Below are 70,583 nucleotides of genomic sequence, written 5' to 3' on the forward strand. Positions count from 1 at the left end.
TAAGGGGACGCAACCTGGGTACAGGCTCTCCCTCGTTTGCCCGCTACACCCGGCCGTGGAGGAGGGAGCGGCCGACGCTCCCGTCTCCCTGCCGATGACGGTCAGCAGGTCCGACTGCCACACACCGCGGTGTCACTGTTTTACTTGTTTCGTGGACAAAAACGGTGGGAGCTCAGAGAGGGAGCGCTTGCCTAAAATTAGGCAATTCGCGAACAGAGAGTTAGGCCTGGATGGCACGTGTGTCTTCTGGTTTCCAATGCCACGGAACGCCCAGAGGCAGGGGTGCAGGGGCGGCCGCCCTGTCACCTCCGCTGGGTCAGGAGGAGGCGTCTGGGCTCCGGGCAGCTCCCTGCCATGAGAACAGTTGGTCCCTCTCCGGCGAGGGCTCTCGGGCCCCGGAGGCGGCGACGCTGACAGACACGGTGCGGTGCGACAGGTGCGTCTCAGCCACATGCCTCTCCTCGGAGGAACGTCTCCTTCTGTAACCGAGCCCCGGCGTGCCAGACAGGCAACAGATGTCGGGGAAGTGTGGGGAGGGGTGGGGAGGGACGAGAACAGTTCCCCCCGCGACCCTCCACGTGCTGCTCTGCAGTGAGCTGTGCCCCGCGTCCGGGGCGGGCAGGTCAGGAGGCAAGACAAGAGGAGGACGCGAGGCAGGACCCGCGGGAGCCATGGGTTCGAGCCCTGGTCAGGGCGCAGACAAGCAGCCACCCAGGAATGCATCCACACGGGGAACAATAAACCCGCGTCTCTGTCTCCCTTCCTCTTTCGCTCTAAATATCAATTAAAGTTTTTTTAATTGTGGTAAAAACGCACGAATAAACCATCTTGACATGTCCTGGCGCCCAGCTCAGTGGCATGAGGTGCATTCACACTGCCACGCTCCGTCACCCCCTTCCCCGCACCGCCGCCCCCCCACCTCCCGCCTCCCTCCGGAACTTTCCTCTTGTAAAACCGGAGCCCTGCTCCTACTGGATACCGGCCCCCCTCCCTCCAGCCCCGCAGCCTGCCAGCACGGGGCAGGGCTTATGGTTTCTATTCTGTGATGAATGTGGCCCAGGCATTTCGACGGAGACGGAGCTTGGGGACCAGGCAGCGTGGCGGCCCCTGGAAACAGCCCGTGCGTTTGGCGGGAGCGCCCTGCCCGTGGCACTCAGTGGCCCGGTGGGGGGATGGCAGATGCGTTCAGGAGGATGGAAACCACGGAAGGAGTTTGGGCCTCACTGAATGGATCCGTAGCGACGAGCCTGCAACAACCACAGCTCCCTGGGCCCCGTTTTGATTCGGGGCGTGGCCGATGGCACGTCCGTGTGATGCAGGCGCCGTCTAGGAAGCGCCCTCCTTGATCACCTGGAGGCAGCCGAGGTCTGCCTCCGGGAGGGGGAGGAGGCTGCACTTGGGGCACACTGTCCCCGATGAGACGCCCCTCCCCACAGGTGAATGGGGCCGTCCCAGACGTGCCAGCCCCACAGAGCCCGCCCCGCCCCGCATACAGGCCACGGACTCGCCAGAAATCACCAATGCGTGTTGTTTTAGCCACCGGTTAGGAACGGCTTACAGGAAAGCTGACGGCTGCAAGGGGAAAGTCACTGGCGGTTTGGGGGAGGAAGGGAGGGGGCTGAGGCGGGCAGAAGACTCTGGAAAGAGAGCGGGATCCGGAAAGCGGCCGCTCTGGCTGCTCCCAGCGGATCCGGCAAATGGGTCCTTCGCTCCCCGCCCCCCCCCCCCCCCCGGAGCTGCTCCAGTGCCGAGACCCAGGCGGCCCGCCAGAGCCCTGGGAGCCCGGGATCAAATCGCGGGTTCACCAGCCAGAGCGAGTGTCCGGCCGGCCGCTCTGACGTCTGCCCTTTGGGTCTCAATTCTCAAGCAAAGGGCGGACGCTGGAGGTGGGGCTCCAAGGTGACGGGACAGATTGTCAGCGAATGCCACACGCTAAGGACAGAGCAACAGACTCTGCGACACGGGCAGCTGGATTGCGAGAAATGGCTCCGAGCGGCAGCCCAGGCCTGGGGCAAGGCGGCGGGCAGCTCCGGGAGGCAGAGCCAGGCTGCGTGGGTGGCGCTGGCTGCTAGACCCTGCCTGGCCCTGACTCTCCCACCTTGGACACAGTCGGAGTCATGTGGCACAACTGGGATGTAATGGAGATTTGGGGGATTATTATTATTTTTTAAATATATTTTTATTGATTTCAGAGAGGGGAAGGGAGAGAGAGAGAAACATCAATGATGAGAGAGAATCATTGATCAGCTGCCTCCTGCACATCCCACACTGGGGATCGAGCCCGCAACCCCGGCATGTGCCCTGACCCTTCAGCCTGCAGGCCGAGGCTCTATCCACGGAGCCAAGCCAGCCAGGGCCGTGGAATTATTCTGACTCCAAAGCTATGACAGGAGGCAAGTGGGAAAGGAAATATACACCGTTGGCGGACACCAGCCACGATTCTCTCCGCCTACCCATTCTAGGAACTGCATGCATGGCGTCATGCAGACACACTCAGCAAGGAGAAGGGCTCCGTGGGGCGCCCTGGCTCTGAAGACCACCACGCGGACAAACACAGGAGCCTCGGGCTGCAGCTCGGAGCTGTGCGTCTCCTTTTTCACACGTCACCCAGCCAAGGTCACGGGACCACGGGACTCCCCAGAGAGTCCACGCCAGCCAGCCAACCTAATTTAGCAGATCCTAAATTAGAAAGCGCATCTCCGCCTGCCCTGCCCGCCCCGCCCTCACGGCCCATTCAGCATTCCCCCAAAGACGTGGGTGGGGCTCCTTTGTGAACCTAGAAGAGCAGGTCGCTTTGCTTCCCACTCAATCCCAGGGTGCTCTTCCGCGGCGAAGACTCCAGCGTGGGAGTCCAGCGGAGGGACTAGCAGGGAGAGGATGACCCTGGGCTGGTTCTGCTGAACTTGCTTCCCCTTTAAAAATATCCTAACCCACTGTGATGGTGACGAAGAACCCAGAATTGACTCCCCGCCCACCCCCAGCCCTCCACGCACACACTTGACTGACTTGGAAGGGAGAGTCCCGAGCGTCCGGTCACCGCCAAGCGCGCTTCTGACGCACGTGTGGGGAGCGCCGTCTGTGTGTCTCCGTGGAACCAATTAGCTCCAGGGCCGGGAAGGGGAGGAGCTGGGTGGTGTTTCCGTGGATGCGCGTTCGGATGCTAACCATGAGGGAAGAGCTCAGGGCTCTAATGATTCTCTGCAGGTAAACTCCGTCCACACGCGGGACTGAGTGGTGCGCGGTCTCCCCTCGCTCACTCGGGGCGCACGGCTGTGGGTCCAGGACCACGCTCTGGGCGAGGCCTGGATGAGTGATCCCTCCGCCCAAGGTCTGCCCCAGCCTCGGGCGTCCCGGGCACACCGCTCAGGACACACCGCCCTTAAGCGGGGACTGTCAGGCGCGTGAACCAGGCCAGCGGCTCAAGCACAGACAGCGGACCTCACATTCAGTTCCGGCGAGAGGAATGGGTCTTTGCATCTGTGACAAGTAACCCCCCCTTTGTAGTCCCGGTGATGGTGGAGGGCAAAGGGACCAGCAATAGCACCACAGTTTGTCACGATGGCTGCTCAGGGTCACGAGGAATAGTGGCGGATAACTTTGGACTGAGCTCTCGGTTAGAGCCTGTGTCCAAACTCCAGCCCCATCCCCTGCCGTCCTTTGACCTGGGGAAGTGACTGTCCGTGTCCCAGGGCTGCGGCAACAATGTTTCCAAAACCAGGTGGCTCAGCCATCAGGAGTAACGCGGCGCCTGGCAGCTCCGGCGGCCGGAAGCCGGAAGCCACACTCTGCGGCTCCAGGGAAACGTTTCCTACCCTCTTCCCCATTCTGTGATTTGCTGCCAATTCTTGGTTTTCTGTGGCTTCTAGAAGCATCCCTCCCCACGTGGCCTCCTGTTTTCTGGGTCTCAATCTGCGTCCAAGTTGCCTGTTGATAAAGACACCAGTCCTACTGGATTAGGGCCCCCCCTTCTCCGCCCCCCACCTGTTTAACTCAACGCTGCAAAGACCCTGTTATTCAAAGGTCACATTTTAAAAAATATACATCTTTACTGACTTCAGAGAGGAAGAGAGAGAAACATCCATGATGAGAGAGAATCATTGACCCACTGCCTCCTGCTCACCCCCTACTGGGGATGGAGCCTGCAACCTGCGCATGCGCCCTGATGGGGAATCAAACCCTGACCTCTTGATTCACAGGTTGACACTCAACCACTGAGCCACCCTCGCCGGGCAAGGTCACATTTTAAACACTAATAGGATCTCAACATAGCCTCACAGGGCAGGGGGCACATTTCACACACACACACACACACACACACACACACACACCGCCCCATTACCCAGGCTCTCTCCTCACCTCCCTTCCCTTTCCTAGGGGGACAGGAGAAGAGTGACCTCACAGGGCTGCGGGGAGATGAAATGAGGTCGTGGATATCCGCATTCAGCGTGATGCCGGGCCTGGAGCTGGGACTGGGGACAGAGATTTTTAATGCTCTGTTGGTTCTGCTCTGTTTCACTGCAGAGTCACGCAGGCTGGTGATATTTCCCTCCGCCGCTAAAAGGGCATAATGACTTTTAACAGCGGGAGCTGATTTTTCACGTCCTGTATTTTGCTAAGGAACTGTGTGCTGGGGACAGAATTCCACCTTTTATTTGAATGTTGCCGTCTATTCATACTATGAGAAATCGCTTGGAGTAAATACCTTACTCCCAGCGAGTAAATAACCCTTAAAGGTTAAAAACCTGGTCAATTTTTAAAGGTTACTCAATGCTCCTCGATTATCTCCACTCGCGGATAAGGCTCTGAGGGGTGACAGGCAGAACGCCCAGCCCCACGCGCCCATGCCCCATGCAGGCCGAGATGCCCCGGGTCTGGGAGGCAGCCTCCGGGGGGCGGGCGGGCGCGGGGGAGCCTGACTCCCACCGAGGTGAGGCAGCCCGACCCCTCGCAGGTGAACGGTAAGCCAAATGCGGTGCATACACAAACCGGAGTATTGTTTCACCTCGAAAGGCATGGAGCCGCTGACCCAGCTACCACGTGGATGAAGCTGGAGGGCTTCGTGCTACGTGAAAAGCCGGTCCCAGAAAGACAAACGCTGAGCCATTCCCCTTTCCAGGAGGTTGGGTCCCTTAGGGGTCAAGGCCATAAATCAGAGGAGGAAGGGTGGTTGCAGGGGCTGAGGGAGGGGAGGATGGGCAGAGGTGTCTAAGGGGCGCAGCGCTTCAGTTTTGCAGGAGGTAGAGCTCCCGAGACGGAGAGGGGGGTGGTTGGTTACAGGAAAACGTGAGCCTCCCAACGCCTCCGCGCTGTCCGCCAACACGACGGTTAACACGGTGACGGCTATGCTAGGTGTAATTGACAGCGTTTAAAATAAAGTTCCAAGGTAAGTTTTTAAAGCTGAAACAAAGTGAGGCCGCCTAAGTAAAGCCCCTCGTGAGCGCCAGACACAGAGGGAGCGAGAGGACACAGCCCGTTATTAATATTTGCCTCCCTCCCCGCCCCCTCCCGGCCCCGCAGGACGCGCTAAACGGCGCGGAGGGTTCCACGTGCAAGACCGCGGATAATCCGCTGACACCTGGACGGGAAGGGGAGCTCACTGAGGAGCTGAAGGAGGTTGCATCAGGAGACAAGGAGGCGGGTCCACCTGCTGCTGTTACCTAGTTCGGTGATTCCCAGCCGTTCTTGAACCTATTTCCTCATCCGTCACGTAAGGGGTTGAACTAAATGGTCCAAATTAAACCCCAGGCCTCCGCTGTGTAAATAAAGCCGGGACGTGGTATTTAAGGACAAAGGGGGGGGGGGGGCGGGGCGGGCAGCTCAGCGTGCCAAGGCGCCTCCGCGTGTAAAGACGGCAGAGGGGAAGTGCGTATCTTCCAGCCTGCTGGCGTGGAAAATCGGCCAAAAGGGAGGGAGGCAGATTTAAAAAACAGGCTGAAATGAGCAGTTAATAGCAGAATGCCATGCTGTTCAAATATTGCCGTATGGAACGGGATCGTTTTTGCAACATTGAAACGTTGTAGCGATGTGTTGCGCAGCGACGCCTGCTTGGCTACCACCGCTCTACTGAGACGTAGAAACGGTTAAAACGGTAGTTTTTCATTATGTGTGTTTTTTTTTTTTTACCACAATAATAATAAAGAATATAGCACACTATTTTCTTTCTTTAACCTCACTTCTCACAAACAATACCAATGCGTTGCAAAGTTCTCTTTCTCTGTTTTTAGAGAGCAAATCCATTCTTCAAAGGGAGATTCACAGGAAAATGGCTATAACAGTGGAGTTGAAATGGATGCTAGAGTCTGAGGCTCTCCCTCCTTCCGGGGTCCGCCCCGAGTCCCCGAACACTCCGCCTGCTCCGTGGGCGATCCCACAGTGGGCGCGGGGTCCGCTATAAACACCGGTAAATGCCCTCGGAGCGCATTCGGTTGGGACTCCGTGGGTAATGGTAGAGCTTCCCTGTCTAAGCAGCATCCGCCTCACCCTTCCCTGTGAGCGACCTTCAGGCGGGCCCAAGGAGGCGCTCCCTCCTGTTTCCGGAAGAGAGTGCGTGGATCTGACAGAGGACGAGGTGGCCCCCGAGCCTGCCGCCTTCACTAACCCCAGGTTGCACACGCTCAACGGAAATCTGTACAAACGACGCGTGCAGAGGGACCCGAGCTCTGGGAGAGGCGTGGCCAGGAAGGAGTGTTTCTTTCCTTCACCGATTCAAAACCTCCCTTGACTGTCCTCTCTATTCCAGGCGATGGGTCAGCACTGGGGATAAGCACTCGGGTCAGACACGGTCTTCGCCAAAGTCGCTCACTGTCGGGTGAGCAGGCCCATCCGTGGAGGGAGATGCAAGGAGAGCTCGCACGGAAGGTCAGGCAGCCCCAAGCCCGCTGAGAGGAGCCAGGAACCCGAGGTGTGGAGAGCTTGTGTCTGAGGAGGGCCTGCCCACACTTCCTTCCATCCTGGGCCCAGAGCTTATAGTCAGCAGTTTGCTGTGACCCATACAGTAAGCAGACAGGAGGAGGAAGGAAGCGGGGATGGGGGGGACTGAGGGACACTCACCCGCGGGGGAGGTCACCATGGGGAAGCCGCACGCTTTACCCACAGAAGGAAGCAAGAAGGTTGTTAAAAATGTGAATCGTAGATGGACTCCTGAGCACGGGAGCAGGGACTGGCTGGAGGCACTGTGCTGAGGGGCGTGGTCGGAGCACCTGCTCCAGTGACTCCCCAGGACCCGCCTGCACATGGACGCTGGGCGTCCTGGGCCGACTGACTCAGCAGCAGCACCCGGCACCGGCACCAGCGACCAGCAGCAGCACCCAGCAGCAGCACCCAGCATCCTGCACCAGCACCCAGCACCAGCACCCAGCAGCAGCATCCAGCAGCAGCACCCAGCAGCAGCATCCAGCAGCAGCACCCAGCACCCGGCATCCAGCACCAGCACCCAGCAGCAGCACACAGCACCCGGCACACAGCACCAGCACCCAGCATCCTGCACCAGCACCCAGCATCCTGCACCAGCACCTGGCACCCAGCAGCAGCAACCTGGCACCCAGCAGCAGCACCCAGCACCAGCACCCAGCACCCAGCAGCAGCACCCGGCACCAGCGCCCAGCAGCAGCACCCAGCACCCAGCATCCTGCACCAGCACCTAGCAGCAGCACCCAGCACCCAGCATCCTGCACCAGCACCCAGCAGCAGCACCCAGCACTCAGCATCCTGCACCAGCACCCAGCAGCAGCAGCCAGCAGCAGCACCCAGCACCCAGCAGCAGCACCCAGCACTCAGCATCCTGCACCAGCACCCAGCAGCAGCACCCAGCAGCAGCACCAAGCACCCGGCACCCAGCACCAGCACCCAGCATCCTGCACCAGCACCTGGCACCCAGCAGCAGCACCCAGCATCCTGCACCAGCACCTGGCACCCAGCAGCAGCACCCAGCACCAGCACCCAGCAGCAGCACCCAGCACCAGCACCCGGCACCCGGCAGGCCGATCCCCAGCCTCAGCCCAGGACCTTCGGGAGCTCTGAGCTCAGGACTTGCTTTCATGAGACCCCCCCGCCCCCCAGGTCTGCTCAGTGGAGACGCTCACCTGGGGCCTCACTTCCCTGCAGGCAGCGTGGACGCCTGAGGCCTCCTGGTGGGCAAGGGGACAGGAGCGCTGAGCGTGTGGGTCACAATGCTGAGTGCACAGGAGGGACTTCTTGAAACCACCCTCCTTCCCTACGTGACCAGCCATCGGGTCAACATCACACACGTCAGAAAGCGGAAATGGGACCGAGGGCGCCGGGAATCAGCACCGGACAGCAAGGCCTCAGAATGCTCACTCCTGTTGCTGCGAGTAGAATCGAAGAGAGCTGAGGTGTGGACATTGCCCGCATTTAGTGTCCAATCTCTTTGCTGAGAAAATCAAGCAGCACCCTGATCCACGGGCTCCGGGCCACGTGCGCTGCTCTTGTGCCAAGACACACCCCAGGGCCGCAGCCCCACCACCGGTGCAGACACAGTACGGGGAGGCCGCAGCCCCACCGCCGGTGCAGACACAATACGGGGAGGCCGCAGCCCCACCGCCGGTGCAGACACAGTACAGGGAGGCCGCAGCCCCACCGCCGGTGCAGACACAGTACGGGGAGGCCGCAGCCCCACCGCCGGTGCAGACACAGAACCAGGGCCACAGCCCCACCGCCGGTGCAGACACAGTACAGGGAGGCCGCAGCCCCACCGCCGGTGCAGACACAGTAGGGGACGGGGCGGGGAGGGGGGGAGAGGATGCAGTTCAGAAACACGTGGAATCAAAAGCAAATGTCCTTTCGGAGTTTCCAAATCCGCGGCCTGGAATCTGAACCTGTTGGCACCCGCAGGGAAGCAAGTGCTCTCCTCCATCAGCCAAGGGGCGCCCCGGGAACCGGGCTCATTCCCGTGAGGGGGAGGGAGAGCGTGCTGACGTGGCATGTTCTCCTACATCCCCTTTCCCGCTGTTCTGAGAGGCTAAGCACTATATTCCTTTATTTCATTTTGTCAGAGAGGGAGGGACGGGGAGAGAGAGAAACATCAATGATGAGAGAGAATCATCGATCGGCTGCCTCCTGCACGCCCCCCCGCCCCCGGCCCCGGGGATGGAGCCCACAACCCAGACATGTGCCCTGACTGGGGACGGAGCCCTGAGCTCCTGGTTCATAGGTCGACGCTCAACTACTGAGCCACGCCGGCCGGGCCACTATTTATTCCCTTAAAATTATTCACCATGACCCGAGGCTCTCAGACCACCGGTGTGACAGCTGCCGGCCTTTTCTCCAGGACGATGTGTGCACCGTTGCGACATCGGCCAGGGGACAGGGAGACACACTCCCAGCATCCGAGGTCCCTCCGCATGTCAGTCTCTGGGTGCTATTTTCTGCCCCCCCCCCCATTAAAGCCGTAGTGCAGAGGAGAACTTGTTAATGTCTCTAAATAATAGATCAGCGTTATTTATTACTTGTGCGGTGAGGTCATTTCCTCCTGAACGTCTCCCCGCATTTCAGACACCCGGCGTTCTCCTGGCGGCACTGGCAGCTGGAAGGCAACGGAGAACAAAACGGTCTGTGACTTGGTTCCGTCCATACGTGGCCGCGGCCCACCGGCCCGGCAACTTTACCAACATGCCTATCTTTCATGTCACCAGCGGCTCCTTCAAATCTGCTCGCAGCTCCCGGAGCTTTCTAGGGTGCATCGCCCCCCGCTGAGGGAGGGGAAGGCCGGGGTCCATTAGAGGCTCCCGCGGGCCTCCTCACGCACTCTGTGTCGGCAGAACGTCCCGTGCTTCTGCGGGAAACTTCCTTACGGGGTTCGCTCTTCACACCCCAGTCCCGGAGGCCGGGTGTGCGAGGGGTCCGACGGCTGGCCTCGCCAGGTGCTGGGTTCGAGGGGTGCTGCCTCGTGCTTTAGGGAGGCTCGCGTTCCTTCTCCCCTTCTTCATTTTACGCCCCCCTCCCTCCTCCCTCCTCCCTGCCTTCACCTGCAATGGACTTCTGCGCGCTCACCCCGTGCCGGGCCGATGGCCGGGGCTGGGGGTTCAGCGTTTAAGACGAGAGGGCCTCTGTGCTCCTGAGCGGCGGCAGCAGCAGCCTCGACTCCAAGACAAGCTCCCTCTCCATCACGGTGAAGAGTTGGGCCCGGCCGGCGTGGCTCCGGGGGTGAGCATCGAGCCAGAAGCCAGGAGGTCACGGTTCGATTCCCGGTCAGGGCTCATGCCCGGGTTGCAGGCTCGATCCCCAGTGGGGGTGTGCAGGAGGCAGCTGATGGATGACTCTCTCATCATGGATGTTTCTCTCTCCCTTTCTCTCTCTGAAATCACTAAAAACATACTTTTTTTAAAATATATTTTATTGATTTTTTTTTTTTTACAGAGAGGAAGGGAGAGGGATAGAGAGTTAGAAACATCGATGAGAGAGAAACATCGATCAGCTGCCTCCTGCACACCTCCTACTGGGGATGTGCCCACAACCAAGGTACATGCCCTTGACTGGGAATCAAACCTGGGACCCTTCAGTCCGCAGGCCAATGCTCTATCCACTGAGCCAAACCAGTCAGGGCAAAGACCATATTTAAAAAGAAAAGAAGAATTGGTTAATGCAGGTCCCGTGGCAGGTACCCCAGAGGGCTCTGCTCACGGCGGGGTGGCGGGAAGGACTGGCTAACGGAGGAGGGCGGACACTCGTGGGTTTAAAGCACCCACCACACGGACTGCCTGTGACCGTGGCCACGTGGCTCCACCCGCATCTGAGTCGCCTCATCTCGGGACCTGCTTTCTCCCAGCGGCCTCGGCCGGCGTCCTGCCCTTCGGGGAGCTCCTCCGTGAGTGGGGCCGGGTCACCGCACACCTTCCGGGCGGAGGCGGAGGCCATGCAGACGGAGCTTTTCAATGTTGATACCAAACAGAGGCCCCCGAAGGTCACGTGGCGGATCAGCGCCCCAAGGAGAGAAGGCGTCTGCTTCTGGAAAAGTCGCTTCTGTGCATCGCTGTCCACTGTGCACGGAGCCTCGGCGGCTTCCCGGGCTCCACTTCCAGCGGGGGGCTGGCACCGTGGGAATGTGCCTCTGGGTTGTGCAGGCTGAACCGACCGGCTCCCGCCTGCAGGGCCCCCCTCTCAGCCAGGGCCCCCCTCTCAGCCAGGGCCCCCCTCTCAGCCAGGGCCCCCTCTCTCAGCCAGGGCCCCCCTCTCAGCCAGGGCCCCCTTCTCAGCCAGGGCCCCCCTCTCAGCCAGGGCCCCCCTCTCAGCCAGGGCCCCCCCTCTCACCCAGGGCCCCCTCTCACCCAGGGCCCCCCTCTCAGCCAGGGCCCTCCTCTCAGCCAGGCCCCCCCCCTCTCAGCCAGGGCCCCCCCTCTCAGCCAGGGCCCCCCTCTCAGCCAGGGCCCCCCCTCTCAGCCAGGGCCCCCCTCTCAGCCAGGGCCCCCCCTCTCAGCCAGGGCCCCCCTCTCAGCCAGGGCCCCCCTCTCAGCCAGGGCCCCCCTCTCAGCCAGGGCTCCCCTGTGTCGGGGACGCTTACAGTCACGATCGCAGGCAAACTGCGAAGGGAAGGCGGAGGGAGAGCCGGGCTGTGGCGGAGGCAGGCCTGCTTGGCTGGGCGGCAGGAAGGCATGGGGGCCGCGGAGGGAAAGCCCGTTCGCCGTCTTCTCAGCAGGAGCTCAGGTGAGCACTTCACCGCGGGGTCAGTAGCTCCCCCACCACGTGGAGTCCTGGCCCTGCCCCGGAGCCTTTCCACGCGATGACAGGGACCCACGCGTGTAAAATCCGCCCAGTGCTGGGCTCGCAGCCACGACTCCATACACGGGTGCGCTATGATCACCGTGGGTGACAAATGACACGGAGACGGAGCTTCCAAACAGCCAGCACGCCTCTTCTCTGTCCGCAAACCGCCCTGCCTCTCCCTCCCAGGCGGGACAACGTGGTGACGGTAAATTGCCTCCTGAGGCTCGTAAATGGCACCTGTCACATTACGGACGGCCCACTAAGGCGCGCACCCTTAGGAAGACGGCTCCCTCTCCGCTGTCGGACAGGGGGAGGGAGACAGCCACTGAGCACAGCGCTGGCCGCTGAGTCGCCGAGGCGGGTCCCCGCCGTCGCCAGGCAGGGTGTCCTCTGCCTGGATTCACATGCGACACTAGCCCCAGTGGGAGACGGAGGGGCGCACTGGGCACCAAAGGGGGTGCGACTCGCCCCCGCTGCAGCGCAGATGCAGCCCCAATCTGTAACCTCCACTCCCTGGAGCATCGGCAGCATCCGAGCTCCGCTGGGGCCGCAGGGCGGGGGGCTGGATGGAACCCAGCTCGCCCGCTTAAAGCCCCGCTCAGACGACACCCGGAAGAGAAGAGAAACGCCTTTAGGCTTTGCGGGAAAGCAACGCACAGCTAAGACAACATTCGCCCTTTGGCAACAGAGAGCAGCCGGGGCGTGTGGCAGGGCCGCAGACAGAATGGGCAGACACTGGCCTTTGGGGACAGGAGTTGCCGAGGAGTGTCCTTTACATGCGCTCCCGAACGGCAGGTGTTCTCGGGAAGAGGAGCCCGTGTTTGGGTCAGGCCACGTCCTCCATCCGAATGGGGACAGAGGACTGGAAAGAGCACCGGCACCCTGACCTCCCCATGACCTCTGGCAGGGAACACCGGGCTGTCTACAGGCCTCCGCGGCCCAGTCTGAGCCGCCTCTCATCCTTCATCCTCGCTTGCAGGCCAGGGCATCGCCCCAGCCGCTGAAACGGCCCCCAGCGCAAGTCCCACGGCACCTGCCTCGCCCTCCAGCAGGACCAGGAGCCTTTGAGGGCCCCCGCATCCCTGGGTCTGGCTCCTGCCTGAGCCTCTCCCTGCAAGCACTAGGCAGCCTTTTAACCCCCTGGAGCCCTCTCCCAGCACTGGACCAAATGAAACAATAAAGCTTTTTGCAGCTGGAGGAGGAGGAGGAGGAGGAGGAGGAGGAGGAGGAGGAGGAGGAGGAGGAGGAGAAAGAGAAGGAGGAAGGGGAGGAGGAAGAAGAGGAGGAGGGGGGAAGAGGAGGAGGGGGAGGAGGAGGAAGGGGAGGAGGGGGAGGAGGAGGAGGAGGGGGGAGGAGGAGGAGGAGGAGAAGGAGGAGGAGGAAGGGGAGAAGGAGGAGGAGGAGGGGAGAAGGAGGAGGAGGAGGAAGAAGGGGAGGAGGAGGGAGAGGAGGGAGGAGGAGAAAGGAGGAGGAGGAGGAAGGGGAGGAGAAGGGGAGGAGGAGGAGGAGGAAAGAGAAGGAGGAGGAGCAGGAGGAGGAGGAGGAAGAAGGGGAGGAAGAGGAGGAGGAGGAGGAGGAAGGGGAGGAGGAAGGGGAGGAGGAGGAGAAGGAGGAGGAGGAGGAAGAGGGAGAAGGAGGAGGAAGGGGAAGAGACGGAGGAAAGGGGGAAGAGAAGGAGGAGGGGGAGGAGGAGGAGGAGGAGGGGGGAGGAGGAAGGGGAGGAGGAGGAGGAAGGGGAAGAGAAGGAGGAAGGGGAAGAGAAGGAGGAGGGGGAAGAGTAGGAGGAGGAGGGGGAGAAGGGGAGGGGAAGGAGTGGGGGGAGGAGGAAAGTGCTGTATAATCCAGCTGGTCGATCCCCTGTGGGCAGAGATGAATTTCCTGGCCTGTGCCCCCATTTAACACCCTCCTTGCTTTCTTCATGTATGTCTCACCCCGCGACACTGGCTTTCCAAAACGGAGTGAACCCAACACAGAGACGCACAGCAATCCGGAAAGAGGAGTGAGTGCCTATCACTCCCATTGGACAGGAATACCTTTTTTTCTGCCAAAAATTCCCAAAGAACGCATTTATCTCGGGTTATTGGTCTTAACAATTTTCAACATTTTAAAATGTTGATTGCACACATTCTATGCAAGGGGTCGTTAAAAATGAATTTATAGGTTAGACAAAGCAATGCATCCGTTTTGGTGTTCGTTGCATTCTTGCCACGTTTTGTGACATTTCGATGACAGTAAATAAATAAATAAACCTTAAGTGGTAAAATCACACATCAGAGTCACAGGACATGATGTCTAAGGTTCGGAGAGGTTGCTCAAAATTCTAAGATCTTTTTCTTCAATTTTGCAACTACTGTTAGCTTCAGAGCAAAGAGGTTGGAGGGGCCCGCTTCACTCGGGGAAGCCATTTGAAGAGAATGTACAGCAGCCGAGGCCCCTGTCACCAATGATACCTTTAGGGAAGACTCCCTCCCAGCCCTCCTCTCCATGCCAGCCCTGTTTCCATCCTTCTTCCTGGTAATAATGTGCATATGTGCCCGCCGGCGCGGCTCAGGGGTTGAGCATCGACCTAGGAACCAGGAGGTCATGGTTCGATTCCTGGTCAGGGCACATGCCCGGGTTGCAGGCTCAATCCTCAGTAGGGGGCGTGCAGGAGGCAGCCGATCCATGATTCTCTGTCATCACTGATGTTTCTCTCTCTCTCTCTCTCTCTCTCCCACTCTCCCTTCCGCTCTGAAATCAATAAAAATATATTTAAAAATCATGATAATGTGCATTTGTATTTAGGGAAGAGAACAAAAACGCTAAGAAGAAGAAGAAATGGCACTGAGTGGGCATCTACTCCGATCCATGATTCTCTGTCATCATTGATGTTTCTCTTTCTCTCTCCCACTCTCCCTTCCTCTCTGAAATCAATAAAAATATATTTAAAATGATGATAATGTGCGTTTGTATTTAGGGAAGAGAACAACAACGCTAAGAAGAAGAAGAAATGGGGTGTGTGGTGGGTGCTCAGCAAATGGAGTGAAAGATTACTGATGATGGTAACTAAAGCTGGGAGGAAAAGGATGTTCAGACAATGGATGGGTGAGGGAGTATGGGGGTGGGGGAGGTGGGGGAGGTGGAGGAGGTGGGGGAGTATGGAGGTGGAGGAGGTGGGGGAGGTGGGGGAGTATGGGGGAGGGGGAGGTGGGGGAGGTGAGGGAGTATGGGGGTGGGGGAGGTGGGGGAGGTGGAGGAGGTGGGGGAGTATGGAGGTGGGGAAGGTGGGGGAGTATGGGGGTGGGGGAGGTGGGGGAGTATGGGGGAGGGGTGGTGGGGGAGGTGGGGGATTATGGAGGTGGGGAAGGTTGGGGAGGTGGGGGAGGTGGGGGAGTATGGGAGTGGGGGAGGTGGGGGAGGTGGAGGAGGTGGGGGAGTATAGAGGTGGGGGAGGTGGGGGATTATGGAGGTGGGGAAGGTGGGGGAGGTGGGGGAGGTGGGGGAGTATGGGGGAGGGGGCGGTGGGGGAGGTGGGGGATTATGGAGGTGGGGAAGGTGGGGGAGGTGGGGGAGGTGGGGGAGTATGGGAGTGGGGGAGGTGGGGGAGTATGGAGGAGGGGGTGGTGGGGGAGGTGGGGGAGGGGGGATTATGGAGGTGGGGAAGGTGGGGGCGGTGGGGGAGGTGGGGAATATAGGGGAGGGGGCGGTGGGGGAGGTGGGGGAGTACCAGAGTGAGGGAGGTGGGGGAGGTGGGGGAGTACCAGAGTGAGGGAGGTGGGGGAGGTGGGGGAGTACCAGAGTGAGGGAGGTGGGGGAGGTGGGGGAGTACCAGAGTGAGGGAGGTGGGGGAGGTGGGGGAGTACCAGAGTGAGGGAGGTGGGGGAGGTGGGGGAGTACCAGAGTGAGGGAGGTGGGGGAGGTGGGGGAGTACCAGAGTGAGGGAGGTGGGGGAGGTGGGGGAGTACCAGAGTGAGGGAGGTGGGGGAGGTGGGGGAGTACCAGAGTGAGGGAGGTGGGGGAGGTGGGGGAGTACCAGAGTGAGGGAGGTGGGGGAGGTGGGGGAGTACCAGAGTGAGGGAGGTGGGGGAGGTGGGAGAGTACCAGAGTGAGGGAGGTGGGGGAGGTGGGGGAGTTAGAAAAAAAAAAAAAAGAAGAAGAAGAAGAAATGGCACTGAGTGGGCATCTACGCTAATGCAACGCCCAGCTTAAGCCCGGAGGTGAGCATGCGCTTCACCCTAGCACAGCCTCTGGGAGTTTCACTGTTGTGCCCACTTTAGGAATAAAACACTGAGGTTCCAAAGGGGAGGTGACCGCTGCCACCCGTCCAACCACAGGCACAGGCTCCTGACCACCCCTCACCACAGCGGCTGACTGACGTCATCGGTTGCTCATCCCCCTGCTCCCCTCCACCTACGGGCAGCACGGAGACGCCAACACTCGGCCGCAATCATCTGAGCTGTTTGCCTTCCAACGCGGCCGAGGCCAGGAGACAATTTCTAAATTGCTCTGCCTGTCTTCTCGCCCTTGCCTGTTGCAAGTTATTTCTCTCCCAGTGCAGGGCCGCACCCCGGAGCCGTGTGCTTGGCGGTAATTGGCACTGCCCTGTCCATTTCTGAAATCAACGTGGACGTTAGAACCCCTGATGAAGCGTCAAGGCCGGCTTCCAAGGAACAGTGGGCAGAGGCACTGACATTGACCTTGGAGAGAATGAAAACCTCCACAAAATAGCCCTAACCGGTTTGGCTCAGTGGATAGTGTCAGCCTGCGGACTGAAGGGTCCCAGGTTCGATTCCGGTCAAGGGCACGTACCTTGGTTGCGGGCACATCCCCAGTGGGAGGTGTGCAGGAGGCAGCTGATCGATGTTTCTCTCTCATCGATGTTTCTAGTTCTCTATCCCTCTCCCTTCCTCTCTGTAAAAAATCAATAAAATATATATTTAAAAAAAAGAACCTTCATATAAAAGAAAATCCATAAAATAAAGGAGAAAGAAGAGCATTTCTCCCTCACCAGCTCCATGCTCCCTTTTATTTCGGCTTCATCTAGGAAATCGGCCCCCAACAGCCTGACACCCACAGGCCCCTCCCTTCCCCAAGACCCTGCAGAGTTCGGGTGCCACACCCTCCATGTGGCTGTCTTCCTATGAACCGTGTGTGCTGATTGAAGGATCCTATGCATCGCCCCCCCCCCCGCCCCCCTGCACGTGCTTCATCCACTGTTGGTGACCACAACTTTGAGGAACAAGAAGAAACTCATGGCCCTGGCTGGTTTAGCTCAGTGGGTAGAGTGTCAGCCTGAGGACTGAAGGGTCCCGGGCTTGATTCCCGGTCAGGGCACATGCCCAGGTTGCAGGCTCAATCCCAGTGGGGGGCATGCAGGAGGCAGCGGATCCATGATTCTCTCTCATCATTGAGGTTTCTCTCTCTCTCCCTCTCCCTTCCTCTCTGAAATCAATAAAAACATTTTTTTTTTTAGAAAAAAGAAGAAACTGCCCTAACCGGTGTGGCTCAGTGGATAGAGCATCGGCCTGCGGACTGAAGGGTTCCGGGCTCGATTCCGGCCAAGGGCATGTACCTTGGTTGCGGGCACATCCCCAGTGGGAGGTGTGCAGGAGGCAGCTGATCGATGTTTCTCTCTCATCGATGTTTCTAACTCTCTATCCCTCTCCCTTCCTCTCTGTAAAATATCAATAAAATATATTTTAAAAAAAAGAAGAAACTTGTGGAAAGCACTTGGGAGAACCCACTGCCTCAGTAACAGCTGCCCCCTGTTGAGAGAGAAGCGTGGGTGCAAGTTGACGGGTGTCCTTGTTAGACAGACAGACAGACAGCCGTGAGCTCCCAGGTGTTGATGCCAGGCGATCGCTCAGACTCGAAGATTTTCCCGAGAATCACGCCCGGTGACGAAGCCATCAGAGGCTGCTTCCAGCAAATCCCACTTTTGTGTCGAACGTGACGTCTGCGAGCGGGGCCAGCAGTCTCCTCGTTTCTGAACAAATGATGCTGATCAGAATTTGGGGGCGAGAGCGCCGGCCGGCCGGGTGGGAGCGATGCTGGCCATCGCCCTCTTTACGTGGAAAAGTAATGCATCTGGTCTCGCAGGTTCTTAAAAGCAGGCGTCACGTGGCCACGGGACCCCACGAAGCCGCAGGACACTCCTACCTTTCTGAGCAGCCCTGGGAGCTCCGGTCCCCCAGGCACCTAACTGCTCAGGAAGTTTTGACGTTTGGGGGTGGAGGCGTGGGGGGAGGGAGACAAGAAAGGCCCCTGAAGATCGTGAGGGGAAGGCTCGTGTCTGCCTCGGCTCCCGGAGGTCTGCCCACCACCCTACAGTCACAGGCGGCTGAGGATGGAAAATCTGTGGGAAACCCCGATTTGCTCTTTTTTACAAATACAGCGGAACCTCGGTTCTCGAACCTAATTTTTTCTGGGGTGGGGCTGGGGGGAAGGGCTGTTCAAGAAGCCATTTGTTTAAAAACCGGAACCATTTTTTTCCGATTGGAAATCATGTAAATTGAATTAACCCGTTCCAGACCCCCAAATGATTCCCTGCGTTAACCTTTCTTACGTACAGTACATGTCTAATGTCCTGTGTAACCTACAAGTAAACACTTCTTGCCCGGCCAGTGTGGCTCCGTGGTCAAGCGTCGACCTATGAACCAGGAGGTCACGGTTCGATTCCCGGTCAGGATACATACCCTGATTGCAGGATTCGGTCCCCAGTAGGGGGCGTGCAGGAGGCAGCCGATCAGTGACTCTCTCTCATCATTGATGTTTCTATCTCTCTCTCCCTCTCCCTTCCTCTCAAAAAAAAAAAATCCATGAAAACACACTTTTTAAAAGTGTGACTCTCGGGAACGGTGCCTTGAAAGCTCTTAAACCTGACTCAGTCCTAGGCGGCAGCTGCCACCGCGGTTGTAACGAGGTCCTGCTCTTGTCTGCCTTGAACCCCGAGCGTATCTCCCTTCCCTGGAATCTTCTAAGACCCGCTGGTATCTGCGTGGCAGAGTCAGGCCAGCAAAGCAGACGGACAGACAGGAGCACCAGACAGCTCCCAAGATCTGCAAGACACCGGGAAACGCCACAGGGACCCACATGCAAGGTCACTGTCCGGTGGGAGTTGCTTTACACCTGGTTTTGAGGAGGTGTAACCCCCAGGCCCCAAGGCCTCAGAGATGACTGCGGAATGCTGTCTGCACACTCCCCAGAGGTTCTGCGGAGAGGGGGGGGGCCTTCGTGAAGAAACGTCACCTCGTTCTCTGGCCCTCCCATCAGTGCCCAGGGGCTAATAATGCCCCTGCTTGAAGCACGCCCCCAAACAGGCACCCAGGGCTCCTCAGCCTGGCTCTCCTCGCTCGGGGAGCTGAGCCTCCGTTCCCGGCAGTTTCTCCAGCGGGGCTGGGACGCCCCAAGGAGGCTCCTGAGCCTGCCGGCTTCTTCCCTCATCTCCCAAGTTCTGGATTTCCAGCCAAGGCCCACCTTCTTGCAGACACACTCCTAGCCACATGCAATCAGCACGAGGGAGGGGGGCGAAGGGGGAGGGCAGACAGTGCGGTTCAGTGGTTGAACATCAGCCTATGAACCAGGAGGTCAAGGTTCAGTCCCCCCCATGCCGGGTTGTGGGCTGGGTCCCCAGTAGGGGGCGTGCAGGAGGCAGCGAGTCCATGTCACCCCTTGCTCTCAGACTTCCCCCACTTCAAACAGACCGCAGTCTCCACCGCTCATCTGAACACAACTTTCACACCTATCCAATCAGAGGCCGCAATGACAAAGTTTCAGAAAACGTTATCCCAAAGCTTCGCCGTCCATGGAATCCACCTTCCCGCAGCAAGGGCGCGGGCCAGCTCCACGGCCACGCGTGTCGCCCACCCAGGCGCGCACACACAGCGCGGGGGGACCACCGCGCCTTTGAAAGCGAGGGTTAGATCCGCGCTGCGCAGAGACCTGGCCGCCTGGCGCGGGCCCTTTTCGTTGGCCGCGTGCTGGGAGAGGGGCGCTGTGCCTCCTAACCCCGCCGCAGCCGGGCCCCCCGAGACAAAAAGCGGCGGCCGCTGCTCCCCGCGGCGGTGGCGGCCGGGCCACCCGAGACCCCGGCGCCGCGCCTTTGTCGCGAGGCTACAGATGGTGCCCAGCGCGCGGGGCGGAGGGGTGGGGGAGGACGGAGGGGGGGGCGGGGCGGGACGGGCGGGGGGGGGGGGCCGCGGAGCAGCCAATCGGCGCGCGGCCCATCAGCTGACGCCTCTGCTTACACCAGGTGCACGCCGGCTGCGGGCACAAAGCGGGGCGCTGCGAGGCGCCGGCGGCGAGCGGGGAGCTGGGCGCGGCCCGTGCGCAGCGCGCTCCGGGCGGCGAGAGGGGCCGGCGGCGCCAGCCCAGGCGTTGGCATCGCTCGGAGCCCAGCGCCTCCTCCGGACCCGGCCGCGCGCTGCCCCGCCCTCTGCACCCTCCTCTCCTTCCCACCCTGCCCGCCTCCCGGGCCCGAGAGCCGGATCCGCGCAGGCCAGCGCGGCGGCTGCTGCTCGCGTGGCCGGTCTCCTCCTGTCTCGCTGCTCGGCCGGGGCTCCTAGGAGCCGGGCGCCGCCGCTCAGCCGCTCCTCCTCCCGCGGCCCCCGTGGGTGCCGGTCCGCGCGCACCCCACCCCCAGCAGCCGCGCCTCGGGGTAAGTGCCCTCTCCCGGCTGGGCAGCGCGGGAGGTGTGGGCTGCAGCGAAGGCAGGTGGCGTCAAACTTGGTCACCTGGCGAGCCCGAGGGTGTCTGGGGAACCGCGGGCCTAGGGGCGAGGGGGCGCGGCTCGCCGAGCTGGGGGAAAGGACCAAGTCGGGAACAGGAACCTAGGAGCCTCCTGGTCCCCCAAAGCCTCCCAGGGGTGGGGGGAACCACAGCTCGCCAGGAAGGCCAGGCAGAAATGGGCCAAAGGCAATAACAGGAGGCGAGCCCGCTGGGTTTCGGGGACCCACGCGGGGGAGGAGATGCCCGCGCCCGGGGGAAGGAGGGCTGCGGGGTGTGAGCGGGAAAGGCAGCCGGGCCAGCGGAGCGGAACGGGGCGGGGAGTGGCGAAGAGGACCGAGAAGAGGGAGGAAGGTTGTGGGAAGGGAGGAGGCGGCGGCGGTGTTGGCGGTGGCCTTGTGGGTAAAGAGGGACAAGAGGCGCGATTCACAAAGCTCCAGGTGCTCTGAAGTCCGAGCATCGCACAAGCCACTCGGCTGCGGGCGGTCTGCGTGGGGACCACACCTCGCCCTCCACGCTCCGCGCTCGGAGGCGCCAGGGATGATGGAATGTCGGGGGAACCTGGTCCGCGCCTGGAGTGAGCCTGCTGGGCTCCCCGCGGCCGCGTGGGGACGGAGCAAAGTTTGCAGCCCGTGTCCTTCGTGGGTGCAGAGGGGTGTGGGCAGTTCCCCATCCGGCCCAGGGAGTCCCTGCCGGATGGGCTGGGAAGATCCAGGCGGAAGGGGCTCCCCGCACCGGGACAGGTGCGCAAACGGCAGGGATGGTGGGGAGGGAGCCGGCCTGGGTGCGCCAGACTGCAAGTCAGGGTGGCACCCGGCCTGAGAGAGGGGACCTTGCCTGCCCGGGTCACTGCTGCATGCAGCCCAGGCACCTAGAGCAGGACCTGGCTCTGAGGGAGCAAGCGAATGAATGAATGAATGAATGAATGAATGAATGACTGGGGGTGAGTGGTTTTGAGGAGGTGTAACTCCAGGCAAAGGCCTGGAGGCCCTTCCCTACATCTCAGGCCACCTCCGCTCCCTGACCCAGACATAAAGGAAAAGTGGGATTCAGCGGGAGCAGGTCTTGCTGACTCGGGATTTTGCTGTAGGCTTTCCCCGAGACAATGTGTTGTTTTGTTTTGCAATTTGCATGGAAGGACACTGCGTCTAAATAATTAATCTCCCTCGAATATGCTCATTACTTCGCTGTTGAGAGGCAGGCCTGGAGGAGTGGAAAGTTCAGGAAGGCACTTTGGATGGGTGTCAGTCCTGAGTGGAAGTGGGGTTGCTGGCTGGGCCCCGGGTGTCCTGATTTGCATGCAAATGTGAGCGGCTCCTGGCAGATGTCTGGCCTCATCCATTCACAGGAAGGAATTTGAAAAGACAAGGAGTCTTTCCTTAACAATAGCCCTTAAGAAAATGGGATAAAGGCGCAGTGTGGGTTTTTCTGTGTGGGGATCCCCTGGCTTTGGGGCACCTCGCTCAGGAGCACCCCGGACCCTCTCCTGGCTGTGTGTGCACCCGGGCCCTCTCCTGGCTGTGTGTGCACCCCGGGCCCTCTCCTGGCTGTGTGTGCACCCCGGGCCCTCTCCTGGCTGTGTGTGCAACCCGGGGCCCTCTCCTGGCTGTGTGTGCAACCCGGGGCCCTCTCCTGGCTGTGTGTGCACCCCGGGCCCTCTCCTGGCTGTGTGTGCACCCCGGACCCTCTCCTGGCTGTGTGTGCACTCCCGGGCCCTCTCCTGGCTGTGTGTGCACTCCCGGGCCCTCTCCTGGCTGTGTGTGCACCCCGGACCCTCTCCTGGCTGTGTGTGCACCCCGGACCCTCTCCTGGCTGTGTGTGCACCCCGGGCCCTCTCCTGGCTGTGTGTGCACTCCCGGGCCCTCTCCTGGCTGTGTGTGCACCCCGGGCCCTCTCCTGGCTGTGTGTGCACCCCGGGCCCTCTCCTGGCTGAGTGTGCACCCCAGACCCTCTCCTGGCTGTGTGTGCACCCCCAGGCCCTCTCCTGGCTGTGTGTGCACCCCCAGGCCCTCTCCTGGCTGTGTGTGCACCCCTGGGCCCTCTCCTGGCTGTGTGTGCACCCCGGGCCCTCTCCTGGCTGTGTGTGCACTCCCGGGCCCTCTCCTGGCTGTGTGTGCACCCCGGGCCCTCTCCTGGCTGAGTGTGCACCCCGGGCCCTCTCCTGGCTGTGTGAGCACCCCAGACCCTCTCCTGGCTGTGTGTGCACCCCGGGCCCTCTCCTGGCTGTGTGTGCACCCCGGGCCCTCTCCTGGCTGTGTGTGCACCCCGGGCCCTCTCCTGGCTGTGTGAGCACCCCAGACCCTCTCCTGGCTGTGTGTGCACTCCCGGGCCCTCTCCTGGCTGTGTGTGCACCCCGGACCCTCTCCTGGCTGTGTGTGCACCCCGGGCCCTCTCCTGGCTGTGTGAGCACCCCAGACCCTCTCCTGGCTGTGTGTGCACCCCCAGGCCCTCTCCTGGCTGTGTGTTCCTGACATCCGGGCTGGATGCTCTGAGCCAGGGAGGAAGGTGTGTGAGGGAAGCAGGCAGCCGTTCCCACCCACTTCAGATGGTTGGAGGCGACTGCGGAATCGACTTTCAGAGTTCTTATTTTTTTCTTTTAGTCATTTCACCTCCTGCTCACTTTGGTCCTCCATCCTTCCAGATCCACAATATGGGGCAAGAGGGTTAGCGTTGGCCGATGTGAAGAACGCGCAAGAATGATCGCTGTCCAGTCAAAATTATGTAGTTGTTAAGGCACCAGCCTTGTAGGCCTGCGGGCGATGGAGCCGTGGGGTTCCTCGCTGCCTGAGAGGGTCTCAGAGCCCAGGCAGAACAGTGACTAGGAGCGGACCCCAAGGCCGGGGGATGTCCGCCGTGTCTGAGCCGTGTCTAACCGGGGCTGCTAGACCACTGCACCCCTCACCTCCTGGCCTTGGGCCGCACGTGGGCCCGGGATTCCACCCACGGACCAGCCAGCCCAGTGGCCTCTTCTTCTCTCTCCAAATAGGAGCCTCTTCACTGCACTGCGTCTCCCCTGTCGTCTGTGTGTTCCCTGAAAGGGACATTAAAATACAAACCCGCCCCCCAGATAAAAAGACAATACTGTGTTGTGGGCTCGGTGTTTGGGGGGAGGGGTGGGCGACAGATGTTCTTCTGCTACTTCCCATGTTTCCCTGGGTTCTCTTTGCCGCCTCGGTGACTCTTACACAGACGGCAGTCCTTCCCGGGAGGGGCTCTGGTCACGGAGTCCGGGACGGAAGGCTGTAGCCAGGATGGCCTTTCCTTCGACGGGAGACATCAGAAAGCCACAGGCCATTATCCTGAACTCCTCGGTGCCGTCACCCCATGCCGGCCTCCTGATGGGCTGGAAGGCTGACGGTGGAAATACAGTCGGTATTCCCAAACAAGGTTGCAAACCGTCGTCTTGGCTAGTTATGTGTGACCGGGGTATTTTTGAAAGAAACCGGAGACTTCCAAATGGCCGAAGCCTCCCATCTGTGGGAGCTTATCCCCGGCGAGATCTTTATTCTGCGAGTGAGTCTGACGAGAGGGGGGGTTAGCGCTCCTCCCCTGGTAAGTAAGCGAGAGGGAGCACTGGCGAGGGCAGGGTCACTCCGCCAAAGGAAGCCTTAGCCAGGCCCAGGGGCAGACGCTGCTTTGGACAATGGCTCAAGCAGCCCTGGGTGGCGCCCGGCCATCCAGAGAGCCGGGGGACAGCCACCCTGACCTCTCTCCGGCGAGACCCCGCCAGGGCCAGCTTCTTGGCCTGACGGCTGGAGAGCTCACACCTTCCACACTGATGGGGCCCAAGCCGGGAGCTACTAAGGAAACCTGGCCCTCGGAGCTCTGCGGCTGCTTCCCTGGCAGGCGGGGTGCGACCCTCAGTGACCAGAAGGACGGGCTTTTTGTCTCACCGTAACTAAGCCATAAACACAACATGACACATGTCGGGGCCTGGATGCCACTTTTTCCTGGACTCCCGTCATCGTCTTTATCATCTCTTTTTAAAACAAAACATGGGGGTAGTCCTTCCAACGATTCCCTGGGCACTCCGGTGAGGTTGCTCGAATCCTGTATTTAGTTTTTTCGAAGTTATTATGCGGAGCCTCTAGTTTGGGGTAAGCCAATCTGGAGATCAAGCATGTTCCGTTTTAAAATCGTATTTTGGTTCCTGGGAACGAGGGGAGGGTCTTCCCCCCTGACTGGAGCTTTGATTAACATTTTACCCGGGAGGAGATTGTAATTCCCCTTTGGTGTTGGTTCCCAGGGCAGAGCAGAGACGAGAGGTGAACCTCTCTGTGGGGTCCCCCGCTGGAGCGGCCGGGCCGAGGGAGCCCCCGTTCCACGAGTCTCTCAAATGGGGTTTGCTTGTTCGAGGTTCTCACGTTAGCACGATTTTCTCCTGCCTGATGGGTAGGTCACGGGGTGTATGTCCCAAAGCGCAGACAGGTGCATAACGAAGGGGTTACCGCCCCTGCCGTGACATCGCCTGGTAAAGTAAGAGAACAGACTCCCAGGCGTACCGCTGCCCTCTGGCACCGTTAACTCTGTTTTCAGTAGTGAAATATGTGCCCTTCCATGTGACCGTGACTTTTCAAAGACACACCGCGCAGGCTTACGTATCATATATTTCGCTTTCTGGATCTTTTCACACGGTCTAGCAAAGGCGATGCGCAGTGGTGTCGGTTACATGGTGGGTAAGCACGCTATCGTCTGGTCGTCGCTCCGTGACCTTGAGTCAGGTCCCGGCACCTCCGTGTCCTCCTTCCTAAGGTGACAGGCGGGGAGGGGGCGGCGCAGGGGGTGGGAAGAACTGGCTCCCGTGGTCAGCGGGGGCGCTGAAAGGTCTGTGGGCGCAGCGCCCCCAGGGCCACACGAGGCTCAGCATTTAACTGGGATGGAACCGTTACGCTCAGCCCACGGAACCTCAGCCCGGAGAGGATGCACCCCGAGGCCCAGCCCCCCCGACCCGGAGACCCGGCCGCCGCCGCACTTCCCGAGGACACTGGGCTCTGGACTCGGAGGCCTGGACTCTGCTCTCCTGGGCTTAGCGCCTCCTCCATGGCCGGGCACTGCTGCCGGAAGCCCTGATGAAGATAAATGAGGTGTCATTCTCTGACCCTGCGTCCCGCCCAGGTCTATTGTGACCCTGGCAGACGTGTGGGCTCCACAGCTGTCCCTCATTTGTGTATGAAACAAGCGCATCGGTGGCATTTTTTGGTTACCATGGTTACATGAGCACTCTCCCTGTGACGCGGCATCCTTCTCTGGGAAAGGTTTTCGTGGCAGATAGTTGGGGCCTGGGAGTAAGGACAAGTATTTAAAGTTGCGGGGGGGGGGGGGAGATGAACCGGCTGTTTTCTGGAGCCACCCCCCCCCACCCCCAGTGGCTCCCAGGAAAGGGCAGTCCCAAGCCTTCAGCCCACAAAGATGCCCAAGGGAGGCCTTGCCAACAGCGCCCACCTCGCCAGGAGGGATCCCTTAAATACGCGGCTCAGGGTATCTGCTCCTCTGCCCGGCCGGTGTGGCTCAGGGGTTGAGCATCGACCTATGAACCAGGAGGTCAGGGTTCGATTCCCGGTCAGGGCACATGCCCGGGTTGCCGGCTCGGTCCCCAATGTGGGGCATGTAGGAGGCAGCCGATCCATGATTCTCTCTCATCACCGAAGTTTCTCCCTCTCCCTTCCTGTCTGAAATCAATAAAAAAAATCTGTCTCCTCCACAGCCGCCCAGTGTGGGTCAGATCACAGTCCCCGGGATTCACACAAGAAAAGCGACATCGCCTGCACCTGTGACCCAGGAGGCGAGCCGGCACCAGGCCGCGAGCACAGGAGAGAAAATAGAGGAGAGGTGGTGTCATTGCCTCCACGCCCGAACCCTCCCCCCTGGGAGAGACGGGAGCGGGCGACAAAGAGGGACAGTCCCGCGGGACGGCAGCCTCGTCCTGAGGGGCCCAGGACACAGACGGAACCCCATGGACTCAGCGCCCAGCACAGAACCACGGGCGGTGCTGGCGGGGCCCCTAGCGGGGTCCCTCTGCTCTCCCTCCACCTGGGGCCGGTCCTGCCCTCACAGTGAGGGCGACGGGGGAGGTGTAACCCCGGAGGACCCGCTCGTTAGCTTCGCTGTGTCCTCCGGGGGCAGCCTGGCGCCGGGGTCCCAGCCGACCTCACCACGTGCTCATAAACGCTGGGAGGCCAGCTGAGACTCGTGGGTCCTTCACAGAGAAAAACACCAAGGACAGGGCAGGTGCTGGCGGGACCTCCCCTCCCCCCGCCCCGGGCACGAGGGGCAGCCCTGGCAGAACCCAAGCCGTGGGGATTTCCCAGGGGCCTCACCCTCAGGGTGAGCAGGGATGAGGGAGGCGCTCCATGCAAATGAGGTGCGTTTATAGATAAGAACACCCTGTCCAGGGCTCCCGGGTCCCGTCCCCGGGCCACCACGGTCCCTGACACAGGGCGCAGGCGCAGCGGGCGGAGAATGACGTCCAGCGTCCTTGTCCCCTTCCAGCTGCCGGGACGTCCCACACGCTTACACACCTTGACTCCTCGGATCCTCCCCGCGACTTCCATGCCCATTTTACAGCTCGGCAAACGAAGGCAGGAGGCCATGAGGTCAGGCGCCCCGTGTCACACGGCTGGGGCGTGTGCTCTGAGCATCTGCCGAAGGAATGAACGGACACGCACCTGTTTGAGCGGAGAGGGTGGTTTAGTCACATCTCGGGGACCGCGGGCCCGCTCTGGGCGGGGCGCCCCGAGGAACCGGCTCTGAGAGGGGGGCAGATGGTGTCTCGCAGCGGGTCAGCCGCGGAGCAGGGAAGTGAAGGCGGGGCTTTCTGGCGCTGCACCTGCACCGGGAGAGCCGGTCTCTCCCCTGTCACTGCAGCCACACAGCCGAAGGACGGCCTCAACGGGCTCGCACGGCCCCTCCGGCTCTACAAGGTCTTTCCGTCCGTTGTTATCATGAGACCACGGAAAACCACGCATGAGGGACTTCCTTTTCTGTTACTTTCCATCTTGAAATGTAGCTTGGAGTTTTACTTTAACCAGTCGTCCCTGAATTAGCCACTACAATTGCACTGGAGTTCTTAACAGGGTGTTTTTAAAACTGTATGTAAGATAAAATACGTTTACACGGGTGAAAACGGCACCCTTAAAGGTGCCATTCTCCATCGCCATCGCACTGCACGTTAAATTATGCCACCTTTGTCTAAATGTAGGTGGTTTCTTGAAAGGTAAAAAGACAAGTAGAATGAGTGATCGTGAAAAAAGCTGCTGTGCCTAATGTTTGCAGAGACAAGTGGGTTGCTGACTCTTACGACAAGTGTGGAATGGCTTTACACCAGCTGCGAGCCGCGGCCACACCACAAGCACCTGAGATTCGCTTCCAAAGACTTGTGCTTTAAGGGGATCCTGACAGGCAGGTGATGAGCCCAGCCCCGGTCACAGGACGGAGGCCCCGGTCACAGGACGGAGGCCCAGGGCAGGGGGTGTGGAACAGGGCACGGCTTAGAGTCGGGAAGAATTCCCAAACCGCCCCGCTGTCTGGCCTGGAGGGAGCTTGTGAGCCTGAGCATCCCCCTCGGTAAAATGGGGAAAATAACCTGGAACCCGCCTGGCAGAATCACGGGGCTCCTGTGAGGTCACGCGCACAACCCCCTCCGCACAGTGCCACACCGCAGCGGCTGCTCGGCAGACCGTAGGGGTGAGCTCAAGCGGCGTCCTGGCCGGGTGCGGGGGGATCCGCCACATTTCGAGCCCCCGACCTCTCAGCCCTCAAGCTGCCGCTCTATCCGCTGAGCCACACGGCCCAGGGCTACTTCACCTTTTATTTCCTGCTTTTCTTGTCTCCCCTCCCCCAACCCCGTACTACGTTTTCCTTTTGTTGGAGATGAACCCCCTCCTGCCCCCGATGAAGACACAGGCTGGCTGACAGCACCCCCGGTTGGCCCACGGGTGACAGGTGTGCACGGCATGAACACCGGCCTGGGGCCGTCTCAGAGCGTCCCTCCCACGTGGCCTGCAGGCCCCTCGCCTGTGGTGTCGCTCTTGTTCATGGTCCCCGCTGTGGCGCTCGCACCCGGCCACATCTGGCCACATCCGGCTGGTGTCGGCACGCGAGAGGTGACTGGTGGTAAGCGAGCCAGCCCCTGCAGGAGACGCAGACGGACAGTGATCGCATTAGGGCACTAATGACCGCGAAACCCGGTGGACAGCAATTTGTCCTCCACGGGGACACGGCCTGACCGCGGCGCATCCATGGGATCTCAGCTCGGAGTCGGCGTGCCCCCATCCTCTGTTCCAGCTCCTTCTTTGTATCGACACACGACTACATTCTCACACGCACCTGCGGTCATCGCAGCGGGCGGAGCAGGGCATCACTTGTCTCTCGGCAGGACGCCAGCTGCCCTTTCTGAGCGTGAGAGCGCCTCACGCCGTGCGCCTCGACTCCCGGGACCCTCGCGCCACTCTCAGCGGCGCTCGCCCATCCCTGTGAGTTTGCCTTAGCCTCGCCCGGGCCTTGTAAATGGTCCCCTTTAAAGACTTCACTCGCTCCCTTTTGATGGTACCATCCGCTTCCTGCTGGGTATGGGCCCCGTGCACTAAGCGGGAGGAAACCCCTTAGCAGAGCGCTAAGGCTAAGGGCCCGTAGCGGGGCGCTGTCCGACCTCCGGTCCTGATTTCCGCCGCGGTGCTGGCAGAGCCTGATCTCACCCAAGGTGAGCGCGTCCCTGCTTCATGCACCTGTTCCACTGTGCGCTCTGGTGCTTCCCCACGGGCGGGCGGCCTGCGGGGAGTGGTCAACGGCTGGTGCCACGAGCCCTGACGTGCAGTGCCTGCCAATGCCTGCGGTGTAAACACACCCGCCATGACAACTCCACGTCTGGAACGTCTCGGAACTTGGAATTGGGAAGAAAAGTGCACCGTTGGTCAGTGACTCCGCCCCCCCCCCCAACCCTGTCCACCCCCAGAACTGCCGGGGCCAGACCCAGAACTGCCGCTCTGCAGAGTATTCTAATTCTTTCCCGTAGCTCGTGTGGGCATTTGGAACGGTTCTGAGTGACCAGCCCAGCCGTGGGCAAACTACGGCCCGCGGGCCGGATCCGGCTGTTCTATCCGGTTCTCTTGCTCTCCCCTCTGCTCCTTTACTTTGAATTTATATTAGTTCACACAAACACTCCATCCATGCTTTTGTTCCGGCCCTCCGGTCCAGTTTAAGAACCCACTGTGGTCCTCGAGTCAAAAAGTTTGCCCACCCCTGAACCAGCCTCACGTTGGCGGTGATATTTCCGAACCCAGGGCTTCTCGCCAGTTAGATGTTTGAGGCTCAGAAGCCCTGAAGCACAAATAAGCGGCCTGCCTGTGTCTCCGGCCGCATCGCGAGGCCTCCCGCTTCCAGTTGCTTCGTTTCCCAAGGAAATGATTCCCGCCGGCCGGCCCTGTTTCCAGATCACGTCCTCCGGATCCTCATTCACACGTGATGGGAAGCAACCCAGAGAACGTCCAAGGTGGGTGTTCGTTCTGGGGAGAGAAGACGGCCCGCAATTTATTCCGAACCGTAGCTCATTAAGGAAGGACCTTTTCACGCAGCCCTGCTAAACGACACCTTCCATTGCGCTTCATGAAACAGATGAGCCCTGTATGTCAAGTTCACAAAGTCACCACGGCGGCCATGAGGAAGCTGGGACGCCCGGGAATAAAGGCCAGCGTGCGTCCGCGTCGGGTTACTTCCTGATCTTTAATTTAATGAAGGCTGGGGATGGAGGCGAGACCAGGAAAGCGCCAGGATGTATGATGCGTGCGGGCCCTTGGCCCCGTTGGTGGCAGGGAGGCCTGGATGGTGTGACTAAGGACCGTCCCCTCCCGTGCCCTGGTTGACGGCGTCCAGGGCACCCTCACTCGGAGCCCTTTGACCGCTTCATGAAACAGATGAGCCCTGTATGTCAAGTTCACAAAGTCACCACGGCGGCCATGAGGAAGCTGGGACGCCCGGGAATAAAGGCCAGCGTGCGTCCGCGTCGGGTTACTTCCTGATCTTTAATTTAATGAAGGCTGGGGATGGAGGCGAGACCAGGAAAGCGCCAGGATGTATGATGCGTGCGGGCCCTTGGCCCCGTTGGTGGCAGGGAGGCCTGGATGGTGTGACTAAGGACCGTCCCCTCCCGTGCCCTGGTTGACGGCGTCCAGGGCACCCTCACTCGGAGCCCTTTGACCGCTGGGCCGCGGGTCTCGGTGCGTCCTCACGGGAACGCCTGGGCGCCGAGGAGACTTCGTAATGAGCTATTTCCAACTCAGAGAGGGAGCGTAAGCTGGATTTCAATTCGCCAAAACAATTTAAAAACCTGATTACCAGAAATCCTAATTCACTAGAATGTTTCCCCCTCAGGGGCCACTTTTAGGAGGAAAGGGAAAATTGGAAGAAAATAGGTTAGTAACAAAGACTTTAGATTGGGAGCCACGGGGGTTTTCCAGTATGAATTCCTTATCAGGGCGGGGAAGGAATATATCCTAATAATAGTAATAATAGTAATAATAATAATAATAATGCCCTAGCTCAGTGGTCGGCAAACTCATTAGTCAACAGAGCCAAATATCAACAGTACAACGACTGAAATTTCTTTTGAGAGCCGAATTTTTTTTAACTTAAACTATATAGGTAGGTACATTGTTATTAACTTAATTGGGGTACTCCTAAGCTGGCCTTTGCTAAAAACTCAAGGGGCCAAAGAGCCGCATGTGGCTTGCGACCTGCAGTTTGCCAACCACTGCCCTAGCTGGTTTGGCTCAGTGGATAGAGCATCGGCCTGCGGACTGAAGGGTCCCAGGTTTGATTCCCGGTCAAGGTCACATGCCCTGGTTTTGAGCTCGATCCCCAGTGTGGGGCATGCAGGAGGCAGCCAATCAATGATTCTCATCATTGATGTTTCTATCTCCCCCTCTCCCTTCCTCTCTGAAATCAGTACAAATATTTTTTTTTTAATTTTTAACAACAACAACCCCTATCAAAGGCAAGAGGTGGGAATTAAGGTGGAAAGATTGAACTACCACTTCCTAGGAGACCCTCAGCTACCTAGAAATTGCACGCGCCGTTCCCGAGTCTAACCTTCAGTACCAAGCGACCTTGTTGCTTCATCCACAAGGTCGTATTCATGTGTGTGCCCGGAGGGCTGCGGACACTCCATCTCCACTGCAGCCCGGCCGGCGGGGGTGGGGGGGAGGATGGGGGCGGGTAAGGCGGTGACATCACACCAGGACCCCACCCTCCAGTGCCGCAAACGTGGGTCCCTCTGGGCATTTCCCCAGCAGCTGTGGGGGTCTCCACTGGGTCCCTTCAGCTCTGAGCCACTTGTAAGACAGGAGCAATGGCCTCAGCCCCAGGGAGGGTGAGAGCAGGGGCCACTTCTGTGCTGGGCCCCTTCCCGCTGCGTCCTGCCCCGCCCTGTCCTTGGGACACAGTGACACTTCCTGAGCGGCCCCGGGCCCCCGGCCTGCGGAGGGAAGGTTGAGCTGGCGGGCACACTTCTCAATGATGAAGAAAACCAAGTTCTCTAGATCCATATGAGAGCAAACAGTCGTATAAAAACCATTTAGCGCAGGAGCTCGAAGCCAAGGTTATTTTAAGAGCTCGGGGACAGATGGCTTCATTTTGCTTCTTCCCAAGAGATGGCATTCTGTGGAAGCACAGGGTGCCTGGGGTCTGTCGAGTCGAAGGGCAGACACTGCCGTGCGCCCCGCGCTGCTGTCTTGAATCTCGAGGAGCGGAACTTGATGCGAAATGTTGGTACATTTCCATATGTCCGTCTCCGACGGAGGGGCTGTGTTCTTGGCATTTTCCCAGGCTCAAGTTTAAACGCTTCGTCTCCTAACTGGTAAATTCTAAGTAGTCAGACTCTAGAGAAATGTCAGTAGATCTGAGCTAAAACATACAGGCTCCCACCCGGCCGGTGTGGCTCAGAGATTGAGCATCAACCCAAGAACCGAGAGGTCACGGGTTCGATTCCTGGTCAGGGCACATGCCTGGGGGAGGTCTCTGTCTCTTTATTCCTCTCCATTCCTCTCCCTCTCTCTAAAAATCAATAAAGGAAAAATTAAAGAAATAAAAGTATAGGCTCCCACCTTAAGAACACTGGATGTTTAATTTTTTAAAATAAAAATTACCACCAGATTAAAAAAATATAACCAACCCTGCGGTGTGGCTCAGTAGTTGAGCTTTGACCTATGAACCAGGAGGTCACAGTTGGATGCCCAGTCAGGGCACACGCCTGGGTTGCAGGCTGGATGCCCAGTGGGGGGCATGCAGGAGGCAGCCAATCGATGATTCTCTCATCATTGATGTTTCTATCACTCTCTCCCTCTCTGAAATCAATAAACATATTAGAATATATATACAGATATACAACATAGAGTATATACATATATGTGATTCCAATGGTACAGAACTCTTCTTGAGGAAAGAAAACTGCAATAAATACCCTGAAATGGAAGTGAAAACCTTTGCCATTTCCTTGATGAGAGTCACTTTCACTGTGATACTGAACTTGACCTGGCCTGGGCGCACAAGCAGGTCTGGCAGAGGCTCCTGGGATTGCTGGGCGTGGCTGGCTGGCTTGGCATCCCGAGCTGGACGGCGTGGGCGTCCGCAGCGCACCTGCCCTGGCCGTGCCAACCCCGATGAGTCTGCCTTCCCAGCAGCCTGTCTGCAGTTCTGAACGCGTTGTCCAGACCGCTGGCAGCGGCTCCTGCGCAGCGTGGATTGGCACAGCCTGGCAAGGTCTCTGTCCGCCATGAGAACACCGAGCGGTGCCCTGGGAAGGGCTGGAACGGGTGTGAAGAGCCGGAGCCGTGAGGCAGAGTGAGGCTGCCACATGGAGGAGTTCACGTTTATTTAACATGCAATCACGTGCTCATTACAGAGCAGTTATTTCATATGGGCATATGACGAGAATTAAAATAATTTGTAAAAAGACTGAAATGAATGGATTCCATGGCAGTTTTCATGTGACTGCACTTGCTGGTGCTAAAAAGGATCAATAAAGCAGCCCAGATGTCACTTCCTGTTGTGTCCGCTCAGCCTCCGTCCGCTCAGCCTCCGTCCGCTCAGCCTCCCTTCCGTTCAGCCTCCCGTCCGCTCAGCCTCCCGTCCGCTCAGCCTCCCTTCCGCTCAGCCTCCCGTCTGCTCAGCCTCCCGTCCGCTCAGCCTCCCGTCCGCTCAGCCTCCCTTCCATTCAGCCTCCCGTCCCCTCAGCCTCCGTCCGCTCAGCCTCCCGTCCCCTCAGCCTCCGTCCGCTCAGCCTCTGTCCGCTCAGCCTCCGTCCGCTCAGCCTCCCGTCCTCCCCCAACTCGACGATGCTAAATTGCTACTTGATGACTCTGACTATGCAAACAGCTCATTTGTTATACAGAAAAACAAGGAACTTTCTCGATCCTACAAGCGAGTTAAACAGAAAAAAAATTCCCTTCTCCCTGGTCCTGCGTCCTTTGCCCATGATAGACTCCCGGGGTTAAAGGGATTTGACAGATACCAGGTGTACACACTCCTCAAACGTATCTGGTGAGTGACGTTTCACGATACTGCAGGGAAAATAATGTTGGCACGGAGCTGAGACGGCTCATGTGTGAGTACTAGCCTTGCCTGCGAGGCCCCAGAGTCGAGGGCCTAGAACGAGCTGCAAAGATCAAGTTCATGTGTTTCTCTTAAAATTGAGAAATGGTATCCCCGGGCTGCCCGAGCTCCTCGGCAAGCAGGTGAGCCGCGCCCGGATCTTGACGGTGGTGTGGAGCTCAGCCACTGGGAGGGCGGGGCATCGCCTTCCAGAGCTGCCCATGCTCCCTGCGGGCCGATCTATGCTTCTGATACCTCATGGACAGCCCCCTCATCCGATTACCCCCCGGGGGTCTTGGGGATGACCCTGTGACACGTGCGTTCATGCCTTCACACCACCCACATGCACCAGAGAGTGCCTGAGACCCTGCCAGTGAATAAAAATAACAACAACAAATACAGGAAGGGAAGGGGGAGAAATTAAACGCAGGGAGAGGACAAGCCAGTGTTTCTCTGGGAACCAGGAGAACCAGCAGAGAAACGGTAAGTGCTCCGATTAGGAAATGCTGAGTCCGGGATTTGTGCTGTTCCTCCGCCAGCGAACTGGGCCACCTCTGATCGCCCGGGGGACCTCTCAGGTGCTGCCTCTGAAAGTAAGTCTTCCGAGAAGAGGAACGAAGGTGAATTTCTGCAAATGGGATGCGCTTTTAACGGCGCTGAGGTGTTCTTCAGAGCAGAGATGCACGGCGTACAGCAGAGTGGGCATCTAAGGGCAGGTTTGCACATGGACCCTGTGCCAGTAATACCTCTAAATGCCCAGCTAATCATCCGGTTGTCAGATGGTCCCACCAGCTAATAAGCATTGCGGGTGATGTTATTATTACTGTTCTTCTGTGATTCAGACGTTGCAAACCAGCCACAGGCCATAAAAAGCCTCAGAAAGGAGACGGTTTTGCTCAGCTGGTGTGGTGGCCCATTTCCGGTGGACTGGGGGGTGCACGCACCCTCCAGCTTCTCACCGGGCTGTGTTAGACTCGGTGACCTCGCCTGCCCAACCCCTGGCGCAGCTTGAGATCCTTGGCCTAATCGAACTCCACGCCTCCATAGCATTTAAATAACACAAAGGGGGGAGGGCCGGATCATCGCCGCGCAGAGAATGGCCAGAGGTACAGTTTTCACCCCGAGGAGCGCTGGTTGAGAAGATGGCTCCTGAGGTCCCTCTGGCCGGGGACGCTGCCCACTCTCCTCTCAACCTACTTAGTCTAAGATAACGGAACAGGACACGAAGTTTCTAGGCCAGCCCGAGGTCAGCTGGGGAGGTTGGGGTAAAGCCCAAATGAAGCCCTTGTCTGGTGTCCTCATGCTGGGGCTCGGCCACTGGGCCCTGCTCGCGATGAAGGGTGCGGGCCCCCAGGAGCAGTTCCTCATGCAAAGGAGCCTCCGAAGCTCCATGTGTCCGCGGCAGGGGCACGCTTGCTTCACTGTGTCCTTACAGGGATCCGCTTGCTTCACTGTGTCCCCTCAGGGATCCGCTTGCTTCATTGTGTCCTTACAGGGATCCGCTTGCTTCATTGTATCCTTGCAGGGATCCGCTTGCTTCATTGTATCCTTGCAGGGATCCGCTTGCTTCATTGTATCCTTGCAGGGATACCGAGACTGTTACAGCCCTTCCTCCCAGACACACCCTCCTCCACCTGCGGCCCCTGAGCCATGGTACAGGTGTTTCGCTCTGAATAATGTGTGAACGAGGAGCATCATTTGGGAAAATGGTTGGAGGGTGAAATGTAAGACTCAGAAAGGGTCAGGGGCCAGACAAAAGTCTGTGCAGGGTCAGCGTTCAGAATGCATTTGCTAGACCGTCTCGCCTTCCCAGAGGAAATAAAATAAACCCTCCATAAAGAGCTCGCGGCAGTCCAGCCACGCTGGCTCCGTGGTTGAGCATCAACCTATGACCCAGGAGGTCACGGTTTGATTCCTGGGCAGGGCACATGCCCAGGTTGCGGGCTCCCTCCCCAGTAGGAGGCGTGCAGGAGGCAGCCAGTCAATGATCCTCTCATCACTGAAGTTTCTTTTTCTCTCCCTCTCCCTTCCTCTTTGAAATCAATAAAAATACATTTTTTTTAAAAAAAAGAAAAGAGCTCGCGGCAACCTCCCAGGCTGTCCCCACACCAGCCACCTACTACCCTGTGGGTGGCTCCGGCCAGGCCTTTCAGAACCGGGAGTTGCTGACCCCACAGAGCATGCTCTCTGCTGCTGCCAGCCACCCACGCGGAGCCTGAGACCCAGCGGGAGGCAGCGAACCTGGAAATGACCGCTACCATCCACGGCCAGGGCCGGGCGCTCCGCCGAAGCTCTGCCCGTACCAGCGCCTGCGAGTCCTCCTGCCCTTCATGAGAGGAGGTTTTAGGGTCTGTGTTCTCAGAAAGGAGACGGAGCCTCAGGAAGAAAGCGCTGGTCACTCGCTCGAGGTCACGCAGCTGCCTCTGAAGCCAGGCCCGTCTCTCCGGAGGCCACGCTCCCCTCGGCTCCAGGGTCAACAGGCGGGCAGACGCCTTCCCGGTTTTGTCTTGGACCATTTTCACCCTTTATTTTTTGGTGCCGTAAGTATAGGGTGCCCGCCAAAATGCATAAGACGCTTTGAATAATGACAAAGGCATGTTCATTAAAATACTTTTATTTTCAGCCCTAACCGGTTTGGCTCAGTGGATAGAGCATCGGCCTGAGGACTGAAGGGTCCCAGGTTCGATTCCGGTCAAGGGCATGTACCTTGGTTGCGGGCACATCCCCAGTAGGGAGTGTGCAGGAGGCAGCTGACCGATGTTTCTCTCTCATCGATGTTTCTAACTTTCTATCCCTCACCCTTCCTCTGTGTAAAAAATCAATAAAATATATATTTTTTTAAAAAAATAATAAAATACTTTTATTTTCAAAATGGAGCTACCCGCTACTAAAGTGTGTACACGTGTTTTGACACCCGATCCATGTAGTTTCTGAAGTCACTGTTGTGTGTGTTTTTAATGAAATCTGTGGGTTTTTCCGAATGCTCCTATTAAGTGTGTGTGTGTGTGTGTGTGTGGTGGTGATGATGATGATTTTACCCAATAACACGCGCAGTCCCAGTTTAACTGTCGAGGGGAACTAGTTTAGTGCAGTGAATCTAGTAAAAGTGCCTGCAACTCCAAGCTTGCTGAGCTCCTTGAACATCCTGCTGTTGTGTTTGCGAGGGACTGTGTCTGCTCAGCAGGCCGAGAAGGGCTAGGATGGAGGGTGTCGGCGATAAACATCATAACGTCTGTCCCAATCGCATTCCAGGCGCACCTGCGGATCGGATCGGGCCAAGACACCTGTGCCGGCGCTGTGGGCGAGCCCGGGATGCAGAGCCACAGCTGAGAGCTCCTAGGGGCGTTCTGGCCTCGGAAAACTCCAGAGAACCGTCCCTGCGGGCTCCAGAACTCTCCGCCTCGCCACCGAGACTTTGCTTGAATGTTCGCGGGTCACTCCGGGGCGTTCCCCTGCTGCTGAGAGGTGCTCGGGCAGGGCGGGCCGGCTCGGTGGTGGGCGGCATGGCCAGGATGCAACCTGTTCCGGCGGCGTCCGGCCTGGCGCTGGGCTTGCTGCTGGCCTCCCTCGCCGGCTCCTCCCTGCAGAGCGGCGAGTGCCCACAGCTGTGCGTGTGCGAGGTCCGGCCCTGGTTCACCCCGCAGTCCACCTACCGCGAGGCCACCACCGTGGACTGCAACGACCTGCGTCTCACCCGCGTCCCCGGCAACCTGTCCAGCGACACGCAGGTGCTGCTGCTGCAGAGCAACAGCATCGCGGCCACGGCCGACGAGCTGCAGCCGCTCTGCAACCTGACGGAGCTCGACGTGTCGCAGAACAACTTCAGCAGCATCGGCGAGGTGGGGCTGGCCAACCTGAGCCGGCTCACCACGCTGCACCTGGAGGAGAACCAGATCGCCGAGCTGCCCGACCGCTGCCTGCAGGACCTGGGCAGCCTGCAGGAGCTCTACATCAACCACAACCAGATCCGCGCCATCTCGGCGCACGCCTTCGCCGGCCTGCGCAACCTCCTGCGGCTGCACCTCAACTCCAACAGGCTCCGGGTGATCGACAGCCGCTGGTTCGAGGCCACGCCCAACCTGGAGATCCTCATGATCGGCGAGAACCCCGTGGTCGGCATCCTGGACATGAACTTCCGGCCCCTGGCGAACCTGCGGAGCTTGGTGCTGGCGGGCATGTGCCTCACCGACGTGCCCGGCAACGCGCTGGTGGGCCTGGACAGCCTCGAGAGCCTGTCCTTTTACGACAACAGGCTGGTCAAGGTCCCCCAGCTGGCCCTGCAGAAAGTCCCCAACTTGAAGTTCCTCGACCTCAACAAGAACCCCATCCACAAAATCCAGGAGGGGGACTTCCGGAACATGCTCCGGCTGAAAGAGCTGGGGCTCAACAACATGGGGGAGCTGGTGTCCGTGGACCGCTACGCCCTCGACAACCTGCCCGAGCTCACCAAGCTGGAGGCCACCAACAACCCCAAGCTGTCCTACGTCCACCGCCGGGCCTTCCGTGGCGTGCCCGCGCTGGAGAGCCTCATGCTGAACAACAACGCCCTCCACGCCGTGTACCGGACCACCGTGGCGTCGCTGCCCAACCTGCGTGAGATCGGCATCCACAGCAACCCGCTGCGGTGCGACTGCGTCCTTCGCTGGGTGGCCGCCAACACGACCAGCATCCGCTTCATGGAGCCGCTGTCCATGCTCTGCGCCGCGCCGCCCGAGCTGCGGGGGCAGCCGGTGAAGGAGGCGCTGGCCCGGGACGCGGCCGAGCGCTGCCTGCCCATGATAGCCCATGACGCCTTCCCCGGCCACCTGAGCGCGGAGCTCGGCGCCACGGTGCTCCTGGACTGCCGGGCCCTGGCTGAGCCGGAGCCCGAGATCTACTGGGTCACGCCCCTGGGGAGGAAGATAACCGGGGACACGCTCTCCGACAGGTACACGCTGAGTAGTGAGGGCACCTTGGAGATTCCCAACGTCCGCGCGGAAGATTCCGGGAGGTACACCTGCGTGGCCCAGAACGTGGAAGGGGCCGACACGCGCGTGGTCACGGTGAAGGTCAACGGGACCCTCCTGGACGGGACCCAGGTGCTGAAAATGTACGTGAAGCAGACGGAGTCCCACTCCATCCTCGTGTCCTGGAAAGTGACCTCCAACGTCATGACGTCGAACCTCAAGTGGTCCTCGGCCACCATGAAGGTCGACAACCCGCACATCACCTACACGGCCAGGGTGCCCGTGGACGTCCACGAGTACAACCTCACGCACCTGCAGCCGTCCACCGACTACGAGGTGTGCCTCACCGTGTCCAACGTCCACCAGCAGACGCAGCGGTCCTGTGTCAACGTCACCACCAAGACGGCTGCCTTCGCCCTGGACATCTCCGACCAGGACGCCAGCACGGCCCTGGCCGCCGTCATGGGCTCCATGTTCGCCGTCGTCAGCCTCGCATCCACGGCCGTGTACGTCGCCAAGAGGTTCAAGAGGAAAAACTACCACCACTCGTTGAAAAAGTACATGCAGAAGACCTCGTCGATCCCGCTCAACGAGCTGTACCCCCCACTCATCAACCTCTGGGACGGGGACACCGAGAAGGACAAGGACGGGGCCGCAGAGGCCAAGCCCGCCCAGGTGGACACGTCCAGGAGCTATTACATGTGGTAACGCCGGGGAGACGTTGCTTCTGGTAGTAAGGAGCACAACGACATTTTTGCTTTATTCTGCAAAAGTAACACATGGGAGACTTTTGTATTTTGGACTTGGGGCACAGCGGAGGGGACGGGTGGCGATCCCAGTTTTTTTTTTGTTTATTTTTTTGTTTATTTTTTTAGTGGAGCGTATCGTGAGTTTGATATGGCTGGCTGCGAGCCTGGGTTTCCGGAGTGTGTTCAGTTTTTATTCTTATCATTCTTATGATTATGATTCTATTACGATTATTCTTTGGTTTTAGTTGTCCTGCTAAACTCCACGATGCTGTTTTAACGACCGTGCTCCGTACAATGATCAGTGACAGGTTGGGGTTCCCTGTGCTGTGGCCAGCAGCGTGACCCCGTCTTCCGAAGCCATCGGCAGAAAGCACCGCGTCCTCCGCAAAGCCGCCCGCCGCGTGGCTGAGGAGCGGCGTGGGACCTTGGCAGCCACAGGCCCACCCACTTCCAACTCACGCGACCACCCATGGCCGGACTGTTCCCTGCTTTGAATGACGTTAGCTGACTGCACTGTAACGCTGTATCCACTGACTTGAATGTTTGCCTTTGAACACGGACGTTTCTTTTTGTAATCAGTCGTTAAAGAGGCTTAGGCCAAGCTAACAGGCAATAGAAACACGTTATATATCAGGTTTTTTTAACGTAACAAACCACACGTTCCTTGTTACCGTCTTCTTTTTATCTTTAGTAGACACTTTTGAAAGAAAAAGACTACCTTTGGTGTGTTTCTCTCACCAACGTGGCGTGTACAATGAAGACAGGACTCTAATAAATTAGTTTTGTTCTGATTTTTTAGAACACTTGCAATAACGTATCCCGTGGCGTTCTTGCTAGTGGCTGCGTGCTCTCTCTCACGCCCCTCAAACCAGCCACCCAGATAAATGGGACCGCGTGATGCTTTTCAAAACTGGGCCCTAAAGAGTTTTGACTTCTCTTTGTAGGGGAAGAAATATCTATTTTGATGCAGATGTTTTAATGGACAGGATTTCTGTATTTTAAATATTACTGACCAGACCCAATGGAGGAAACAGTTCATATGGAGAAAAAAAAGGTGTATTGCTGAATCCTGTGCATAACTAAACATGGATGGAGATATACATACATACATACACACACACACACACACACACACACACACATATGGAGAGAGAGAGAGAGAGAGAGAGAGGCGTAGGATATGTCACGCTCCTTCTCGGTAAGGGCTTTGTTAAAGTCTGATATCGTAGCAGTAGCCACGCGCCCGTCGGAGCGCCGATCACCGAGTTCGTAGTGTTCCAAGTGCGGCCCGTGCTGCTCCTTTGCTAACGCCGCCTGTGACCCACGTGAGCCCTCTGGGCGTGGGGACACCTGCAGGTGATGGACAGAAAACAGCGGCTTCCGGGCAGCTGGCGGGTCCCATCCAACACCAGAGGGAGACGCTTTGGCAGGGCTAGGTGTTTCCCGGGAAATGGTGTGTGAAACAGAACGGAAGGAGGCCGTTCCGCGGGGGTGGGAACGTGTCGTTAGAGGCGAAAGGACTCACCGGGAACGCAACCGATGAAGCGGAGAAGTACCGTCAGGCTGCTCCCCGTGGCACCTGCCGCCGGGCCTCAGGCAGTCACACCCGGAGCCGAGGCTGGGAGAGGAGTGAGCGCGAGCAGGAGCCGCTGAGCACAACCAGGGAAAGGCAGGAAGAAGTAAGGTGAGGCCGGCTGGAGGATTTCTTTCTTTAAAAATAAAATTGTAGCCGAAATCGGTTTGGCTCAGTGGATAGAGCATCGGCCTGCGGACTCAAGGGTCCCGGGTTCGATTCCGGTCAAGGGCATGTACCTTGGTTGCGGGCACATCCCCAGTGGGGGGTGTGCAGGAGGCAGCTGATCGATGTTTCTCTCTCATCGATGTTTCTGACTTTCCCTCTCCCTTCCTCTCTGTAAAATATCAATAAAATATATTTTAAAAAATAAAAAAATAAAAATAAAATTGTATATATATATACACACATACATACACACACACATATACATACACACACATATATATACACACACACATATATACACACACACATATATACACACACACATATATATACAGACACACACACATATATATACAGACACACACACATATATACACACACATATATACACACACACATATATATACACACATACACACACATATACACACACACATATATATACACACATACACACACATATATACACACACACATATATACACACACATATATATATACACACATATACATACACATATATATACACACATATATACATACAGACACACACACACACATATATATACAGACACACACACAATCATCTATATATATGATTTCAGAGAGGGAGAGATAGAAATATCAATAATGAGAGAGAATCATTGATCCACTGCCTCCTGCACGCCCCCCACTGGGGATCCAGCCTGCAACCCAAGCATGTGCCGTGACGGGGAATCCAACCATGATGTCCTGGTTCATAGGTCGACGCTTAACCAGGGAGCCACGCTGGCCGCCATGGGTTTCTTCGTTTGGTCCATGCCTTATCCCGTGACCATGGCAGACCATGGCTTGTCAGGACCACGAGTGCCTGAGCTCGAAGCATCTCCCCCCACGGCCGTCCTTTTCTGGTGAGGAGAGCCTGGGCCAGGGAGGGAAGCGTGGGCCCGGCCGGGTCAGCCCCCTGCCCTCTGCCCACTGCAGGGCTCCGGGAGCTCCACGCCCAGCTCCCCTGACCCGCGGGCCCTGTTCCTGAACACGCTCCACCCTCGGTGCCCTTAGCTCGGGTCAGTTCCAGCACCAGGCGGACAGAGGGTCGGGAGATGGTACTGCCCAGGGAACGCCAGGTGGGGACACAGAGACTCCAAGCTGCTTGGGGGCGACTTTGGGGGGATTCCGTGCGGGCTCTTATCTTCAAATATCTGCAGAGAGCAGCAAACCACCCCCAAACTCCCGCTGAGCTGCATGAGGAGGAGGGGAGCGGCCTGCAGCTCTGGGCCCGGGCAGGGAGGGGCGCCCTTCAGACCACACTCACTGAGCAGGTGGGCACTCGGATGCCAGGGGAGGAGATGGAGGAGAGCAGCCACTTCCCTCCAGTGGCCGCACTGCCTCGCGCAAGGCCAGTTTGCGGGGGAGACATCTCTTCTAGCCTTTTCTCTTCCTGATAAAATATCGTTGCTGATCTTTCCCTCGTCTGCGCCAACCGGCTGGGTTTTTGGTTGCTAGACAGCAAGATGGCAGGGCGCTCTCCCCCCTCGCCACGCACGCCCTCACCGGCTTCATGCAACTCGCTAAGTTAGAGGAGGCGATGCCACCTCAGAGCGAGTCCCACGGCGGGAACTCCAGGTGAGAATAAGGAGATGGCGTGGCCAGCACAGGCGACAGCAAGGACTACACGGGGTCCGTGCAGAACTCAGGGACCTGAGGGCGCGGACGTCAAGTGCACGGCACCCCCACAGGCAGGGACCGTGAGCGTGTCCTAGGGGACTCTGTACGGCAGATCCCGCGGGATGGGGCCCCTCGCTGCTTCCAGTGTCCTCTCCCTCCCTCTGCGGAAGGGCAGAGGCTGGGGGTCAGAGGGCATGTGGGGACGGCAGAGTGACCGCAGAGGACAGCCCGTGGGAGACGACACGGAGGCTTCTCTCTGGCCTGAGACACAATTTCCTCTCTCCCTTCAGCAGCGTTATTCGCTGGGCATCTGAGGGGCACGTGGAAACTGTTCCCCTCAGGCTATTGATTTTAGAGAGAGAGAAAGGGGGAGGAAGGGAGGGAGAGAGAGAGAGAGAGAGAGAAACATGCATCAGCTGCCTCCTGAGTGCCCCCTACCAAGGATCCAGCCTGCAGCCCGGGCCCGTGCCCTGCCCTGGAATTGAACGGACGCCTCTTTGTCGCATGAGACGAGGCCCAGCCACCTGAGCCACACGGGCCAGGGCCATCAGGCTGAACTCTCCCTGTACTCTCCCCTCGCTCAGGCTCAGGACATGAACCTCCGCCACCATTTCTGGGGGAGGCTCAGCCTCCTTCTCTCCTTAGCAGCAACCCAGGGGCGGCTTGGCGAAACGAGCGGCCGGCTCAACGCTTCGCTCCAACGCATAGAAGGGGAGAAGGGACATTCGTACCGTCGGGAAGCCGAGTGGGTGGCACCTGAGATGCCTGGGAACGAATGGCATTGAAGGGTGTGCTGTTGGTAATAAACACACTAGCCTTCCTGGCACCCCCCTCCTGGCACACCACACCCTGGGAAGCAGAGCCAGAACAGGCCCCTGAGCGGGTGGCGGTGGGCACGCCGAGGTGAGGCCAGGCCACGCTCTCCCCTCTGCGGGGCCTTCCTCGCCCCCGCCCCCAGCCCCAGCCTCCAAGATTCAACTGACAAGGCGCCTTTCATGCTAGAAGGGAGCTGTCCTGAATTAAGTAGCATCTTAATGCACCGAAGACACGGAGGGGGTGGGCCTGGGGGAGGTGAGCCGCCGACCGCGAGGGCTTTGGAAAGAGTCGAGGGAGGAACGTGTCTCATCAGTAATATGGAGACACGTGTGCACGGGGCCAGGGGCCTGCTAGCACACGGGAAGGTTCAAAAATACCGAATCCCTATGCTGTGCCCCTGGGGCGAATGCAACGCTGCATGGCATCTACACGTGAATAAAATAACACGGAAACTGTCACTCCTGAAAAAACCCATTATTGTGTCTCTGGCCCCGGCCAGGAGCGGCACATGGGTCATTGGCACGTCATCCTCTTGCGCACTGGGAGGTGAGCGCCACTGTCCCTCGATGGGTGATGGGCGAGGAGAAAAGTGGGTACTCAGCCTCGAGGTGCCAGCCACTTCCTGAAACCCCACCACTGGGGAGAGGCAGACCCGGAGCTCGGGGCCTATACGACCAAGGTGCCTGGTTTTCAATGATCCAACGGTCTGCAAGCGAAATCTGGATCACAACGGTAGAACAGCCCAAAGCGCCCTTGGCACTTGGCCCCGACGGGGGGCTGGAGCAAAGGGGGAGCACCACGGCTCAGCACACGGGGTCCAGTGAGACCCCAACCCGAGAGGGAGACGTGGAAACAGCAGCGAGTTGAAGAAAGGGAAGGAAAGGGGGAGGACTCAAAGTCTGTGACGAGCCGGCCGGCGTGGCTCAGAGGCTGAGTGTCCACCTAGGAACCAGGAGGTCACGGTTCCGTTCCCGGTCAGGGCACAGGCCCGGGTTGCAGGCTCCATCCCCAGGGTGGGGTGTGCAGGAGGCAGCTGATGAGTGATTCTCTCTCATCACGGATGTTTCTCTCTCTCTCCCTCTCCCTTCCTCTCTGAAATCAATAAAAACATATTTTTAAAGAAGTTTGTGATGACAACTCCACACCAACAAGCTGCAGAAGGAAACAGTGATCGGTTCATTAGTTCCTGGCGGGTGGGGGGTGGCGGGGAGGGCAGAGTGGACCCCACACGTTACACGCAGAGCACGTGGCCGCTCGGCTGTGGGAGCCCCTGACCGTGCCGTCTTTGCAGCCTGCGGTACTAACCCGGCGGGAAGCGGCCCGTTCGTCGGGTGGGGGAGCAGCCGTTCGCAGCCACAGGTGCTGGGCTACGATTCCGACACCCGACACCCGCTGCCGGCCCCCGGGCCCCTGAACTCTCCTGGCCACGGAGGCCCCGGGACGTGTGGATCTCGCTGGCAGGATGGCTCTATTGCTGGCAGGATGGCTCTATTCTCCCCTGAGAGGGGAGCGAGGAGGAGGCAAGGTTCCTGGCCTCCGGGGCATCTTTCAAGGACCTTTCAAGGCCTAGTCACATGGGCGGGGCTGATACCACGGCTCTGGGCAAAGGAAAAGTGCTGCCTCGCTCCCTCGTCATCGTCATCGTCATCATCAAGGCTGGTCTCACATGTCAGTCCTCCCGCCATCTGTCCCTAAAGCCGCCCCAGCGCCCAGAGCAGACAATGGTTACGATGCCCTTGTGGTCTAATGGCCATCTTCCCGTAAGTCACCCGGGACACGGAGCTCGGGCCGGACAGCCTCCCGGAGAGCCTGGCGGGGAGGGTCTGCTGCCGGATCCGGGTCTCTGTGACCTGCGACGACCTTCGTGTAAAACGTATGCCGTCCTGTCTTCTAAGGGGCAAGTTAGTTTAACCGGCTCCTGTTTTACCGATGAAAGTGTGAAAACAGGACACCATGAATATTCACCGAAAAACACGCTCCCCCGTCGGTTCCCTCCTGTTAGAACAGCGCACACTCATAACAGGGCTCGATGCCACCAACACGTATTCTTTCTTTTTTTTTCTTTTTTTTGACAAATTATTTATTTCTTTTTTTCTTTTTTTTAAATTTTTTTTATTAAGGTATTATATGTGTACATATCTTACCATTGCCCCCCCACCCCACTCCCATACATGCAAAACATTAAGGGGTGAGGGCATGTATTCTTTCCTTCTTAATATATTTTTACTAGAGGCCCAGTGCACAAAATTCGTGCACGGGGTGGGGGGTGTCCCTCAGCCCAGCCTGCACCCTCTCCAATATGGGACCCCTTGAGGGATGTCCGACTGCCCATTTAGGCCCAATCCCGGGATCGGGCTTAACGGGCAGTTGGACATCCCTCTCACAATCCAGGACTGCTGGCTCTCAACCACTCGCCTGCCTGCCTGATTGCCCCTAACTGCTTCTGCCTGCCAGCCTGATCACCCCCAACCAATCCCCCGCCAGCCTGATCAACACCTAACTGCTCCCCTGCTGGCCTGGTCACCCCTAACTTCCCTCCCTCGCCAGCCTGGCTACCCCTAACTGCCATCCCCTGACAGCCTGGTCACCCCTAACTGCCCTATCCTGCTGGCCTGGTCGCCCCTAACTGCCCTCCCCTGCAGGCCTGTTCACCCCCAACAGCCCTCCCCTGCAGGCCTGGTTGCCCCTAACTGCCCTCCCCTGCCGGCCATCTTGTGGTGGCCATCCTGTGTCCACATGGGGGCAGCCATCTTTGAACACATGGGGTGGCCATCCTGTGTGTTGGAGTGATGGTCAATCTGCATATTACTCTTTTATTAGATAGGATTGATTTCAGAGAGGAAGGGAGAGGGACAGAGAGAGAGAGAAACATCAATGATGAGAGAGAAGCATTGATTGGCTGACTCCTACACGCCCCACACTAGGGATTGAGCCCACAACCCGGGCATGTGCCCTGACCGGGAATTGAACCAGGACCTCCTGGTTCATAGGTCAATGCTCAACCACTGAGCCATCCCAGCTGGGCCCACCAAAACGTATTCTGACCGGTGTGGGCGTGCCCCCCTCATAGGATGAGTCCCATCTGCCATTCAACCTACAAATGGCATTTCTTCTTCCGATTGTAACAGTGATATCTGCTCACGGTGGGTTCTGTCATATCAGACTAGGGCCCACCCTAATGGCCTAATTTTAACTTCATTACCTCTTTAGAAGTCCTATCTCCAAATACAGGCACATTCTGAGGTCCTGGGGTTAGGACGTCATCACACACATTTGGGGGGACACGACTCAGCCCCTGGCAGCCCTGCGTGTGCGGGGGAGGCTTGCTCGGAGGGAGGCAAGGGCAGGAGCCGTGGTCTGATGGACCCCGTGTAGGGCACGTTCTTCCCCGTGACATGCAACCAGTTCTGGTCCCCATGCAGGGCCTCCTCGGCGGGTCTCCTCGGGGCCGAGACAAAGGAGAGGTGCAGAAACCTCTCCACACCACGGAGCTCAAGGCCCTCCTTTGCAGATGGAGAAACTGAGGCCAGGGAAACTGACGTAGCTGAGATCTCCCGACCCGGGGGTGGAGGAGCTGAGACTAGAACTCAGGTCTCCTGAGTGTCAGAAAAGGGGAAATGGCCCGGCCGGCGTGGCTCAGTGGTTCAGCGTCGACCTATGAACCAGGAGGTCACAGTTCAATTCCCGGTTAGTGCAGGAGGCAGTTGATCAATGATTCTCTCTCATTGATCTCTCTCTCTCTCTTTCTCTCTCTGTCTCTCCCCCCGCTTCCACGCTGACATCAATAAAAATATTTTTTTAAAAAAAGAGGAAGAAATGGGAAAACATAAGTTTCCCCCCACACTGCACCACCTTGCATCGCTGGTTAATGCCTGCACTCACTGCACTCGCCGTCGCGGATGAGTGACCATGTCAGATGCTGTTTGACTGTGAACGTCCTGCTTCAGCTGCTGTACCATGTGGGACGCCCTCTGCTTCATCCCAGCACCTGCCCGGACCCCTCTGCTCAGCAAACCCACAGGCCTCCCCCCTCCCCCCAGCCCAGGTCTGCTCTTCTTGAAAAAAAGGCATTTTGTTTTCAAAACATGGGGGACCTGGTCTTTTCCCTGCCGCCGTGTGGCAGAGCAATATGTCCAGACAGACGCCATCCATCGTCACCCTTTCAAATGCCAGAGCACGCCGCTCCCCGTGCGGACGTGTTAACCCGGGCCCTGGCTGAGCAGGGTGGCTGCCACGGAGAGAAAAATTAATCTGGAGAGACCCGGCTCTCACATCCAGAATCCTCAAAACCCACTTACATTCACGGCTGTAAATCAGCCGACACGTCCCCGCGTCTCCGGCTCAGAGCCCGGGGCTGCAGGCCTCACTCCGCACGCCTCCTCCTCGCGATTTCAATTCAGCAGGAAGCCAGGGCTTCTGTCCGAGACATGGGGCCGGGAACCCCTTTCGCGTCCACAGGGAGCCTCTCGGGCGGCCCCTGGTCCAGGCTCTTCCGTGATGAGTCTGAGCCTCCCCGGCGATGGGCTTCCTGGGATGGATCATTTCCTAAGACAGTTCCCCACGAAGGGTCTTCTCGACTCCCAGGCAGAATGCGCATGTTACAAATGAAGTTCCCTCTCCCCTTAAAGGCCGGGAAAGTATTTCCTGAGCGTGCACCGAGTGCCGGCAGGGCCCCGGGTGGTGTTCCCAGCGAGGGCCAAGCACGTGGTCGGGGCAGCCCCTCCTCCAGGCCCGCGGGGCAGGAGGAGCCTCCAGGTCTCGGCCACCCGAGTGGAGTCAGAAGAGGACCCTTGATTCAAGTGCCCGCCACTCGCCGCCACAGAGGAAACGTCGGGGCGCAGAGCACGAGGGCTCTTGGCTGGAGAGCGGGAAGCAGGCGCTTCTGTGGGGAGTCAGAGGGGAGGGGACTGCGTGGAGCGAGGGAATGAGGAAGGGCTGGACTAGTGAACGAGGAAGAGAGTGAGGAAAAGTCTGAACAAAAATGTACATGACGCCGAAACCGGTTTGGCTCAGTGGATAGAGCGTCAGCCTGCGGACTGAAGGGTCCCGGGTTCGATTCCGGTCAAGGGCATGTACCTTGGTTGCGGGCACATCCCCCAGTGGGAGGTGTGCAGGAGGCAGCTGATCGATGTTTCTCTCCTCTCTCATCGATGTTTCTGACTCTCTATCCCTCTCCCTTCCTCTCTGTAAAATATCAATAAAATATATTTTAAAAAAAAATGTACATGACGGGCCTGGCCGGCATGGCTCCGTGGTTGAACAACGACCTATGAACCAGGAGGTCACAGTTCGATTCCTGGTCAGGGCACATGCCCGGGTTGCAGGCTTAATCCCCAGTGGGGGGCGTGCAGGAGGCAGCCGATCACTGATTCTCTCTCATCATGGATGTTTCTAGCTCTCCCTCTCCCTCTCCCTTCCTCTCTGAAATCAATACAAACCTATCTTTTTAAATGTGCGTGACGGGGCGCCCCGGGAATCAGTTCAATGAACCCAGCAGCCTTTGCGGAGCCTCTCGGATGTTGAATCTTCACAACGACCCGGAGGCAGGTCCCGCTGCTCTCCCCGTTTCCCTTTGAGGCTCACAAGGGCAGAGCCATTTGCCAAGGTCACCCAGGGGGCAGGCTCGGGCGTGCAATCCCAGACCCTGTGCTTGTGGCCACCACTCCCGCCTGAGATTGGAAGCGAGGGAGCTGACCGCCGAGGGACTGCGAGACTTTGCTGCGTGACCCTGTGAGTGGTGAGGAGCCCGGGAAGGCTCTTTTTATTATTATTATTGTTTAAAGTATTACATGTAGTAGTACATATATCTCCTTTTTTTTTTCCCATTGACCTTCCCCCAGCCTCCCCTACCCTCTGTCACAGGCCCTCATCCCACCCCCCCAGTGTCTTGTGTCCATTGGTGTGCTTATATGCATGCATACAAGTCCTTCCGTTGATCTCTCCCCTCCTCCCCAACACTCCCCAGCCTTCCCGCTGTAAATTGACAGTCTCTTGGGTGCTTTACTGCCTCTGTGTCTATCTTTTTGTCTATCAGGTTATAATGCTCTTTATTTTCCATAAATGGGGGAGATCATGTGGTACTTTTCTTTCACTGCCTGGCTTATTGCACTTAGTGTAATGCTGGGTGAGAACCACGCCGTCAATGGGAGACAACGGGATCAGTGCCCACAGAACAAGTATCCAACGTTCATACCCAAAACAGGCCCGCCTCGTCGCGCAGAAGCTGGAAGAAGACGGCAGCCTCGGGAATGAAGGAGGGGCCGGTGTCCGCTGCCAAGAGCGCGTGGAGGTATCAGTAAGGGAAAGCACCCCCCCCCCCGCCACCCCCCAGGCTTCGCTCCTTCGCAGGCTGTGGGCCCCAGGACGCAGGAGGCTGGAGGGACAGGCGACCAGTCCTCACGGCTGGCGGATGGAAGGTCTAACACGGAGACTGCCTCCTCTTTGAAAGCTGGACAGAAGCAAAAGCCGATCCCCCCACAGGCGGGGGGTCCTCTGGGGCCCATGATCACAACACGCATCCCCACGGCCCTCGCCACGTTCCGCCTCCGGGGCCGGGAGCACGTAGGGCAAGTGCTGTGAGACCAATGCAAGTACTGAGAGGAGAAGAGCTGGGGTGGCAGAGGAGGGGGGGTCTATTCCTCCCTCCCCCGCCCCCCCCCCCACCTCCCCGCGTGTCTATCCACAGTAGCCCCGGGTCATGCTGATACGGACGGACACAGCCCCTGTGCGGGCCCTGCAGCGCAAGCCCGCTGGGCTCCTACGAGGACGAGGACGCTTGGTTAGTTACCACCCACCCCACCCCCACCCCCAGAAGACGCCTCCCAGCGGTCTGCAGCCAGCATCTCCCTGCATCAAGGCAGCGCCTCAGACTTCCCAGAACCCATAGCAAGGGGGATGCTCGAGCCTCGTTGCCACCGTGTATGGCCAGGAAGGGCGCCGGCCGGTGTCGGGGGCCAGGCCGCTGTGGGTGGCGCTGCAGCTGAGCTCGGTGCCCTGGTCGGCTGGGTCCAGCAGGCGGCTCACTCCACCCACAGCGTCTGCAGGGCCCACCCGTGCCCGGGGGGTCGGGAATAAACCCACTCAGCCCTATTGGCTTTGGCAAGAGACCAAACCCGGCACGAGGGCTTGTCTGTGCCACGGAGAAAACTGTTCCCAGCGTGAAGTTTGTTCACCTGAACGTGTCACAGTTCCCATGTGAGCAGCCAAGTGCGTGGCAGGCCACACAGACACCTTTGGGGGCTCCCGCTGGGCTTCCTCCTCCTTCGCAGCTACAGCGGAGCCCGAGCCCACAGCCCCACTTTGCACGGACCTCTCCCGTGCAAACGCCGTGAGCATTTATTACGTGGCCGAGCGTCATCAGCGCCCCCTCCAGGAAGGTTCGGTTACTTAAATATCCCAAGGAGACCAGAGAATCCTAAAGACTGCTCTGGAAGGAATGAAGGAGGATCCGTGAGTGCAGATCTTAAACATTCCAGATGTGGTTTGAAGCCAAGAAGAGGAAAATGATTTCTCAAAGGTTGTACAACCCCTGAGCCAGGCGGAAACCCCAGCTCCCTGATGGGAGACCGGGGCTCAGTCACAGGGTTGGGAACTCGACTCAATAGGGAAGCCTCCTGGGGGCGCAGTGGGGACAGAGACGACGGGCTCAGGAATGCCCAGCGAGTTTTACTTACCTCTTCACGACAAGGCCACACCTTACAGGCGAGCAGAGCAATGATCCACTGACCGTTAACACCTTACGCTTCTGACAACGTATTCTTTTTATTTTTAGACGTGTTTTTACTGATTTTACAAAGAGAGGACGTGGCGGGGAGAGAGAGAAGGAGAGAAACATTGATGAGAGAGAAACATCGATCGGCTGCCTCCTGCACGCGCCCTACTGGGGATCGAGCCCGCAACCTGGGCATGTGCCCTGACCGGGAATCAAATCGGCGATGACGCTCAACCAACTGAGCCACACCAGCCAGGCTGACAATGTATTCTTAAAACAGTTCAGCGACAGACAGAGGAAGAGAAAGAGAGAGAGTAAAACGAATGTAGTAAACGTTATTGCCTGAAAGATCTGGGTAAAGGTATCTGGGGATTTTTTTGTACCATTCTTGCAACTTTCCCGTACGTCTTATTTGTGGCAGAATTTAAAAACATAAAAAGTGTAAGGCGTTTCAGTCAGAGCCACTGCCCTGCCCACCTGCAAGCTGTGACCTTGAGATGCGGAAAGTGCAGGTCTCAGCGGCCTCACCCCACGCTGGTGGAACCAACCGTGTGGTAGGGCAGAAACAGATAGCCTCACCATTTGGCCAAACGGCACCCTGTCCCCTGGGCCCCTCCCCAAGCCAGACACCCACCCTCCACTGCACGACGATCCATCACCAGATAGACAAGGGGGGTTACCGGACGAGGGGCAGAACCAGCCTTGGACGAGTGTCTCTGTGGAACGCATCCTAGTCCGGCACCTTCTTGCTATGGGTTCTGGGAAGTCTGCGGTCAACGGCCTTGCCGGTTATCACTGGGAAAGGCTCAGAGGACCAGGGGTTATGTCAGTGTCAGTGACAAAACCCAGCATCACAGCGACCGCTGCAACGTTTAATATCGAAGCATCAAAGAAAAGGCAAAGGCCGTTTACAGCCATCTGCAGAGCCAGCCCAGGGAAGTGAAGGATTTCCATTTACACTAGAATCACACAAGGAGACTATACACACGTTCCAAAAAACACTGGGGACGGTCTCTCTACTGCACTGTCCATAAAGCAGGCGTCCTCAAACTATGGCCCGCGGGCCACATGCAGCCCGCCGAGGACATGTATCCGGCCCGCCGGGTGCTGCTGCCTGTCCTGCTTAGCAGCCAACTCGTCCCGGGCCCGCAGTGCACATAGGAATTTGTTCATAGCTTTTTTAAAACTATAGTCCGGCCCTCCCACGGTCTGAGGGACAGTGAGCTGGCCCCTGTTTAAAAAGTTTGAGGACCCCTGCCATAAAGGAGACACAGGCTGTCGCCGTCTGCAAGAAAACAGCCCCAACACTAGGTGTCACTCTCTGACCAGTGAGTTGGTGCCCAAGAGGGTCCCCTGACGTTCCTCGGAGCACCTCCCGCCCGTCCCGGCTGCCCCTTCTGTGTCCCTCTTCATCTCCACACAGGCCTGCAGCGGCGGCGGCATTAGCGTGAGACGCTGGTGTGTGTCCAGGGGAGAACACCCTGGCTGAAAGGAGAATAAGCCATAAGAGGTGTCGGTGAGGCGACGGAGAAACGGAAATATCGCCGGCGGGGATGTGAAGTGGTGCGGCTGCTGAGGGAAACAGTCTGGCAGGTCCTCAGAAAGGTAACACGGAGCCACCCTGCGACCCAGCAATTCCGCTCCTAGGCACGTGCCCAGGAGAACAGAAAACACATCCCCACAAACACTTACACGTGGAAGTTCCTAGGGACATTATTCACAATAGCCAACAACTGCAAACAACCCAAATGCCCATCGGATTGCTGAATGCGTCACGGAAACGGGGTGTATTCATACAGTGGAATATTACGCTGCCATAGAAAAGGGTGAAGTGCTGGTTCATACTAGTACATTCCCTGTGTGTTAGGTGCTGATCACCTGTCTCTACCATAGACTGAAGCTCCCGAAGGGCATGGACTGTGTTCACTGTGCTAATTTAACGCCACGCCCGCCACGGAGTCGTTGCTCATTAAACAGCCTTTCTGGGTTTGAAGCAATACTGTCTGCCACCCAACAGAGGCTCAGCAAGTATCTGTTGAAGGTCGCCTTCCTTCCTTAACCTTCAGAATGAAGGGTCCTTAGAGGAAGTGCTCACATGCGGGTCGACACAGACACACAGACACCAGATGGAGGCCAGTTCTGGTGGGACTCGTCTGGTAGGAAGTGGGCCCCGAAATGCTTCGGGGGTTCGGGTGCTCAGGGAGAGCTGGCGTTACACCTGCCGATTCATGTGACCGGGGGCCTATGATCCGCTCTCCTCCCTCCTCCACTGTCTGGGAGGGTTGCTGCTGAGGCGGCGGCCTGCGGCAGCTCCGGAGGGCTCTGTCCTCGGTATCCCCGCCAACTCTGGTCACCGGCCACGCCCCCCGCCCCTCCGTCCGCCGCTCCGGTGGCTCCGGGGGCCAGTTCCTTTCTGGACCCTGGGCAGCTTTACAAAGAGCAGAGACACTAACCGGCCGTGACCTTGTCCATTCACCTTTCCCCTTGCAAGTCCATAAAAGGGGCTTTATTGCTGGCCGAGACCGGGGACCTTGTGTTCTGGCTTCACAGAATTTCTTCGAGGGACTCAACATTTCCTAAAAGGCATTCGGAGCGCCCGGCAGCGTCTCTATGCAATAGAACCGGATCCTGAGATCACCCCCTTTGCTTAAAAAGAACACAGTCCACCGGGGTCAAGCGTATTATTTACTTACTTAATCTTTCAAGGAAAAGGGACACCACCTCCTGGTCACCTCATGCAGGAAAAGCGGCGCTGGGCGTCGTCAGGCCTCCCCCCGCCCCCCCTCCCCCGCCCCCGGCCCCGTGCTGCTCCTCCTCCGGGACCTGCCGCTCTGACGCGGATCGGTCACTGCAAACGCTCATGGCAGGGCCTTGCTAGTGAGGGTGAGAATCTACACATTCTTTACAAAGTCCCAACTGACGCTGCTCCTTCTGAACTGAGGCTCTCACTGCCTACCCAGTGCACCCCGGGTGAGAACTCGTGGGCCTGAACCCCGTCTTCGATGCTGCCCTGCGGGGTCGCAGCGTGAGCCACAATTTCCAGAGACCATGGGAAAGGGCCACCATGCACGCATGCCCGACTTCAAGGGGTGGCGTCTGCTAATGTCCCTCCTGCCTCCCCCCCTCCCGCCCCCAGAGGCCATGTGGCAGCCTGTGCCCTCGGCCAGCCGACCTCGGGGATGTACCCCGCCAGCGGGAAAGCCACCTTCCAAAAGGTGTCCCCATAAATCCAGAGCAGGAGCCGAGCTTCGAAGTCTCCCATTGGCCCCCTCTGATTCTCCTCGGATCTCTCATTTCTGACACATGACTGACAACAGGGTACAAACTCAGTTCCCGGGGGTGGGAGCGGGAGCCGAAACCTTAATGGAGAATCAGCTGAGGGCGACGTGGCTGCGGTCTGCTCATGGCTGAGAGGCTTCAGTGTACAAGGAGCTCAGTGGCCCACAGTAAATGTGTCTCCTCCCTCATCGCTAGTTCAAGTCTGGGTGCACCCCGGGTCAGTGCCGCCTTAGCTACAACAGCCAAGACGTAGGAACCACGCAGGCGCCCATCGACGGATGAACGGCTAGAGAAGCTGCGCTACACACACACACACACACACACACACACACACACACACACTCCTACACAATGGACTGTTATTCAGCCATAAAAAAAATGAGGAAATCCTACCATTTGTCACAACATGGACGAACTTGAGGGCATTGTGCTGGATGAGAGAAGTCAGACAGAAGACAAATACTGTATGATCTCACTTACATGTAGAACCTAATAAAAAAGAGCCCACCAAACGAGAGAGAGAGAGCGAAAGAGAGAGAGAGAGAGAGAGAGAGAGAGAGAGAGAGAGAGAGAGGGGAGGGGGGATGAGAGGAGGGGCAACGGGAAGAAGGTGGTCAAAAAGCACAGACCTCCAGTTACAGCACAAGTCAGCCCTCGGGAGGAATGAGCAGCCGGTGTCCACAGCCAAGCAGCTGCGGGGCATATAGGAACGTTCTTTTTTTTTATTTATTTATTTATTTTTATTGATTTCTTACAGAGAGGAAGGAAAAGGGACAGAGAGTTAGAAACATCGATGAGAGAGAAACATCGATCAGCTGCCTCCTGCACACCCCCCACTGGGGATGTGCCCGCCACCAAGGTACATGCCCTTGACCGGAATCGAACCTGGGACCCTTCAGTCCACAGGCCGACGCTCTATCCACTGAGCCACACCGGTCAGGGCAGGAACGTTCTTGAGAGCAGATCCCAAGAGTCCTCGTCACAGGGGAAGACTTTTTCTTCCCTTCGCCTTCATCTTCAGGGCGTTCCCTTCTCATGTCACCATTTCACAGCGTATGTGCAAAGCCACTGTGCTGTGTGCCTTACCCTTACACAGTCACGCGTGTCAATTCTTTCTCAAGAAACCCGGACAAAATGAAATTCAGAAAAGAAGAAAGAAAAAAAAAAATCTCGGTGCACAAGGGATCGTGAAGTGAAGAGACAGACAAACTGACAGAGCGTAATGAATAACTGCCATCTTATGCTCGGGGGTTAAGGACACAAATTGAAGTTCTCACAGGACCGCCCGGCAGAATTATGGATCGCCCGACTACAAGGAAAGCTCCAGAATCCTCTGCGACTTGTGATGTTTCCAGAAAATTATTTTCCGGGTCCCAAAACCCGTGCCAAATTCCTTACTTCCTGGGGAGACGCGCCTACGTTGTCTCCTACCTTGTCTGAACTTCCTGGTGGGTTTCCCGGCTGGATAGGCTCCTGCGGCATCCGTCCGACCTTGAGCCTGAACCGGAAAAAAAGCACAGAGGTGGCAGGAATGAGAATGAGCCGCCGAGGGAGATGGGTTTTCATCGCAAGGTCTTGCCCTCTCCGCCAGGTCTCTCGGGCTTTCCTAGTTGGTATTCATGGCACACGGCAGCACCGGTCGGGGAGGCCCTGCGGAGAAGTCCTCCCGGCTGGAGGTCAGGAGACCTTCCTTCCAGCCCTGACAGACTTTAAATACCGCGCGCCTCTACCAGCGTCTCCGCCAACCCCCGTCGACCGCGGGAGGGGGGCTGGGTTCTCGGAAGGTCTCTCCCAGCCCTAACATTCTGGGACTCAAGGAAAAAAAATGACTCGTGTAAAAGCACACTGATGATCCATCCCATCAATTCACATTGTCTGAACCGAAATGATGTTCGTCTTCGAAGTCCAAATGCAATTACGAGCAGACAGAGGGGACAGCAGCAGGTGGCCGGCGGAAGCCGCAGACATCCCGGCCCTGAACCGCACGCGGCCGATGAGCCATTAGCATCTTCTGCAGACACGCGAGCGGCCGGGAAACCTGGCGGGAGGGAGTCCTAACGTCTCCTCATGCCACTTAGCGGGTATTTATCACGTGATGAACGAGGTGCCTTTTCATCCCCTCTAATCACGGATCTCTCACGGTAATTAGGGATGATTCGAGGCCTGATGCCCGCTGGCCGGGCCCGGTCGGGAAGAAATGGCTTGTTCAGTAAGATTTCGAATGTTTTGTGCCAAAAGAAAGAGAATCATAATCTCGTCTTTTCGTGTGGTGGCCAGTCACCAAAAACCGAACCCCAAAAAGGGAATACATGGGCTCACCGAGGCCCGGCTGCAGGTGAGGGGGCTTCAGGGGACAACCCAATGTCAGCGGGACCCGGCCCTGCACGCTCTGGGCTCTGCTCTGTCCTGTGGGCTGATCCCCAGCTTCCCCAGTGGCACCTGGGTGACTCCCACCAACGAGGGGACTGCCCACCCCCTCCCGGGTTCAAGTGCAAAGCCCGTGAGTCCCGAGCCCATCTTTTCCCTGAAGGTCAGGATCGAAGGCCTGAGCCAAGCACGGTGACCCAAGAATGAACTGTGAGCCCAGCTTGGTCCTGGGTCCCCTGCCTCCTCCCTCTGCCCCTCCTCTCATCTCCCCCCGGAATCCCGCCGGGGAAGAGCGAAGGCGCACGTTCCCTCCGCGAAACCGGGGTGGTATTTGCCGGAAGCCGAGGTGAGTGCAGCTAGGTTACACATGACAGGTGTCCATTTCACGCCTGAAATGGCGTGCGTCCCGGGAGAAGGGTCTCGGGCGTGGAAGGCCTCCTCGAGGCCCAGCCTCACCCCTGCACTTCCGGCCGAGGAGGCTGAGACTTATAGGGACTGAGTGAGGCGTGACCTTCGCTCCTGAGCTTTGAGCCAGGCAGTCGGGCTGTAAGGCCCATTCCTCACCAGCTCTGGGGCTCCGGGCAGCCTCCCCCCGCCCCCCCCCCGCCCCCGCCCCGCTCACCCACAGACCCTTCTGCTGGGATTTGTCGGCCAGAAATCACGGCAATAACAAAATGACAGACTCGACCCCAACACATTACCAGCCCCGATGTGCAGGCCGCTCCCCGTAAAACTGGAGCTCTCTGGGGGGGGGGGGGGGGGGGGGGCGTCGGCCCGAGTTAATGAGCTACCAACTCCGAGGGCCCACGGTATCAACTGTTACTAGGCGTTGTCTTAAAGCCCCATTGGGTCTGGGTGGTATTTTCCTTCACCAGTTAGACGTGCAGAATTCGATCTCGGGATCGAGGCCGGTGGGCTGCGTTTGCTTTCCCACGTGGAGTGGACAGCTGTCCTTCCGGCGGCGGTGAGCGTGAACTCCGACCCCGCTCTTACTTGGCCCCGACGAAGGGAAACGCCGCTCGGTGTTCGGTTGGTCAGTGCCTTTCTAAGTACGCTCTTAAGGGGGTATTTTAACGGCGTTCTGCACCTTTAAATGCACCTGTAAGAGGGTTTGCATTTGCCAGGTAATTAGGCTGGGACTGGATTCGGGGTTTGTAAGAGCCCGTTGCAGATGTTACCGTGCTTCACCCGTGCGGACTGCACCAACGGCAAACATCTGAGGCGCTGTCTGTCAGCTGGGGTTCACAGCGGGGGCTCTGGGGGCCGAGGACCTGCCTTTGACCTTGTCTTGCTTCCACCGACCCTATGACCTTGGCGAGCTTCTTCGCCTCCGAACGCCAATTCTGCCGACCTACGTACGAAGTGAAATAGTATCCACTGCTCCCTTCCGGGGCCGTCTGAAGTGCCGAGAGGGTTTGGGAAGGACTTGCCCAATACACACTAACTCTGATGATTCATTGTATTAGCTCAGTAAGTATTTGTTGGCAAGGAAAAGGCGCTGATCGATAACTGAATCAATGGAGCCCTGTGAGGACTAGAGGAGATGTCTGCCCCCCTGCCCTCCCCCCCGCCCCCCGCAACCAGCACCAAGCCCAGACCATGCCCGCCGCCACGGCCTCGGAGAAATCGTCCCTCCCCAGTGCCCTGCACGCGCCTCCGAGAACAGAAGACATTTGTGAGACACCCCAACCATGAGACACGTCCTACTGCAGAGGGAAATGGGGGGGGTGGTGGGCGCGGAACTCACCTTAGAATCCCTGAAATTCAATAGCTTTAAATAAGCAGTACAGTGATCAAAGGTGACGGGGAGAGAGAAAAGGGAAAACAGAAAATTCTCATGAAACTAATTCATCCGTGAACTCAGGGCTGTACATTCTTCATTCACGTCCAGACTCCAAATTGTAATTCTTGTTCGTGAGCAAGACCATTAAGGAACGGGCCAGAGGAACCCATGGTGATCACATGGGGTCACGGGGACGCACGGTCCATCCCGCACAGTGTTCAGGGAGTCCCGCCGGAGATGAGAACTCCCGGCCCTCGCTCCCCACCCCCCACCCCACCCCTGCAGGCGTCTGCTCCACGTGCACAGGTGACCTCGCGGTGCCTCTCCCTGCCGAGCTCCTGTGGGAACGCCGTGCCCTGCGAGGCTGACACCAGGTAGGTGGGGAAGAGTGGCAGCCGTGGGTGGGGGCGTGCCCGTCACCACGGTCACCATGACGGGAGGGTGGGTGACAGCAGCTCCAAGTGGCAGGGGCGGGGAGCATGGGGAGCACCGTTTAGTCAGGAGCTGGGGGACGGGCGGGGGGAGAGGAGGAACGCTCCCACCTGTTTCAGAAACTTCCCGTGGAGACGGGAGGGCGAGGCACAGCTGCGGGAGGGCAGATGCCGGGAAACGTCAGTCGCGGGCAGGAAATGCAAGACAAAGAATCGCAGGCCGGAAGTAGAGTTCTCGGACTGCCACGCCTCGGGTTCTCCCACGTGGCCCCCGCTCCCCGCCCGGAGAGCTGCGTGTTAGAAAAAGCCAAGGCATGTTCGTTCGATATACGACTCAGCACCCCTTGTCCACCCACTGTGGGCTCAGCCCCCACGTAAGAGTGTCCACTGGAACCTCATTTCTGAAGTTGATTCCATTGCCTCTCAGGCAATTGCAAGGATGAGCAATGCCTAGGCCAGCGGTCGGCAAACTCGTTCGTCCACAGAGCCCAAGAGCAACAGGACAACGACGGAAATTTCTTTGGAGGGCCGAATTTTTTTAAACTTAAACTTCTTCTAACGCCACTTCTTCAAAATAGACTCGCCCAGGCCGTGGTGTTTTGTGGAAGAGCCACACTCAAGGGGCCCAAGAGCCGCATGTGGCTCGCGAGCCGCAGTTTGCCGACCACGGGCCTAGGCTGTGAGGTGTGACGATTGGAGAAGACGTGGACACAGAGTCTGAGCACGCGGGGAGATGCCTGCAGGTATCAGCTGTTAGGATGAGGACCCCGGCAGAGGCCACCCCAAAGATGAATGCTCTCACGCTGCTGAGGAGTCGGCCACGTTATCCCCGGAAAACCTTCTCTCCTTCATCTCGGCTCTGGGACTCAGGCTGGGCTGGGTCCTGAGGCCTGGGGGGGGCGGGGGAGGGTGTGGAGGGTGGGTTCCGGCTGCCTTTCTAGACTTCTCCACATGCAGGCCTCACACCCCAAACCAGAGGTCACGGTTAGGTCATCGCTGAGCTCCCGGGGCAGCAGGGTGGGGGGGGGGGGGGGGTGTTAGAAGATGACAACCGACACTATTGAATGTGAAGAGACCCCAAAGCACAGACTTTTACGCTGAAAAAGACCTTACAGACCTTTGAGTCTGATCACATCCTGGTCATGGAGGCCGTGTTCCTATATTATCATGACTCTGTGTCCGGGGAGACAGGACCCTGTTAGGCAGCAAACGCCATCTAAGGTTTGTGGGCGGTGGGAAGAGAACAGCTCACGGGTCCCCAGGCCTCGCCTCTGTGAATGGGGTCACCTCCGTCCACGGAGTCTGTGAAGCGATTCTTCACCGCACCTTCACCCCGAGTCAAGTCTTCACCGCACCTTCACCCCGAGTTGATGGCGGCCAGGAGGGAGGGAGTGCATTACCTCCTCACAGCGGGTCTGGGAAAACGCAGTCATCATCCTTCCCAGTTTACATCCCCATCACTCCCAACCTCCCTGGCCCGACGGGAAACGGAGGCTCGGAGAGTTCCATTATCCCCCCAGCGTCACCGTGGCAGCAGGCAGTGATGCCAGGACTGGGGCGCAGGCAATGTGGGGCTCCTAACACTCCATCGCATGCTCTGAATGCCTTTGGGCTCTAAAAGGTCATCGAATGTCTCGTTTTCCCCAACACCTACGATTCTGGCCAACGCCTGCAGTTCTTTCACTTCGGCCAGAGTTCCCTCTTCCCCGAGGGTGTCACACTGCGGGGCGGGGGGGGGGGGGGGTGGTGTTTTATTTTTACCGTCTCCTTGGGGTTTCAAGGCCACGGTCAGAGGCGATCACGGGAAACACGCAAGCATGCACACCCAGCCTAAGTCACCGCGCACGCGCATAGGGGCCCGCGGGCCTGCCCCGAGCCGCAGCCGCACCTGCCGATGGTCCTCCGCCAAGGGGGCCCGCTGGGCGGGGAGGGCGTGTGGAGACGCCAGCACTCGGGAAAATGCAGTTCAAAGCCAAGCTCAGACGTGAAAGGTCATTATGGGAGGCACCGCCCACAGGCCCTGCCGGGCCGCACAGCCAAGTGAGCCATAAACCCTGGCGGCCCATCGCTCAGCGCCGCGGCCCATCCCACGGCGACGTCCCGGCTCTCTGCAGGGCCCAGGGAGCACACACTTGGAAAGGCGAGAAGGAATAAAGGTGCTTGATTACATCTGGTTTTGAATAATGGGCTCGTTGCCATTCTTGGGCTGAAAAGAAAAAGGGCATTTCTAATTTACAGAAATTACCACATGAAATACAGCGATGGCTGCTCAGAGAAGCCCCGGAACTAAATCAATTTACGTCCCACATGTAAGGAAGCCATGACGAGGGGCCTAATGACAGCCCCGCCGAGTACCACTCCGACGGGGCCGGTGTGGAACCCGCCCCGGCCGCTCCCCGCTCCACTGGCCGTGGTCACTGCCTGGCTCCATGGCCGGGAGCCCAGACAGCGACCCAGGCTCCCACACTCACTGAGAGGCTGGGAGACGGGGGCCCGGGCAGGGGGCCGCGCTGCTTCGGGAGAGGCTCACAGGAGCACAGCGGGACTGGACCCCAAGATTCTTGCCACCAGCACCCAGGCGTTAACCTTCGCGCACAGCGTCCGCGGCGGCTCCTAGGCGCGAAGCACCCTGTTCTCGCCTCTGGTTCCAAAAGCACATCATGGTTTTAGAGAGGGAGGGGAGTGCGGGGAGGAGGGTGCAGAAGAGGGGAGAGGGGAGAAGCGGGGTTAGGAGGGAAAACAGAGGCTGGTCCCTCGAATAACTTCAGAGCACGCCCAAGGTGACCGCGATGGACAGTAACAGCAACACCTGCCCCTCCCCCAGGGCAGTTCACACGCCACCACGTGGGTCGGAGCGATTGGTCCTTGACACGACCTCCTCGGCCACCGGCTACGATCTCTGGGTGCTGGCGCCTCCCGTGTCCGTGAGATACTTCCTTCCTCGTGTTTATACACCGGTTCCCGTGAGCCCAGCTGTATATACAGGTGTCCCCCCAAAATGCATATGTACTTGGAATGTTTATGAAGTCAGTGTTTAGAAACATACAGCTCATTTTCAAAATGTAAAAGGATCCACCGAAATGAATAACATTTTCGGTCAATGTCTGTTTTCACACTCATGACCAGGCTGTGCTGATAACGCGAAGCGATGGCAGCGCCAACACCAGGGCTCATTCTGTGGGGTCTCTGTGCGCCCTCAGCTCGGGAACCGCTGCTGGCGTGGTACCGTAAACCCTATCTGTTATGCATCCCCATTAAAAAAGTAGAGGGGCTTTTTAGGAGAAATGCTCTTTGTTCAAAGCTTAGTCTGGCTTGATCCATTATGCTAAACCAGTTCACCCCAAAAAGGAGGGAACATTGCGTGAGGTGTCAGCTGTGAGCGTGTGCACACATTTGGGGGACGCCCTCTATTCTGCAGAAGCAAGTGGGCCCGTGTCCCCCTCTCTCCCTGCATGTGTGCCGGCTAGTGACTCGTGCTGGAAGGCTGGCTGTTGTCTAACTGACTTTGACCATGACATGGCGCGCCCCGGAGACAATGCTGCAGGTGTCCTGGGAAATGGGCCCGCAGCCTGGGGCTGGGCACAGCGCCCTCATCGTGGGCAGGAGCAGCACGAGGAAAGTAAAGCAGGGGGCAAAGAGAGGCCCTGCCCCAGCGAGGTAGTGAACGCAACGGTCTCCGCCACCGAAGCCCTCGGAACGCAAGAAACCCGAGTCAACCTGAGAGACGGGCCGCTGGGGAGCGCGAGCTCTGACATCACGGCATTTCCGCTTCGGTCCACGCCTCTGCCCAGAACATCGTGGGAATCGGCGAGAACGGTTACTCTCACCGAGCCCACGGTCTGCAGCAACGTGGGGGTGACCGGCGTGTGTCACACTCTCCCTTAGAGGCCCCTGCGGCGCAGTGGTCTCCCATCACCATTAACATGACCAAGAGTTGCCGAAACCGGTTTGGCTCAGTGGACAGAGCGTCGGCCTGCGGACTGAAAGGTCCCAGGTTCGATTCCGGTCAAGGGCATGTACCTGGGTTGCGGGCACGTCCCCAGTGGGAGGTGTGCAGGAGGCAGCTGATCGATGTTTCTCTCTCATCGATGTTTCTAACTCTCTATCCCTCTCCCTTCCTCTCTGTAAAAATCAATAAAATATGTATATTTTTTAAAAAATGACCAAGAGTTATATTTTTATTATTAAAAACATTTTTTTATTGATTTCAGAGAGGAAGGGAGAGGGAGAGAGAGAATCAATGATGAGAGAGAATCATGGATGGGCTGCCTCCCGCACACCCTCTCCTGGGGATCGAGCCCACAACCCAGGCATGTTCCCTGACTGGGAATCAAACCGTGACCTCCTGGTTCATAGGTCGACGCTCCACCACAGAGCCACAGTAGCCAGGCCAATGAGCTATTTCTGAATCATTTTTACTTGTTGGTAATTGTTGTAAAGTCCATGCCTGCAGCGAAGACGCTTTCTTCTCACTTTCCCGCTTCGTTCTGCCCTAAGTGACCCTATTCATGATATTTCTCACTGGAACTAATTGGAGAATCTAAAACAGAGACATCAGCACCTTCCCGCCCACACGGCTTCCCCTCTGCTTTCTCGCTCACGGCCCCGGGATGGCAAACGTGTGTCCTTAGGGCGACCGCGGTGGCTAGTGACTCGTGCTGGAAGGCAAGGTTCAAGTGAACTAAAGGCAAGGTTCACGAAGCCAGTGTTGCTTTCAGATGAACAGCCCCGTCTATGCAAACGCCGGACGTCACTCAGAACTTTCCCACGTCGTTCCCCCGTCCCGCAGCGCACGTCATTGAGAACGCACCCCTCCCGTTTGTGTATTCTGACGGACGGCCACCTGTCTAACGCAGGCCACACAGCACACCCTCCTAGAAGGTGCTCGTAAAACCCCCTTTTCTGTCTTCATTAAAATGGGCACTTGATGAATAAAAATAATATTCGCCTATTTTCTGCCAAGTGTATTCTTAATAACATCCGTCATTAACAAATTCCAAATCTTCTAAATAGTCCATCCAATTAGTCTCTGACTACACACGACGACATGCGCTGAGTATTCCCTCAACGGCAGACATGGGGGAGCCTTTCTGGAACTTTCACCATGACCTCGTAAAGTTCTGTGGGAGACCCTGACATTTAAGTGGTAAATATTGCCATTTCCCCATCGCCGGTGCGCACATGTGTTTCTGGTGCTGGCGGCATTGACCCGAGCAACAGTCCAAGCGCATCAGGTAAAACCACAGGCGCGTGGGTCTAGATTTCAAGCCAGAGTCGATCCCGGGAATGAGGAGCTGCTCCTCCACACACCCCCCACCCCAAACCCTTCATCCCACACCCCCCCCACCACACACAGAGCCTGGGTGCTCTGCGTACGCGTGTATTATAACCGCTCATGTCTCGTGGTGTGCTCTTTTTTAAAAAATATATTTTATTGCCCTGGCTGGTGTGGCTCAGTGGATAGAGTGTCAGCCTGTGGACTGAAGGGTCCTGGGTTCAATTCTGATCAAGGGCACATGCCTGGGTTGCAGGCTCAATCCCCAGTGGGGGGTGTGCATGAGGCAGCCAATCAATGATTCTCTCTCATCATTGTTTCTATCTCTCTCTCCCTCTCCTTTCCTGTCTGAAATCAATAAAGATATACTGTAGTAAAAAAAAAAAAAAAGTGCCACATTTAACTAGTGACCCAGTGCACCAAATTCGTGCACATTAAAAGGGGATTAATTAGAGGAAATAATTTAATATTGCTATTTGCACTTTCTCTATAATAGAAGTGTCAGAGATGAAAGAAAATTAGGAAAATGTATATGAAAACTTTCCTCCTGTCAGAGTCTGGGGCTCACCATGGGACCCAGAGTCAAGTCCCCACCTACCCACATGCACCTCAAAATCGCGTGAGACCCAGACCCGGCTGGCCCCCTCCCCATTGGGCTAGATCCAGACCCGGCCAGTCCCACCCTTGTCAAGCAGGGGGCATAGCCTCAGGTCCCCTGGCCCGGTGCCAGGATTGGGGCACGTGGCCTGATGTCCCCCAGCCCAGACCAGGGCAGGGGGCATGCCTTAAGGTCCTCCGTCAAGCCCCACCAGGTGGGGGACACGGCCTGAGATCCCCTGTCAAGCTCCACTAAGTGGGGGGCATGGCCTGAGGTCCCCGGTCAAGCCCCGCTAGGTGGGGGGGCGGGGGAGCGCAGCCTCAGATCCCCCAGCCTAGCACCGGGAGGGGCGCAGCCTGAGTTCCCCCGAACCAGCACTGGGGGTGCACCTTGAGGTCCTCCGTCAAGCCCCGCTGGGTGGGGGGCACGGCCTGAGGTCCCCTGTCAAGCCCAGCCAGACAGGGGGGTGCAGCCTCAGGTCCCCTGGGGCGGGGGGCATGACCTGAGGTCCCCTGTCAAGCCCTGCCAGGTGGGGGGCACAGCCTGAGGTCCCCCAGCCTGGCGCTGGGGTGGGGGGAGCAGCCTGAGGTCCCCTAGCCCAGCACCAGGACGGGAAGCACACCTTGAGGTCCCCAGTCAAGCCCCGCTGGGTGGGGGGGCGCAGCCTGAGATTCCCTGGTAAGCCCCATGGGGCGCGGGGGAAGGCGTAGCCTCAGGTCCCTGCTGATTGCTCATTAAGGCTCCTTATGGGAACTTGGCCTCAGCTGTGGGTGCAGCCATCTTTGTGACGGAGTGATGGTCAATTAGCATATTCCCTCTTTATTAGGTAGGAGATATATTATTGATTTCAGAGAGGAAGGGAGAGGAACATCAATGATGAGAATCATTGATTGGCTGCCTCCTGCACGCCCCCTACTGGGGATTGAGCTCACAACCCGGGCATGTGCCCTGACCAGGAATTGAACCGTGACCTCCAGGTTCATAAGTCGATGCTCAACCACTGAGCCACACCGGCCGGGCGAACCAAGATTTCTTAAAAGAAATTATCAAAAAAATTATTGGGCAGGACTTTCAAATCGCTGCCAATTTGCCTGCTAAGGAGCAATGGCTATGAAATTGGGACTTTGTCCCCAAACACGCTCCCAAACGCAGAAAAATGGGGGACAGGTGATATTCCGACAGCTGATGTTCCCGCTTAATTGTCTGCCACTCTCGATCTTTGTCAAAATGGGTTTCTTACCATTAAGAACCACGGTCCTCGGAGGAGACACGTGGCAACTCCATCGCTCAGAACCTGCTGAAAAATGCCATGTGCCGTCCTACATGGAGTCACACACGTGAGCACCCCTCCCCTCTCTGCACCCTCAGGCCCGGCTCGGCGAGGAGAGGACACGGCCGTCTACACAGGAACCCTCGAAGCGCGAGTCCTCATCCCTCCGTGACAATCACGGCCGTCCCCCCCTATGCCCTCGCTGGGAAGGGGAAGAGATTGTAGGAGAAGGAAATCCACCCCAGGCGGGTGAATCCCTCAGATCTGTACGGCTGGCAGACGTCGTACAGCACACACAGCGTTGAGAAGATCCGGGCTCCGCGGCTCCTGCCCGCCCTGATAGAGATGTAACTGCCCCTCATCTGGCCGTGGAAGAGAGGCCGCTCGCACCTGTGCGAGCTCGGAGTCGAGCCTGCTCCCCCTGCATTTCCCAGGGCTTCATTCTCTCAGCAAATGCTTATGAGATTCATCTTTTTTATTTCTTTCTACCCTGTATTCATCCATGGGAATTGGGCTTACTTCTCCCAGAGCTAAAATGGATGGTATAATTTAAAGTATTAAAGAATTAACCATTGCCCGGCTGGTGTTGCTCAGTGGTAGAGTGTCGACCTATGAACCAGGAGGTCACGGTTCAATTCAAGGTCATGGCACATGCCCAGGATTTTGGGCTCCATCCCCAGGAGGGGGCGTGCAGGAGGCAGCCAATTGATGATTCTCTCTCATCGTTGGTGTCTCTCTCTCTCTCTCCCTCTCCCTTCCTCTCTGAAATCAATAAAAACGTATTAAAATTTTATTTAAAATTAACCATTAAAAATTTGCCTGAACACGTGACGGGTGGGGTTCATGCCTGCCCTCCTTCTGAGCACACACAGGGCTGCTGTCCTGAGAGTGAGGCATGAACTGGGGACAGCCGGTGCCCAGCCCTCAGCTCCTCCGTGTCCCAGATGCAACCACAACCTAGTGATGTCTCCAGATATTCGGGGATTTTTAAAAATAATTCTGGGCTCAGCTATTGGTCTCTGTTGAAGGCAACAAAAGAAGGCTCCTAAGCATTCACGCTGCAGAAAACATACCTCCCAGATGCCCTGTTCTTGGGAGTTACTGGGAAGTCAGAACAGAACCGAAATGTGGACAGAACAGGAAGGCCTGGTGTGAGTGACACCGCCAACCGCCAACCTTCCTATCTGCGCTTGCTCAGCGCCTCCCTCCTGTCAGCAGTCAGTGTCTTTACCCCTAAAAAGCACCTCTCCTCTCGCAGACGGCTTTCTATAACTAGTGGGTCTCTCTCCTGCGTGTCGTCAATCGCATGCAGACATGGCTTTATCACCGTCAACATAAAACGTGTGCGCGCCCTGGCTGCTGTGGCTCGGTTGGTTGGGCATCACCCTGTGCACCAAGAGGTTGCTGGTTTGACTGCCAGTCAGGCCACATGCCCAGGTTGGGAGCTCCATCTCCAGTAGGGGGTGTGCGGGAGGCCAACCATTCATGTTTCTCTCCCTCTCCCTCCTCTCTCTAAAGTCAACAAAAACATAGTAAAAAAGAAAGTAAAATAAAGTGTGTGCGTGTAGGGTTAGGAGGTAGGTTGCGGTGAAGCAGTCACGACTTGTTCCTTAGAAAATGAGGGCACGTGGCCAGCCATTACCCTGTAAGGTGCAGCACCTCCTGTAGGACAATCGTGTGTCCTTCTTCCCCTCATTGGCATGGGCTTTACCTGCTTTGGCCAATGGGATGTGAACGAGGGCGGAGTGTCACCTGCTTTAGCCAATGGGATGTGAACGAGGGCGGAGTGTCACCTGCTTTGGCCAATGGGATGTGACCAAGGGCAGAGTGTCACCTACTTTGGCCAATGGGATGTAAATGTGTCACCAGTTTTGGCCAATAGGATGTGAACAAGGGCAGAGTGTTACCTGCTTTGGCCAGTAGGATGTGAACAAGGGTGGAGTGTCACCTACTTTGGCCAATGGATGTAAATGTGTCACCAGTTTTGGCCAATAGGATGTGAACAAGGGCAGAGTGTCACCTGCTTTGGCCAGTGGGATGTGAACAAGGGTGGAGTGTCACCTACTTTGGCCAATGGGATGTAAATGTGTCACCAGTTTTGGCCAATAGGATGTGAACAAGGGCAGAGTGTCACCTGCTTTGGCCAATAGGATGTGAACAAGGGCAGAGTGTCACCTGCTTTGGCCAATAGGATGTGACCAAGGGCGGAGTGTCACCTACTTTGGCCAATGGGATGTAAATGTGTCACCAGTTTTAGCCAATGGGATGTGAACAAGGGCGGAGTGTCACCTACTTTGGCCAATGGGATGTAAATGTGTCACCAGTTTTAGCCAATGGGATGTGAACGAGGGCGGAGTGTCACCTACTTTGGCCAATGGGATGTAAATGTGTCACCTGCTTTGGCCAATGGGATATGAAGGTGTGTCGAGTAGAGGAAGTGCAAGCTGAAGATGGGAGACCCTGCCCAGCACAGCTCCGGCTTCCACTCCTTCCCCTTCCAGCGAGGAGTGTGTCCAGGGGTGGGAGAGCTGTCAGCTTGCGGGCGATGCAGGGCCATCGCTGACTCATCGCTCCTGACACATAACGTGACGGGGAGGTGACCTGGCGTTTGTCACTGCAGTGTAGCCCCAGTCGGACCCATCCACATTTCTCTGCTCTATCTTCACAGCATGCTTGAAAAAAGGGTCTCCAGTAAATATTTCTGCTGCTTCACCTTCAGTTCTCCTCTGAATCCTCTACGGCAGGCTTCCTTCTCCCCCATCCACTCCACTGAACACTCTCATCCAGGTGTTTTCCATGTTTGCAACTCAACGGTCATCTCCGTCCTATCTGGTTTGACCTCAGCAGCGTGGGGCATGGTTGTCCACTCTTCCTTGGTTTCTCGGGTTTGCCCTGCACCTCACTGGCCATTTCCTCTGTCACTGTCACTAGCTCCCTCCCTCGTCCCCGTCCCCGAAGCGCAGGCGCACCACCGCTTGCCTTTGGTCTGCTTTTCCGTCCATACATTCTCCCGAATGAGGGCATCAGGACCACGGTTTTACATCCCACCCAGAGGACAAGGGCTCTCAAAACTCATCTCTCCAACTCCCACCTTCCCTACTCGTCTGCGTGTCTACAGGATCCCCATTTGACACTGGCCAAAATACGACTTGCTTTTCCTGCTCTATAGACCTGTCCCTCCCACAGCCTCCCCGGGTTCAGCAGATGGCATCACTGCTAGGGACCGCCTTTTGTCCTCCCCAAATCCCTATGCTGTCATTCTAACCCCCAAAGTAATGGTGTTAGGAGGCGGGACCTTTGGGAGGAAAGGGGGTCATGAGGGAAGAGACCCTTTCTCTCCATCACCCTGTGGGGACACAAGGAGAAGACAGCCGTCTGCAAACGAGGAGGCCTGTCTTCACCAGAAACGGGCTCCTCCCTCTCTTTTCCCGACAGGAACCAGCACAAACATTGCATTAGGCCCCCCTGAAAGCCACCACCGTGTAAAAAAACAACAATAAAGTAAAGTTTCAAATCGATCATTTTTAGTGCCTGCAAGAAGCCAAGAATAGACGTTCCCTTCCTGGTTATGTTCATTATCATAGACAATTTGTCTCAAATTACAAGGAAAAGTCGATTAAAATCTATAGCTGGATCCCAGGTGTGGTGTCTCTTTCTTTTTGTCTTTTTTTTTTTTTTAAAGTCAATATGAAATTGAAGTCATTTTGTGTGAAGTATGTTTGGCTCCGGCCCTAAGTATCGAGGCTCTGATGTTGCATTTAGTCATGCAGACCGTTGGCCATGTTCAGCCTACACTTGTGTTTTTACTCTTGATCTTTACATCTTACATAAACAGGGGGCCCTGGAGGTCAGTGCCCCTGAGAGCGTCTGGCCCAGCCGTGGGCAAACTATGGCCCGTGGGCCGGATCCGGCCCGTTCGGCTGTTCTATCCGGCCCACGGAGCTGAAAGAGCGGAGGGTTCTCTTGCT

General features: G+C 57.9%; 1 protein-coding gene across 1 annotated transcript; it reads left to right on the plus strand.

The window, feature by feature from the left end:
* The first annotated feature begins 19,984 nt into the window (after positions 1-19,984).
* On the plus strand, positions 19,985-41,610 carry LRRN1 (leucine rich repeat neuronal 1). Its single transcript, XM_080677019.1, has 2 exons — positions 19,985-20,353; positions 37,255-41,610. Exon 2 carries the CDS (start codon positions 37,506-37,508, stop codon positions 39,654-39,656), a length of 2,151 nt encoding a protein of 716 aa, XP_080533145.1. The 5' UTR covers positions 19,985-20,353; positions 37,255-37,505; the 3' UTR covers positions 39,657-41,610.
* Positions 41,611-70,583: the final 28,973 nt, after the last annotated feature.

Source organism: Plecotus auritus (genome assembly GCF_963455305.1).
Source record: "Plecotus auritus genome assembly, chromosome: 6".
Classification (NCBI taxonomy): Eukaryota; Metazoa; Chordata; class Mammalia; order Chiroptera; family Vespertilionidae; genus Plecotus; species Plecotus auritus.

What these genes read in the sequence shown, in the direction of transcription:
- LRRN1 (XM_080677019.1), top strand. Translation starts at nt 37,506, where the DNA reads ATGGCCAGGATGCAACCTGTTCCGGCGGCGTCCGGCCTGGCGCTGGGC.